Here is a 72,089-nt window from a genome sequence, read left to right as displayed (position 1 = left end):
AGTCTGTAATGGCTAGTCCCCCCCCCCTCCCCCTACACGTAGAAGCTACGTTGCTAGGTCGTCTGCTGTTGATCAACTGGGGAGAAATTAGAGCGGCGCTCGTTGAGCTCCACAGCGTCAGCTAGAGGGCGCTGTGGTCGGCGTAGTTCGTCCGCTCTCGTAGTGCCAACCCACGAGCGTGGCATCGCAACTATCGATACAATACTCCTCCCCCTGAAACGGCGCACCGTCGTGGCGGTGCAGACAGCCGAAATGCCGAGGCGCGGTGCCCACCCGCGTCACCGAATTGCTCGCGAGGGCGGGAGGAAAACGCCCTATTGAAAACGTGCACGGGACGCGCACCGGCACTGGGTATCCTCGGATGAGGAGGCGGACTAACAACATCCATGGGCGACGGCGGCGGCGGCGGCGGCGGCGTGACGGCAACTACAGTGTCCATCGGCTCCGGCACCGCGTTGGAACCCGGCGGCGCCGGCGGCCGGACGTGCGGCCCGGCGCAGCAGACCGGACCCGCGGTGGCGCAGGCAGGCGCTCCCGCGGCGTAGGCGTGAGAGGCGGAAGAGCCGTCGGTGGAGTCGTGGGCTGCGGCGGCGGAAGCAGCGGAGCCTCCAATTCTGCCGGAAAAGACCCAGCAGCAGAGAACCGAGGACGGCACAAACGGATCTGGTTCCAGTGTCGCTTGACAGTGCCAGAGGGACCAGAAATGACAAATGACCAGAAATGACAAATTTGCTTGCTAAATATCGTTCTTGCGGGAGCATCAATCTGCTCAACACCACGGCTTCTTTTGCGCGTGTGCTGTTTCACCAAGACAACGCACCCGCTTATCGAACTAACGTTACGCAACTGTTTCTTCGTGATAACAACTTTGAAGTGATTCGTCATGCTCCCTACTCACCTGACCTGGCTCCTAGTGACTTTTGGCTTTTTTCAACAATGAAAGACACTCTCCATGGCCGCACATTCACCAGCCGTGCTGCTATTGCCTCAGCGATTTTCCAGTGGTCAAAACAGACTCCTAAAGGAGCCTTCGCCGCTGCCATGGAATCATGGCGTCAGCGTTGTGAAAAATGTGTACGTCTGCAGGGCGATTACGTCGAGAAGTAACGCCAGTTTCATCGATTTCGAGTGAGTAGTTAATTAGAAAAAAAAATCGGAGGCCTTAGAACTTGAATGCACCTCGTAAAACTTTCCCTTTTAGCGTAAAAAATAAAAACCACTGTTTTAGAATTGCGTACGTTCTCTGCTATACATTCTTCCTCACCCGACTTTCAGATATCTATTAGGTAAGACGAAACGATTTTTTCGCATGTTATAGCCAGAAATCTCAGCTTGACAATGAACTGGTTTTCTTTTCATTATTTCTCGTAGTTATTGTGATACTTCAAAGCAACGTACAACACCGCGCTTATTCAGAAAAGTTTGCAGTCAAAAATGTTGTCGTTGGCCTGTTTGCGTTTGGTGCATTTTGTGGCATATAATGCTGCGCAAGAAATATAGCTTACATATTCAAATTCTCTTTAACGCTGGTAAGAAAGCCGTTCCTGTTTCCAGTCTCGAGTCTCGTGGCCGCGGCGAATTACGACGCGCCATGCTCGACGCTATTACTGCGCGCTGCACGATTCCGCAGCAGTACTAGGTTGGGAGCCAACCAGTATGGACATACGCTAAAGTAAGCAGGCAGTGTTTGGTTATTTCGTTTACAAATATATCAAGCAACGCAACAGGAGGTTTTGGGTTCACCCGCTCGTTAGTTCACGGCCACTGAAAGGAGCGTTATTGACTCTGCATATTTACGAGAAGATGAAAGTAAGTTCTCGAATTATTTTCGAATGACTGTACAGTCGTTAGATGAATTAACAGTGAAACTGCAGTCATTCATTAAAACTGCAGTCATTCATCTCTGATGAGGCTTTCAATTTCACCTCAAAAAATGTTGGCTGTGACTTTGAGGTAAGCAGACAGTATTTAAGTATTATGCCATGTTAATTATTTTAATCAAAAGCTAAAATATAGTGAACTGGATTATAACTGTAAATGGTATTCTCATATCAACGGCATTCTATTATCCTATTAGTGAATATGCAATTTTACTACTGTATTTTGATATAAAGCAACCGGCCGAAGTGGCCGAGCGGTTCTAGGCGCTGCAGTCTGGAACAGCGAGACCGCTGCGGTCGCAGGTTCGAATCCTGCCTCGGGTATGGATGTGTGTGATGTCCCTAGGTTAGGTAGGTTTAAGTAGTTCTAATTTCTAGGGGACTGATCACCTTAGAAGTTGAGTCCCATAGTGCTCAGAGCCATTTTTGATATAAAGCATCATGGTTCGATGAACGATATGCCAGGCACTTAATGTTATTTGCAGAGCATCCATGTAACTGTACATGAACTAACATCGCTATATTAGGAGTAGTCGAAATATTTTGCTTATATATTTGTAAAGTAATTAAACAACGTTGTGCAGAAACTTCAACGCAATACAAGAATCCGTAAAGGGCAGTCGAACAACAGACACACAACTCAAAACAAAATGTTTATACGAAAAATAGTTCCTACCACAGAAATTCCGTTCTTTTCTATGCTCGTTGAGAATGGATATCAAAAATGTCGACAGAATCCTCAATTTCTGTTGTCATACATGTACTGCTGTAGGACGAAGGGCTAGCCGTGGTGTAGTGGTGTTGCTGGGAACTGGCACGTGCATGTGCCTGGGTAGGCGAATCACGAGACAATACACTTTCTTGATTGTTGTAGTCTGCAGAACGATCAATAAATTGCCTTTGTTGAGGACATTGCGGAGCACGAAGTTGGAAAGTGTCATTCATGAGTATGAACATCTGCAATAATTTCATTACCTCGCGTCTAAACTCCAATTTAACGTCCAAAGGCAACGTGTTAACTGTAGGAACCAGTGACTCAAAAAACAATTTGTCATCACCCGGTGCTTCGGGTGAAGCTGACGGTACTGGAGTATTCATTAATTTTAATAAAGAATCTTCAATTATCCGGCGTCGTTTGGCAGCAGCTGCATTAGACAAAAGGCTTACTCTGTGCAGATGATGACGTTTCTGCAGTCAATACATCCGGAGTTTCACTATCAGCCACTCAAGCATCATCGACACTAGTTTGCGTGGGACCTGGATCTATTGTGTTCTCAAGACACGGCTCTTGACTGGAGCATATATACCTTCAAGACGAAATCGCTCCTTGCCCTGATTTTGTGCGTTTCCTTTCACATTAAGTGATGAAATCTTTAATAACCTTCCACTTTCTCATGAATTTTGAACCTGTAACAAAACAATCTTTAGTGTACCGGGGTGCTACTAAAGACACAGTATTATTATTATTATTATTAATATTGATCTTTTGCAGATACCTGGGTAGTGCTCCAATCTAATTGACCTACATTATCAATACAGAATCGGTCATACAACACTGTGTAAAATAGTAAGGAAAGATTTCAAAGCTGTGTGGGAAATCTTGCGTGAAGAGTGTATACCAAAATTTAGAGAAGAAAGGTAGCTGAAAAATGCCAAGAGATTTGAAGAGCATGCAGACTTCCCGAACTTCTTAGGTGCCTTAGATGGCAAGCACGTGAGAATAGTTAAACCAGATCTCAGTGGTTCTCAGTTCTGCAACTATAAGAAATTCCATTCTGTAGGTTTGTTCCTAGTTGCAGATGCAAACTATTCGTTCAACTATGTTGAAGTTGGGCCTCGTGATAGAGAATCGGACAGCACTATCTTCGAAAACTCTAAGCTGTATAAACTACTGGAAATAAAGCCTACCAAAAGGACAACCTCTACCAGGAACTACAGAGCCTTCTGTACCCTTTACGTTATTGGAGGATGAAGCGTTTTCTCTGTCTTATTTCGTCATGAGACCGTACACCGGGACTTTCCTCTCCTACAAGAAACACATATTTAACTACCGTTTAAGTCGTGCTCGGAGATATGTGTAGCGCGCATTTGGTGTTCTGACAATAAACGGTGAATATTTCACAGACCTAAACTAATGTTAAGCTGAACTCACTGATTCCATCACAAACTGTTGCTGTGTCCTTGACAACTACTGTCGTTCCAGAGATGACTTTAACTTTGAAGACACTTTAAGTATACAGGGCCTATGTGATCTGGGCAATGAAGTTCCAACAACCCAAGGAGGAAGTTCACTTAATTCTAGAAGAAATGTTTTCGTTGATTACTTCACGAACGATGCTGTAAAAGTACCATGCCGGCCGGAGTGGCGGTGCGCTTCTAGGCGCTACAGTCTGGAGCCGAGCGACCGCTACGGTCGCAGGTTCGAATCCTGTCTCGGGCATGGCTGTGTGAGATGTCCTTAGGTTAGTTAGGTTTAATTAGTTCTAAGTTCTAGGCGACTGAAGACCTCAGAAGTTAAGTCGCATAGTGCTCAGAGCCATTTTAAAAGTACCATGGCAAGACAAATGTATTGAAATCTGGTCAGTATCAATCGTAGTGAACAGTGAAGCGATGTATTGTCGAATGTGAAAGATGATTTCATTTATGTCGTTATTGAAATGTGTGTAATTATTTAGTTTGTGGCTGCAATACAATAAAGCTGAAGTAACAAAATTTATTTCAACTTTTCATTGTTAACTGGAGGTTTGCTCACTGAGATGATTGGCTCTCGCTAGGGAGCACAGAACATTTGTTGCTTAACGCTATTTCAGTTCCTGAGAGCCCACATTGCAGCAAAAGCGCCACCACCAGAACACAAACACAAAATTGTTTAAGGATGATACTTACCCGTACCTATATCATTTTTCTCCTGGTCCGGTTTCGCAGCAAAACCCTCACAAAACTCTTCACACCCTTGAAACTAAGCGACTCTGTTCTTAACTCGATCGTGATACTCCTAGCAAGAAGTATCCCATATTTCTGGGTATTTTTTCACCTCTTCAATAAATAATTCATGTCGAAACCGGTTGCATCCATGGCATGCTGACTGCAGCTGGTGGTGTGGTTGCGAACACGAGCGTGCTGCCCCATTCACATGCAACGCGGCGACCGACGAGATGGCTCTGAGCACTATGGGACTTAACATCTATGGTCATCAGTCCCCTAGAACTTAGAACTACTTAAACCTAACTAACCTAAGGACAGCACACAACACCCAGCCATCACGAGGCAGAGAAAATCCCTGACCCCGCCGGGAATCGAACCCGGGAACCCGGGCGTGGGAAGCGAGAACGCTACCGCACGACCACGAGATGCGGGCCCGACGAGATGGCTGCGACGCATCAGTGGCTGACGAGCGCTATTTGCTCGCCGCCATCTCGCTGCTATTTCGCATCTCTACCGCCGTAGTGTACGCCGCTCCATTGTTTCACATGGACTGCTGAAACGCGCGAGAAACTGACGCTGCGATCGCGCGATAATAAATTGCTCATGTGCATCAAGCCTGACCAGAACAGGAGACAAGATGATAAAACATCCGTTAAGACATAAAGGAGTAAGTTCTATGGTACTACATACAGTGTGGTCCATTGATCGTGACCGGGCCAAATATCTCACGCTCAATTTGTCTGCTACTGATGTGCGAATTATCCGCGACAGCAGCTAAACTACCTACTTGGGCATCATCATTTGTTGCAGGTCGTGGTTGACGCTTCACATGTGGCTGAACACTTCCTGTTTCCTTAAGTAACATAACTATCCGGCTAACGGTCCGGACGCTTGGATGGTGTCGTCCAGGATACCGAGAAGCATACATAGCACACGCCCGTTGGGTATTATACCGTCCGCACTGGTAGAATGTCACGTGATACCACGTACTTACACGTTTGTGACTATTACAGCGCCGTCTATACAAAGCGAAAAAAGTGGTCCAACTAAAACATTCATATTTCTAAGTACTACACGAATATGTAATAAAAAATGGGGGTTCCTATTTTAAAAAACGCAGTTGATATCCGTTTGACCTGTGGCAGCGCCATCTAGCGGGCTAACCATAGCGCCATCTGGTTTCCCCCTTCAAGCTAGACGAGTTTCGTTCTTTGTAGTTTTTTCAAATGGTTCAAATGGCTCTAAGTACTGTGGGACTTAACATCTGAGGTCATCAGTCCCCTAGAACTCAGAACTACTTAAACCTAACTAACCTAAGGACATCACACACATCCATGCCCGAGGCAGGATTCGAACCTGCGACCGTGGCGGTCGCGCGGTTCCAGACTGAAGCGCCTAGAACCGCTCGGCCACTCTGACCGGCGTAGTTTTTTCGTTTGATGCTTATTTCGTGAGGTATTTGGCCCGGTCACTATCAATAGACCACCCTCTATACAGCAAATACCAACAGTTGTAGATTGCAAGCTCTACTGTAAGATGAAAAGCTTGCACAAGAGAGGAATTCATGGCAGTCCGAATGAAACCAGTCAGAATGCTGATAACTCAAAAATTCTTCTGGGATAACGTACCTCACAGAAACAATGTGCTGATTGGACAAAAGCAGGCAGTGAGAATAAGGATAAGACGAGGTGTCCACCCACGGTCGTAGTCATGTGGATACTTTTCCAAGGAGTTTGGCATTTTTGGTGCACAAATGCACTGTCACAGTACATATATTCGCTACAGTAATCAATCACACAAAATCCATCACAATTTTAGAACATTGATGCCCAAACCCACAACACTAGAGGGGAAAAATGGCTTTCATTATCCATTATTGAGGCTCTTAGTGGGTCAGAAACGAGTTCAATATGAAGAAAAGAAATCTTTAGTCATTTGCCCAATAACATAAAATGTAGGAAATCAGGTTTTAAATCTAACCTAAATTCATTTCTCATGGCTAATTCCTATTCCAGAGATCGCATTTTTATTTAAAATCTGGTAACATACAGTAAAAAAAAAAAACTAGGTTTATATGTAGTTGCATGAGTTGGACTAATAAGTAATCTGTTGATTAATTTGAACACTAATCACGTAGCACCCTCTGCATAGCTTGTAAACTGGCTAGATTTACATAATTTCAATAAAAGGATCCTTCAAATTATATATGGAATACGTAACTAACTAACTAATATTCATCTGTCATCGCATTAGCAACAACCACTCCTCCTACGACAAAACGCAGTTATTGTCCGTGTAGTAAAAACATATGATTCGTTTGCTGAAGATCTTATTCGTAGCGTCCCTCATTTAACTCCAACAAGCAATACAGCTATAATCTGAAAGCGTCCCAGTTCACAAATTCTACGCCTCCCACTTCCTGTGGTAATGGAAAACAAGTGCGAATCACGCGCGACCACCTACGCATCCACGGCTAACACCAGTGCGCTCTCCAGATTCGCGCATCCATATTCATGGTAAGCCGTTCCCCAGTAATGCCATAATCTGACGCCCCGGGGCCATGCCGTCCGTATTAGGCCTCCATGGCAGGCGTTCGCCGTTCCGATGCCTGCAGCAGCAACAGGGACTTAGCAAAACCCCAACTCGCTGCGCCGCCTTCATTAACTGCCGTTTGAACGACTTTTTAACATCTTTTCAGAAGACCATCAGGCTGTGGGAAACCAGTTGATGTGCACGTTACAGTGGCAGAGAATAAAGTTCTACAAGTTTGACGTAGCCCGTATAACGATGTTAAAACAGCGCATTAGCTTCCTAGAGGTTCAATTCGTGAAAGATGTGTGTGCTTATGACCCAGCTAATGCTGGTAGTTACGCATCCAACCGATAGGTGTCACTTTCGTACAAGCAATGAAATCTTAAGCAGTCAATACTATGTATTTCTCGTAAGGAAGTGTACCTTTCGCTAATATTATGACGACTGTTAATAATTACCAATTTATTATGTTTGATTATTAAAATGTAATGTAAAAACCATGTCACGTGATATGTGAATATTTGCATTTCTATTAACTGACTATATGCTAGCGTAGGCATTGCATCTCGATATCCTGAGTGTTAGATACATCATGAGAAATTTGTAACGTGTATTTCGTCAGTTTATGATACTCGGGAAACGAAATAGGTCGGTTACGTAAAGATAGAGTTTTCTGAAAATTTTTGTTTAATTAATCACTTTAAAAGATAATAATGTGGTGTTAATGCAAAGTAAAAACCGCAGGACAGCGAGATGTAGGATTGCAAGCTGACTAAACATGATAAATCTCAGGCAATCCGAAGTGAGAGCATTCGCAAGCATTTTCTGGACCAGTGAATTACTTTGTGGGGTCTAGAAGCGCAGTCGGGACTCAGACATCAGGATAAATGGAGGCCTTTACACCGAGCTCTGAAAAGGTGTTTTAATTTTGCGGAACTATGATCATAGAATGATTGTGGTGTGCCTTAAAGTGTTAACGGGTGATCATTAAAAACGAATGTACGAATTCTGAATTTTTTGTCTGCATTGTAATCTCTTAAATAACTCAGTTCGACTAAATACCTAGGAATTACAATTACGAGAAACTTAAATTTGAAATACCATATAGATAATATTGTGAGGAAGGCGAAACAAAAACTTCACTTTGTTGGCAGAACACTTAGAAGATGCGACAAACTCACTAAAGAGACAGTCTACTTTACACTTGTCCGTCTTCTGCTGGAATATTACTGCGCGGTATGGGATCATTACCAGGTTGGATTGACAGGGGACAACGAAAAAGTGCAAAGAAGGGTAGTTCGTTTCGTGTTATCGCGCAATGGGTGTGAGAGTATCACTGATACGATACGCGAGTTGGGGTGGCAGTCACTGAAACAAAGGCGATTTCCCTTGCGCGAGATCTATTTACGAAATTTCAATCACCAAGTTTCTCTTCCGAAAGCGTAAATATTTTGTTGACACCCACCTACGTAGGGAGAAATGATCATCATAATAAAATCAGAGAAATCAGAGCTCGAACGGAAAAATTTAGGAGTTTCTTTCTCTCACGCGCCATTCTAGAGTGGAATGGTAGAAAAATAGTATGAAAAAGGTTCGATGAACCCTCTGCCAGGCACTTAAGTGTGAATTGCAGAGTACCCGTGTAGAGGTAGATGCAGATGTAAAAATCGACATTGCGTAATATAAAAGTCAAGACCGAGAAATGACCAAAGTGACAGGTTTGTGGAATACTGAGCGAGCATTCTACTTCACAGACAATCTGTTACTAATTTTTGATCAACAGGTGAACGATATATAAAGTCTGTGTTCCAAGTGGCTGTAATTCCATGTGAATATCGTAGTGTTAACTCCAGATATGATCTGAAATGGCAGAAAATTCATATCCAAGGTATGATAATGTATAGGACCTTCCGTTCGCATACTTTCTCTAAGTCAATAGCTAGTAAAGCTCTGGAACCAGAAAACATGAGCTGCACACATTAGATACTGTCAGTTGGAGTGACTGATTCTGTTGCTGATTCTCCGGTTGAAGAACTCTAAACGTTTTCTAACAGGGTGGGAGTGGGCTGCAGATAAAGACCACCGAAAGGTGAGGGATCACTCTTTTCTCAGGAGGCCAGTAGTACGTCGGGATGCCACCAAGTCACATATTATACGTAGTGATTCAGTTGCTGCTACCAACGTAGTTTTATGCAAGCTGTCCTTCACAAAACCATACGTGAGATTTTCATATTCTCTCGCTCGCTACGTGCAGACTATCAGTCATACAGAATAAGTTAACAGGGCCTATTTGTAGGCAATTTAATGTAGTTAAATTTTTCGCTGCCTGCATTTTTAGAATTACTCAAAAACAAAAAACTAAACGTCCAAAAGTAAACGTCAAATCTATCGCCCTCCCCGGTCACACTCATCCTCCACGTGTCAGGATTCTAGTATATTGTTCATGGCACTTCCCCCTACCAGTGCACAAACATTTATAGTACGCGTTTTTCTTTTATTATCTCCACGGCCACATTTAAATGAATAATGTTAACGAAATAGCTGATTACACTGGTGGATTAGTAGCCCAATCAACAGAGACAAGGAAAAGTCGAATATCTGGAATAGTTCGAGTAGTCGGAAATTTTTATGTCGCGGTAGAGGGAAGTGTCACAATGAACGAGAGTCTGATGGTACGTTTTTATATCAGTTTTGTACGTTTTTCTCGAGTTACACGAAAATCATGGCCTCCAGCGGAAAGGTATCCCAGTACAAAATTTAACTACATTAAATTTTGAAAGGTCTCTGTTGGATTCCTTTCATGTTTAATTTCTTAAATCTGTTGCCATTTATGGAATAAATTCCTCTTCTAAATGTACTGTGGCGTTTCTGACTATCTGGGAGGAGACTGAGCAGTGGAACGTGTTACTTTTACACATAAACAAGAACGATCTGTCACACTACTACACTTTAAAGCACAGTTTATATGTAATTGTTATATGTAATTCATGTCACACAGTCTCATACGGAACCTACATCCGCTTTCTTTTATATACTGTATATCATAAGATACTGTCATCCCCCTTCCCTTTTGTGTGAGAGGATGAATGAGCATATGTATTTCTAGTTGCATGCTTGAGGGTAGCAGACAAGGCTGTCTGCTAGAGAACAGTAGGACCAACGTCGGAACAGGTAGCTACGCTTCCTAAAAGCAAAGAGGTTTCTATCCTTAGTATGGTCCTGTCCGTCCGTTGTCATGTTGGTATAGGAAGCTGCCCCTCTGGCCACTTCCGTTGGTCTTTGTGAGCCACCCTCGGGAAGCACGCTCGGCAGTAGGGCAGTGGCAGTGTGGCCGTGGCGAGCGTCTGAAGTGGTAAGATCTCCGGCTAAGCGCGTGTCTGTTAAGTCCGTAGGACAATGGATTTCTTAAGTTCAGCCTAACTGAAAATTTAATCACCTTGATTTCAGGTTTAGCTCTAAAATATCTAATGCTATCTTAAAGTGCAGCGGAGTGTAATTCTCGTGTTAAATTCAGATTATTTTCCGGTAGTTGCTTTGTTACTACTTTGTGAGTAAAGTGGAACCACGTGTTGATCAGTAGCTCTAACTAAGTTCATCAATCTTAAATCCGAATGTGTGTGAGATTATAACGTCTCGTCTTGAGAATATTTTTTTTAATATAGCAACTTTTCTTTATGCTTTTCTTTATGTTCAACCCACGTGGGGTGTACTTTGCGAGACCAGTACCACGTGCTTATATAACTGTTTGACCCATCAGGTTAATAGTAAGACGTTAGTAACCAGTTCAAGGTTTTTCTTTTGTCAATTGCTTTTCGATCTAATTTATTTTAATTATCAAAATTATTGTGGAGTTGTACGCTTTGTGTAAACCAAGTTGACCACGTGAAGCATGTGGTGTAATCATCGAAGTAGCCCTCAGCTATTCTTTTTGCGAAGTCTTCACAAAGAGTTAATATGAATTTAGTATACCAGTGTGTGGTAATTACATGACGGACAGGATTGTGGTATGAACGTAATTTCTTTGGGTAAAAACTGAATCTGTTGGTTGTGGTTAATTTCTTCTTGCTTATGTTTCAATGTTCTTCGTGTGTTATTTTATGAATATTGGCTCCATATTTTATGTGTTCCGTAAGATTACAATCTCACATTTTTTCAATCGTAAATAAGGCACCAGCTCAGTTATAACTCACTTATAATATGCTGAAATTTCAATGAACAATCTTAAAATAAATTTCCAAATATAAACTGATTTCTTTCTTTTTATTTAAATTCTCCTTTATATATATATATATATTACCGGTTTTGTATGACTATTAAAAGATTATCATTAATGTTAGTCTGCTTGGTAAACCAAGACTAAATATCTGATGAAACAACTGCCCAGTAATCCACGGTTAATCTCCCCAGACAGCTCACAGTTTTAAACCGCTTTTATTGACCATCAGTACGCTATCAGCATACCAAATTAGAGTTACAATATTACACATGGCGACCCTGTTCTGTGATTCCGCTAGACTCTGGAATCTCTGAAATGTTAGATTGCGAGCGTGTTATAATCTTAATTTTTTTTCCCTACAGCGCTCAAACAACTTCTGCGTTGTTTCCGAGCAGACTTTCGAAAGATTCACGGCGTTGTTGATCGGCGTTGCGTTGTTTGTCTTGTTTTGCTTTTTATATTTGTGTGTTTTATATGTCTGTGTGCTTTTTTTTCTCGCTTGTAAATTCCACTGTTTCGATCTAAGATAAAAATTTGTTTTGCGTGTGAAAAAGTGCGTACTAGGTTGGGTATCTTTCGTGTGACTGTCGTAATTTTTGTGGGACACATTTATTTTGATTAGTGTGTCGCATACCGGTTATAAATTGCACTAATGCAGACACGTAACCAAATTAAAAGTAAGCGGTCCAACAGCTTAAGCAACATGGACCAAGGGGATAATTTGATTTCCAATATTAACGCGTCGGGCGGTTCCGAAAATACAATGGGGAATACTTCAGACGAAATGCAAAACAGCACGAACGGGCTCACATCAGAGCCAGAAATAAATTTGCCTCCTACTAACCAAATTGATTTGGCAGAACTCATGAAAGCCTTATTGCAACAAAATAAAGAAAACGCAGAGAAATTTGAAAAATCGATCCGCGAGCTAGGGGAACAAATGACGCAGAGCTTTGAAAAATCGATCCGCGAGCTAGGGGAACAAATGACCCAGAAATCTGAAAAATCGATCCGAGAGCTAGGCGATCAAATGACGCAGAAATCTGAAAAATCGTTCCGAGAACAAAAAGAATCATCCGAAAAATCGATCCGAGAGCTAGGCGAACAAATGACGCAGAAATCTGAAAAATCGATCCGCGAGCTAGGCGAACAAATAGACGAAAAACTAATACAGCAGACAAATAAGGTTGGCGGGTCGATGCAGAGAGTGTCCGATGGTGTCGCACAAAGAATGAGCGGTCTGGCAAGTGAAGTGAAGGGTGATATTATGAAGGAGTTGGGCCATGCATTTGAACAAATCGATGACCGTCTGCAAGCCTTGGAATGTGGCAGGCGGAGTGGCGATGCCGAGTCTGGAGAGAGCGAGGAACGGCTACTTAGGAATTTCCCAGCACTGAGAGAAGAATGCCAAAGGGAACACCAGCATTGTCCCACGTCCGTTAGCAACACAATAGCGGACAACAGTCTAGCGACTCATGCGCTGGAACAGCAAGTAGAACGATTGAAGCAGACTGGGGCGGAGGACAGGAGACAAATACATGTTAAGATGAAACTCAGGGGAATATCCGATCTGTGGGTATTATGGGTCTGGCAAACCCAGGTCCCCAGCTGTTAGTAGCCTTGTTTCCGATTTTCTGCTTTCAGTGCTACTATCTACCTATTACTATTCTATATCTGTCAGTATAAATGAGGATCTCTTACTATAGTATGCGTGCTGTATGAATATTTTAAGATAGGAGAACTCTGAGAAAGGAATGAGTAAGTTTGGAATCTTGAAAACAGGATGCGATAATACGATTGTTGAACCATTGGCTTCCAATATGCGATGATATGTTAATATTGATGATATACGTCTTTTTTGTTCTTTATAGCTGAGTATGTAAAGTGCTGTCTGTGGATTTCGTAAGTATATTGATTCCCTTCAAGGTGAAAGAAGAATTGTGGTTTGTGTAATTTACGTGGCTCTGAAATATTATTGTGGTAGTCAAATACGAGCAGCTTTTCAGCAAATGGAGAATGGAACGGAAATATGGATCCTTTTTGTGGTCTTGATTGATGTTGAGCCAAAGCCTAAAAAAAATTATTCTGCGTTAATACTTGTCCTAGAAAAGCGACGTTTATGTGTTTTGCTGATGCTGTGAGCATTACAGCTTACTGTTTTCGCTGGTGCGGGATGCACTGCAGCCTATATGATTTGTACTGAGGAAATTTCCCTCTTGAAGGTAGAGGATGATTAAATAATTTTGATTATGGGAACGAAGGAAAGCTTGGTTTAAGGTAATAAGGATAAAGCAAAACATTTGTCATTTAAACTACAGGAGGATTCGGATCTTTTGTGTCTGTTGTAAGTTCAATATGTTAAGATGATACTGTTTTACAGAATAGAGGTGACCACAATTTTGCCATTCATGAGAAATGAATACAGAATAACCACCACAGGCGAAATAACTGATTTGGAAGCGAAAGGTAACGTAAAGAAGGAACGAAATCGCAGCAAAATGGGTAAGAAAATGTAATATAACCTGTATAATGCAAATATTTTTAACCTTCTCAGAGTCATCTGCGTGATTAATTGTTGTGATAACGTAATTTTAGGTGAAATTTTCTTACTGTTTTATGTGTGAATATATGAGTATGATAAATGTATAATTGCGAGTCTCTTTTCAGGTGTGCGAACTGGTATAAATGTTTTGGCGTGTAAATAACCATTGTTCTTTTTAATGTGTATGTTTAAGGAAAGTTCTCCATATTTATCATGTGACAAGACGTATGCCGCGAGCGTCAAGAAGAATGTTGTAGTGGTATATACACAGTGTTGAAATAGCATTGAAGTAGCTTATTGGGTTAACTAGTAGTGGATAGAAGTAGAATATTGAGTAATGCATGTTTATGGGTAGTTAGTTTGTAGAATAGACAACAGGTGTGCATGTATGTGTGTGTAAATAACATGTGAACCCTATGCTGTCCTGACCTATACTTGCACAAGGCATAATCCTATTCATTTTAGTGAATTAATAAATAGCATTTGATTTATTAAAACGTAAGTGAACCACATTAGTGATGTGGATTTAAATATTATATTGTCAGTTCATTTAAATTTTTATTTTTATACTGTCAAGTCATTTCACTTTTATTTTTTTTACATTTTCAAGTCATTTAAATTTTAGTTTATATTGTCGATTCATCTAATTTTTTATTTAAAAAAATATTAAGTCTCACTTTGTTCTTAAAAATTGTGAAAGACAATACTAAGTGGTATTATGTATGACATTGTGTAATCACATAAGGATGATGAAAAATTTCTGTGAATGCAGTTGAGAACGTGAAAGCGAACCGGCAAAACTCTTAAAGAGACAGCGGGAGCAGCCGGACTAGTTGTAAACTGGCGGGTTTCCCAGCAGGACACGCTGTCAGCCAGGCCACTTTGGGAGCGCGGCCGACAACAAAAGAAGGTAAGCGGCAAACACTTTCCCTTGTACCTGGAGCTAATGGGCGGCCGCCCCGGGCGACCCTTCCTCGAGGCGATGACCTGAGATGGGCGAGCGGTCCACCGCGCGGAAATCCATCTGCTGGCAACGCACCACACGCACGCGACCGTGACGAGACGGCCGCGGTGAAACAACGCAAGGGGCGTGGAGCCTTTTGACAGGTACTGCCCAGAGAAACTTGCAGACGTCAACGACGCCTATCGACATTTCCTGATGGAAATGCCTAAGACAGGAAGCTTCATCTGATCGCTGTAGTATTCAAAGTAACAGATCAGTAGACATCTGTGGCCAATGTACGAAGTTTTAGTAAAAAAGTCTGGAAAATCGCCTAAGACAGGAAGCTTCATCTGATCGCTGTAGTATTCAAAGTAACAGATCAGTAGACATCTGTGGCCAATGTACGAAGTTTTAGTAAAAAAGTCTGGAAAATCGCTTAACAAAAAAGATTAAGCTCTAGCGAAAAAGACTCAATAAATCACTTAGCAAAAAACACGAAGCCCTAGAAAAAAAGACTGAAAAATCACTTAGCAGAAAATACTGAAAAATCGCTTACCAGAAAATACTGAAAACTCACTCGGCAAAAAAGAATTAAAAATCAGTTATTCTATCTAAGCCGTTGGAAAACCAGATAAGTTATGAAAAAAAATCATTTATTAGCTGAAAAATCACTTTCTTTTTTATGTCTGGCAAATTAGATAATTTCACTGGCTGATTTCAGCGTGCCATTGAGACGTAGAACACTGCTTGGTACCCACTCAGTTTCTTTAAAGTTTATTCAGTGAAACATGTGTGGCAGGCTGTCTACTTCTACCCCTTGAAAGTCGTTTTTCGCCTTCAGTGTCCGTTGTGCTTCTTAATGTGCAGACCATAGCCCATATGCTCTTTAATTTTACTGTGATGATACGTGCACTTTCTATCAGAAACGAAACGGACGAACATTTGTGTTAACATTGAGATTTTATAGCTGTTTAGCTGTCTGTGTATTCGATACAGAAAGAAATCGGACTATGTCCGCTTAGCTAGTTCAGTGCAATATCACTGTCATGTTCAGTTATTCTTTACATTTGGCCGAAGCACATTTTACACATTTGTGTGAGCGAATTATGCTTAGTTTATGTACCTACGCCAGCCTGACTTGTCAAACGTTTTCAGTACCAATGTGGTAAAATTACCTCACTGTCGTGAGTACTGAAACGTTTAATGTTTTCAGTTACACCATTGCTCGTATAGAGCATCGAGATAAATGTGCCACATTAAGACAAAGAAATTATCCGATCTCGAATTGAGATTCAGCTGCATGTGAACAACCATTGGTGTTGCATTCTAAAACTTCAAATGACGAAATGTTGGATTTTCCACATCAGTTTAGTAAAATATTGTGCTGGTTTTTGGATACCACGTCACATAAATAAGACAAAAGTTAAAATACGCAAACGAACAAGCAGATCTTCAGTATTCATAAACAGGTGGTGTCACAGCCATAGCCTACACAAAGTCGTGCTTATGACGATTTTCGACCTCGAAGGATAAATACCACCATACAGAGGTCTCGTCTGACCGAGATTTATTTAAAATACGCCTTCAGCTTGTAACTATTCTTATGTTTTTGTCTGAAGTGAATTAATCATGTCCAGACTTCTCCAGTTCGCCTTGTTTAGTGGTCGAGTTGACGCAGTACTATACATTGATCAAGCTCTCATTCATATGGCTAATGCAACATATTCTCAACAAGGAACTCTGTTTTGACTCGAATTTTACTGTGGGGATATTGAAAGACCAAGATGATAAATGCAGCTATCTACTTGAAGGTTTTGGATAGTCAGTTCAATTTTCCTAACAGTAGCAGGTTGCAGAAAAGACGAGCGTTCCTTGCGCACTGGTAGGCAAGCTAATTATCATCAAAATTCAAGGCCATGTAAGGCACAGTGATTGTCAGAGTGTTAATTGTGTAAATAATATATTAGGTCAGAAGCTTAATACCAGTAGAAGACCTCAGTAAAGTGCCATCTTGTGAGATTTCAAGCAATTTTATCAGAAAGTCACATGCATTATATTTTATGTTCACATGCTGTGTTATTAAACTAGCAATTATTATGGAAGCGACAGTAAATCATGGTTCGATGTTCTCTGGTCGCTAAGGGTGGCACAAAAGAAGAGCCATTAAGTGTCATCCTTGCCCAGGAATATCAACCTGGCGTGTCAAACGAGGATACCGCACGAATTTGACAACACAAACATGGAACCAAATCGAGATGACGTGACACGGGAGAAACTTCATGACAGGGCAGAGACGGCGGGATCGCACGCAACAGATGGACAAAAAAATCCCTACTGACAGCTGCGGCGACGAACCCCCCCTCTTTCCCCTATATTGTGCCTCGGAACAGTGGAAGTACTGAGTGTGTCAGTGAACAGTGATTATACGGTTCTTAGTCCAGTGCATACACGTGTGTTTCTGTCAGAGAAACTCTGACTCGTGTGTTTTGCAGGAGTTCGATTTATTGGTGTTTATTAGACTGACTCTTGTATTTTGCAGGTGTTCTATTTATCTTTTTTAGACTTTGAATCTTGTGTTTTGCAGGTGTTTTATTTATAGGTGTTTTTTTTTGTTTTAGATGTTGACTATTGTACTGTTTTATTTATCAATGTTTGTTTTTGTGTGATGTATTAGATTTGTGATATTTTGTTTCGTAAATTCATTGCTGTGGCATTGCTTCGTTTATCAGTCAGATAGCTTTTTATTCTCATTGAACTGTGATCGATTAGCCTTTGCATGGGGCATATTTACTGTGAGGAACCCCTTAAGGGTAACAATCATATAATTATTGTAGTTTCAGTATAATGACAGTGCTTATTGTTTGCTAGCTAATTGAAATATAGTAGAGTGATTAAATGAGTGCCACATAGTTATTTTAATTCTACAAATTATTAGTTTTATACGATATAGAATTTTTTTGCGATAACCACTTTGTAAAACATGTTTTTTCTCTTATCATTTTGTTGCTTTTGCAGATTGTGCATTGTTATGTTCTGCTTTTTAATACCGATGTTATTTGATGTTCTTTTTTTAATTGCTGTGGCACCTTTGCTATTTTCATAAATTTTGCTTGTTAATAAACAGTCATAAATTTTCCTGTGATCAGTTGGCTCTTGCAATGAGCAAATACTGGTGAACTCCATAAGGGTAACAACCAGAAATTGTTTGCATATTAATGACACAGGAACCATTGTTTTTACTTGCTGACCGAATTAGGTCTACACTACCTTTTAAATAGGTGTCACAGATTGTGTTCTTTTTTTCTGTTTGAAATTGGTAGATTCTAAAGATGTGTTGAAATTATTGTGTTTTAGCAAGTAGCTGGTGTCCTTTTGCCTTTTCTTTTACACTTTTGGTTTAAGTAGGGTGTGAGAAGCCTGCTTGGGAATGTCCTAGCATGGCCAGAAAATTCCCTGCACAGTCTTTTCCCGGAGCGTTGGGGTTATGAAAGGTCTCTGTTGGATTCCTTTCATGTTTAATTTCTTAAATCTGTTGCCATTTATGGAATAAATTCCTCTTCTAAATGTACTGTGGCGTTTCTGACTATCTGGGAGGAGACTGAGCAGTGGAACGTGTTACTTTTACACATAAACAAGAACGATCTGTCACACTACTACACTTTAAAGCACAGTTTATATGTAATTGTTATATGTAATTCATGTCACACAGTCTCATACGGAACCTACATCCGCTTTCTTTTATATACTGTATATCATAAGATACTGTCATCCCCCTTCCCTTTTGTGTGAGAGGATGAATGAGCATATGTATTTCTAGTTGCATGCTTGAGGGTAGCAGACAAGGCTGTCTGCTAGAGAACAGTAGGACCAACGTCGGAACAGGTAGCTACGCTTCCTAAAAGCAAAGAGGTTTCTATCCTTAGTATGGTCCTGTCCGTCCGTTGTCATGTTGGTATAGGAAGCTGCCCCTCTGGCCACTTCCGTTGGTCTTTGTGAGCCACCCTCGGGAAGCACGCTTGGCAGTAGGGCTGTGGCAGTGTGGCCGTGGCGAGCGTCTGAAGTGGTAAGATCTCCGGCTAAGCGCGTGTCTGTTAAGTCCGTAGGACAATGGATTTCTTAAGTTCAGCCTAACTGAAAATTTAATCACCTTGATTTCAGGTTTAGCTCTAAAATATCTAATGCTATCTTAAAGTGCAGCGGAGTGTAATTCTCGTGTTAAATTCAGATTATTTTCCGGTAGTTGCTTTGTTACTACTTTGTGAGTAAAGTGGAACCACGTGTTGATCAGTAACTCTAACTAAGTTCATCAATCTTAAATCCGAATGTGCGTGAGATTATAACGTCTCGTCTTGAGAATATTTTTTTTTAATATAGCAACTTTTCTTTATGCTTTTCTTTATGTTCAACCCACGTGGGGTGTACTTTGCGAGACCAGTACCACGTGCTTATATAACTGTTTGACCCATCAGGTTAATAGTAAGACGTTAGTAACCAGTTCAAGGTTTTTCTTTTGTCAATTGCTTTTCGATCTAATTTATTTTAATTATCAAAATTATTGTGGAGTTGTACGCTTTGTGTAAACCAAGTTGACCACGTGAAGCATGTGGTGTAATCATCGAAGTAGCCCTCAGCTATTCTTTTTGCGAAGTCTTCACAAAGAGTTAATATGAATTTAGTATACCAGTGTGTGGTAATTACATGACGGACAGGATTGTGGTATGAACGTAATTTCTTTGGGTAAAAACTGAATCTGTTGGTTGTGGTTAATTTCTTCTTGCTTATGTTTCAATGTTCTTCGTGTGTTATTTTATGAATATTGGCTCCATATTTTATGTGTTCCGTAAGATTACAATCTCACATTTTTTCAATCGTAAATAAGGCACCAGCTCAGTTATAACTCACTTATAATATGCTGAAATTTCAATGAACAATCTTAAAATAAATTTCCAAATATAAACTGATTTCTTTCTTTTTATTTAAATTCTCCTTTATATATATATATTACCGGTTTTGTATGACTATTAAAAGATTATCATTAATGTTAGTCTGCTTGGTAAACCAAGACTAAATATCTGATGAAACAGTTGCCCAGTAATCCACGGTTAACGTCCCCAGAAAGATCACGGCTTTTAACCCCACTTTCATTGTCAATTAGCACCGATTTCAGTATACCAAAATTAAAGTAACAATATTACACATCAGCATACCAAATTAAAGTAACAATCTTACAATTTCCTACAAACAGTCCTACTAATTTTTTCTGTATGGCTAATAATTTGTGCGTAGCGAAACAGAGATTATGGAAATTTCATGCGTGACCAGGTATAAGATAATGGGTTGCATAAATGCATCAGGTAGAGACAGCTAAAACACCTTGTATTCATGAACTTGAAGGTAATACCACCTGATGAACAGCATACTGGTTCACCCTCTATTGGTTCACCTCCGGAACGTAATACTGTAGCGTTACTGTGTGGCAGGATTTCGACAAGCCTCTGCTAGATATCAGGAGGCATGTGGCAACGGATAGCTACATGGAAGTTCACCTAATTCCCTTAAGTAATGAACCGGTGAGTTGCTGGTGCGGAACCGGTGCTCATTATCGTACCAGATATGTTCCACCGGTTCACATCACGCAAATTTTGTAACCAAGATTTCAGCGCGATTCACTGACATTTTTCTCGTGTCACTGTACCACGACCCTGGCATTCGAACACCGGGCGAGTATTCATCTGAAAGATGAAATCTGCGTCGGGCAAGACATTAAGCGTGAAGGGATACAGACGGTCCGCAATAATGCGTACGTAGCTCTTCTATTACTAGCACAGGTCGATGAAAGCCCAGGTGAAAGTCCTCCGTAGCATAACATGGCCAGCGTCACCCTGTGTCCATGGAGCGGTAACAGTTTTCCCTCATAAAACGTGCATAAAGTGCGAATATCCCCTACCATTCACATTTCTCTTTTCTCTATGCGTGACGCCATTGCCTTTCCCTTATCTTCATTAACAATATCTTATCACTTTCCTCTTTCTATCCCACTTCGATTACCTTCTCCTACGTGCAATGCTGTTTGCGCTCGTAGTTTGAACCTACCATACGGTAATTCTTATTTCTTGTTATACGTACAATAAAAGAAAGTATGCTGTGTAGTATTGTAATTTCTGAATGCAGTATTCTATATGAGGAGTAGATTGCAACATTCTTATATTAATATACGCAATGTAAAATACGTAGAACGCCTGGTTAGATATAATAGATGTCCGTAATCTTGCGCGGTTAAATAATTCAATAAATTACTAAATAAAAATTCAATATATTTTCCTCTAGACTATTCAAGGCAAGTGTTTCTCTGGCACGTTTTATTATTTGCTGAGAGTGGTTGGTTAAGTTACCTCCTCTGTTCTAGCTCCTGCTGGGAAAGATGGAAATTACCTTTTCTGCAGGAGCTATAAACTCTAGAGTACATCAGCCCGTTTAATAGAAAGGCTTCGTAGATTACTCCCAGCTCAAGTGGGAAATTTGTGGGCTGCTCATCAAGTTTCACCATAATCCGCCCTTCCTCTCCCCGTCGCCTTTCTTCTGTTCACATGGGACGAGAGAACAGCAAAATTGACTTGTAGATCTTAGGGTCGTAATCTTTCTCTCTGCCACACTCTTTTCAGGCAACAAAGAGAAATGCTTATCTTATAGATGTACCGCAAGATACTTTACAGCAAGTTACATATGCCGGGGTTAAAGCAGAAGTGGTGTAAGTCACGTTTTTAAAATTATTGACTTAAGTGCTGCAATACAGTTTTGAAATATAGATCTGTTAAATGGAAGAATGGTGTAACTCACAGTTTTGTTCTTACCCCCATAGATGGCGTTAGCAGTTTCACTTCTGAATGAAACGGCCGCTTTGTTTACAGGCATTGCGGTGCAAGTCTGACTTACGCCATTATTCCTCAAAGTGCTTCTAAGGCGTGCTTTCGTACTGTGTAGTTTACGTGTTTTGGTGAAGATGGAGCCTCAATTTGATGAAGACACAAGTAGTGAGCTCAGTATATTGCAAAATGCAGGATCTAGTGATGATTATGATCCTTCAGAGAATGAAATGTTTGGTTCTTCAGGTAAGTTTAACTCACGTAGTCTATCATTTGGCCAATTACGTTAGTAACACATTATCATGTCTTTGAACTTTAACAATGACTGGCCTATAAACGTAATTCCACTGAAAATAATAGGAAACGTAGTGCGCGAGCTAAACGATGTAGCATAATTTCTGCAAACCAATTCGTAAACATAATAACAGTCTTGATACACAACCTCATAATGTCGTAGCATAACATTTGGAAAATAATTATGCGTGTTTGTTTGGTTGCAGAGGAAGAAGTGGAAATAACACAACATGAATTACAAAATCGAAGTAGAAAGAGGCGAAACAGGGGGAATAGGAAGCAGGAAAGAAAGAAAAAAAGAAATTTGGGTCAGGCATATGAAACTAAGGAAGGGAGAAAGGTTCCTGAAAAGACGTTCTCAAACGTAAATTGTAACTGCAGATTAAAATGTAGAGATCAGATATCAGAAGTGGCACGCAGAAGTTCATTCGAAACATTTTGGAATTTAGGTTATTTTTCCAGTCAGAATGCTTTTCTATGTGGGTTAATTAAGCAAATAAGTCCTCAACACAGGCGTCCTAGAGATGGGTCAAGATTGCCAAAGTCAACCAGCAATCAATTTTATATTCAAGTTGATGGAACTAGTGTTAAAGTATGCAAAAAATATTTCCATCAAACATTCCAAATATCAGATGGGCGGATGACCAGAGCTGTACAGAAGTTGAAAATGGGAGAGCAACCAGGATCGGACAAAGTGGGATACCCGTGAACAAAATCTCTGATGAAAGAATGGATATTGTCCGGAAGCATATTTCATCATTACCCTCATACCAGTCTCATTATACAAGAGCTCAAAATCCAAACAGAAAATATTTATTCCCTGACCTTAATGTACGTCTTATGTATAACTTATACAGAGAATACTGCAAAGAGAAAAAAATCTTACCTGTTAAAGAGCCCATTTATCGCAGATGTTTCAGTCATGACTTCAACTTGCACTTTCATGCTCCACGTAGAGATACCTGTGTGAAGTGTGACAAGTACAAAATACAGATGCCCACTTTAGAAGATGCAATAGAAAGAAAGAACGTGGAAGTACAACACGAACTTCATCTTCGAAAGGCGGAGGCTGCTAGAACATCCAAGAAATTAGATAAAGGAAAGTCACAGAAAGGTAAATTGTATTATGCCTTCTCTTTTGACTTGCAGAAAGCTCTACCATTCCCCAAACTGACCACTTTGTGGCCTATTATAAAAGAAACATGTACTTATACAATCTTGGCTGTCATGAGCTGTCAACTGATATTGGGATGAGACAGTGACCTCACGTGGGTTACAAGAAATAAGTTCTTGTGTTACAAAACATATTACTACAAGAGCTTCAGCTTCAAAACATGTTGTCATGTATAGTGACACTTGTACGGGGCAAAATAGGAATTTGAAATTTGCATTGTGCCTCATGAAATTGCTTCACACCACTGTTAACATCGACATTATGGACCATACATTTATGGTTAGTGGCCACTCCTATCTCCCTAATGATTCAGATTTAGGATCTATAGAATCCAATGCAAGAGGTAAAACAGTTTATGTTCCTGCTGATTGGTGCTCCACAATCGCAGACTCAAGAAGAAAGAAAGCTTTTATTGTTACGCAAATGTCACGTGAAAACTTCGGGTCTACGAAGGATCCTAAAGAAGCTATTACAAGGAGAAAACAAAATGTCGCTAAAAACCAGTGTCGTGGCTTAATATGCAGTGGATTCGTTTACTGAAGAATGAACCTTTTATGCTCTATTACAAGGAGACTCTTAATGAGGATTTTCCATTCTCCGCTCTATGTCTAAAGCCAGCCGAACCAGGAAGGCCAGTTTCACTTGGACGTATTGCTATGGAAAACCTATACCATGGACCTAGACCTTTAACCAAGGAAAAGAAAAGGGACATGCTAGATTTTCTACCATACGCTCCACCCATCAACCATGCTTACTTCCAGGGACTTACAACAGCTGAAGCTACAGTAGATGATGAAGGCCCGCTGGATGTTGTTGATACTGAACGTGACTGAACATTGTCATAGCTAAGAAAGGATATTTCGGTGTACTGCCCTTAGTTATTTCTGAAATATATCATTTGTCACTAAAAATACCTTTCGGTTTTATTTAAATTTACTGCAAATACAAGACTGGTTAAAGGCAAAATGGTGTAAGTCATTTGGGCCCTTCAAAAGACACATCATTTTTATTAAACCGTTTTCAATTATGAACACATTGAAACAATGACACCTTCCTGTGGTGTAAAACACAAAAAAGTGGTATTGATTTCTTGTGGAATTTATTATAATGCTTCTCACAAATCCTTCTGTTTCTCAAAATGCATGAAACATGACTTACACTACTTTGGCTTTAACCCCCTCATATTAATACTGCAAAATATCTTAAAACAATTAGCAGGTGGCTCTTATAAATTTACAGTACCATAGAAGTGTGAGGCAGAAGTTTTGTGAGATACAATATAGTGAGTCTGGTGCAGAGACCATTAGAAATGGTTTTTTGATGTAGTTCTCCAAGCCAAGAGTGTAAATGTGTCACTCGGATGGGTGACTAGCCTTTAGACACTCTGATTTTACTCACGCGTTGATATTTACAAACACAAGAATGAAATGGAGGAAGGAAGTAAAACAAAGAACTCGTGCATAAAACACTTTCTCCAACAGAACCACAGAGAAACGTGGGCCAGTGTTTAAGACTGTGGACTTGTATTCTATGTTATCAGTATTGTAATTAATCAGCAACTAGAGGTCGGATTTTGGAAAGTAAAACCCAACTGAATACATCTCTTTCAGTACTACGATTCGAATAAGGGAAGATTATTTCTATATCTGTGTAATAAATATAGCTATGAAAAGAGACTGTACTCATTGAGTGATGTCTTTCTCATAATTCTTTTGGGCGGAAACATAATTACATTATTTCCTGGGAGATTAAAACTGTGTGCCGGACCGAGACTCGAACTCGGGACCTTTGCCATTCGCGGGCAATCTGCCAGGAAGTTTCATATCAGCGCACACTCCACTGCAGAGTGAAAATATCATTCTCGAAACATCCACCAGGCTGTGGCTAAGCCATGTCTCCGCAATATCCATTCTTTCAGGAGTGCTAGTTCTGCAAGGTTCACAGGAGAGCTTCTGTAAAGGTTGGAAGGTAGGAGACGTACTGGCAGAAGTAGAGCTGTGAGGGCGGGGCGTGAGTCGTGCTCGGGTAGCTCAGTTGGTACAGCACTTGCCCGCGAGTGGCAAAGGTCCCGATTTCGAGTCTCGGTCCAGCACACAGTTTTAATCTGCCAGGAAGTTTCATATCAGCGCGCACTCTCCTGCAGAGTGAAAATATCATTCTGATAATTACAGTATCTTAAACAGTGTAGGACATAACTGAGGTGAGCAGCTTAACAGAATCACCGTTATACTCGTAGAAAGGGCGATCAAAGAGTTTCCGTTTGAGGGCATTGCTGCAACTTATATTTGGGGGCATTGCTGCAACGTATATGGAGGTAGCGCGACAGCGATGCGTGTATAGAGCACCAACTTGTAGGTGAGGGATTCGTGGAGTAGTCGTCCCTCTCCGACGTGCGTCCGGTAATAGCGGAAATAAGAACTATGGCGACGTTATTATCGAATGCTTCCAAACAGGATCAACGTGCTGTTATTCTTTTCTGTGCTGCCGAAGGATAAACACTGGTAGGAAATCAGCGGATAATGATGAATGTGTGTGGGGCCGCACGTCTGTGAGAAACCACTGTTGTAAATGGTTTGCCATGTTCCGTGCTATTCGTGATTCGACAAATATTGCAAATGTCGTAACGCCAACTCAAGAGCGAGACACCCAACTACCTGCCCTATAGTCCTGATCTCTCCCCATGCGATTTACACCCCTTCGGTCCCTCACAAAAGGCATTGAAGAATCGACGATTTTTATCGGACGAGGACGTGCAGCAAGTAGACAGTTACTGACTTCTTCACGCAGCAGGACATGGTGTTTTACGAAACATGTATTTTTAGCCTGGTTCCTCGATTGTCTCAATGCTCACGGCGATATTGCCTGATTGCCATACCGACTCTGGACTGTACGCCCTTCGAACGGAAATCTTTTGATCACCCCTTATACACTGCTCTGCAAAACCTATGGGCGAGACAGACAAATAACTGAATGTGCGGGGCCATGTTTCCAGATATCTTTTATCGCTCACAGAAAGCTGGACGCGCGTGGAGTGAGTTCAGCGTGACTACAGCGTCAAATGTGGCTGGCCCCGCTACATGAGCCAATTGAAGGATCGGGAAAGGATGGCTTGGTGTGTGTCAATCAACGAGCAGTTAGGTTCACTGTGGTGGTGTTCTTTAATAGGACATGATGAGCAGAGAATAACAGGATGATTTCACAAGGGGAAGAATCATTGGAAAACTGCAAGAAGGACGAAGTTTGACGAGTGCACCCCAAGAAAATGCTTCAAATGGCTCTGAGCACTATGGGACTTAACATCTGTGGTCATCAGTCCCCTAGAACTTAGAACTACTTAAACCTAACTAACCTAAGGACTTCACAAACATCCATGCCCGAGGCAGGATTCGAACCTGCGACCGTAGCAGTCGCGCGGTTCCGGAGTGAGCGCCTAGAACCGCTAGACCACCGCGGCCGGCTGTACCCCAAGAATTTGGTATTGCTCACAGAATTGTTTCACGTGCATGGGAAGCTGTCTGATCCGCAGGAGTACTGCCCGCAGGAGAACAGATGGTCGACCAGGTAAGCTACAGAGCCATGGAGAGACGCACGTCAAACAACGGGTACTAATACCATCACATTTAACTTGACTGCAACGCACGCAGCATCACGCTCCACGGTGGTACGGCGACTGCATGGGGGTTGTCTCTTCGCCCGACGGTCAGTAGATTTTGTTTCGATGACAACTGTATATCAGCGACAACTTTTGAGATGGTGAGACAAACGAGCAATGGGGTCGCGTACTCTTCTCGGACGAGATCAGATCCAGTCTGACTAGTGAGTCTGGACGTACCCTCGTATCGCCTGAGATTGGAACACGAAATGCACCCAGGAACATTGTCGAACATGATAGTTTTGTGGCTCCCTCTGTTATGGTGTGGGGAGGCGTAATGTTGCATCGGCTTACTGACCTCCAGATCTTTGAACGCGATACAGCCACCGGTCAGTGTTTTGTGAAGCTGTACTCCTTCACCGTGTGCGTCTTATCAAGGGTGCACTCGGCCGTGACTTCATTTGAATGGATGACAATGCGTATGATATTCAACGAATGGACTATCCTACCCCTTCGCTCGATTTAAGTAGCATCGAGGACGTGTGGGATGCAATTGGTAGCCCATTTGCACCATGGTCTAGGGATAGCGTCTTTGATTAGTAATGAAGACGTCATCGGTCCCGTGTTCGAAACATGCCAACGCTCACATTTTGATTAATATCGGCATTGGCGGCCGAGGACTTCAGGCTTAAGAAGCCACCCTCATTCCGCCAACGGCCTTGTCGAAGAGGGCGAAGTAGCGGGCAGAGGTTCAGAGCACTCTCTTGTCGTTGATGTGGGAAACTTCCCCCAAAGGCGGAAGAATCAGCAATGATCAACGGCATGAGGATGCTGAAGGCAATGGAAACCACTGCATTAAAGACACATAACATGTATCCTCGGACCATGTGGGTTGTAACTAAAAAAGTCTGACAAAAAATTCCAGAATTGTCGCCCATTCGGATCTCCAGGAGGGCACTGCCAACGAGGAGGCGACCATGAGACAAGACTCAATAACCAAGGAAATGACAATGTTCTAGGAGTCGGGGCGTGGAATGACGGAAACCTGAACCTGGTAGCGAAGCTAGAAAATCTGAAAAGGGAGATGCAAAGGCTCAGTCTAAATACAGTAGGGATCAGTGAAGTAGTATGGAAAGAGGACAAGGATGTCTGGTCAGGAGAGTACGGGCTGTTGTCAGCAGCAGCAGAAAATAACGGTAGTTGGATTCGTTATGAATAGGAAAGTAGTGCAGAGAGTGGGCCACTGTGAATAGTTCATTGATAGGGTGGTTTTTATCAGAATCGACAGTAAACCAACACCGACAGGTATGAAAGCCGTTATCACAAGCTGACGATTAGCAGATAGAGAAAGTATATGAGGATATGGAAAGCGTAATAACATTTCGTAAAGGGAGATGAAAACCTAATCGTTATGGAGGACTGAAAGCAATTAAAGGGGAAGGCGTAGAAGAAAAGGTTACGGGGGAATATGGTTTTGGGACAAGGAATGAGAGAGGAGAAGGACTAATTTGAGTTCTGTAATGAATTACAGCCAGTAATAACGAATAATCTGATCAATAATCACAAAAGGAGAATATATGCTTGGAAAAGGCGGGGTGATACAGGAAGATTTCAGTTGTATTACATGATGGTCAGACAGAGATTCCGAAATCAGATTCTGTATTGTAAGGCCTCCGCAGGAGCAGATATAGACTCATATCACAATGTAGTAACTATGAAGAATAGGCTGAAGCTTAAGAGACTAGTAACGAAGAATCAATACGTAAAGAAGTGGGATGCCGAAGTACTAAGCAATACCTAAATACGCTTGAAGTTCTCTAACGCTATGGATACAGCAATAAATAATAGCAGAGTAAGCAGTACAGTTGAAGACGAATGGAGATTAAGGTGATTGTGAAGAAACCATGGGTAACAGAAGATGTATTTCAGTTGATTGACGTAAGATTGTGATACAAAGATGCTGAGGAAAATTCAGGAATACAGAAATACGAGTCGCTTTTTTATGCTGTACTGACCTTAAACAGCATTATTTATACTCCAAGCGGCTGAAACGAGTTACATCTCGACATGAGTAGCCTTTGAATACTGTCACAAAACCGAGTGAGCAATTCATCGATAGTTGTTAATTATGCATTTAGCAACCATGTATGCAATGTTTAGAAAGAGAAACTTCGGCATGAAAGTATCGCTTCGGACATATTTTATTAATGTACACTAGTAGAACTGCAGGATAAAATTTTCCTTCTCCTTGCAGGAGCTGGCAGAAATGAGCATTCATACAACGAAGGCTTTCACTACCGGATATTTCAGCTGCCGAGCATTCATCCGGGTTGTATGGCCGTGGTACATGGAATTCTTCTATTCCTAACATTTCGTCCAAAGCTACTTTGGACATCTTCGCAGGTGTTCCTGGTTGTGCTGAGTCTTGTCAACTGACGAGTCGGACGTCGAAGAACGGCCTAAATACCGTGGAAAGTGGGCGTGGTCTGGATTTCACGTGATAGTAGAGATAAACCTTGCCAAGGATAAAATATAACTATCGATCATAGTACGTAAAAGTTAAAAACTTCTGATCGCTTCTGTAGCGCCACTATCCATATATCACTGAGTTTCATAGCCTCTTCTTTTCTGTTAAAATTATTCCCACGTTTATATATATATATATATATATATATATCTATGGCTTCTCTGTATAGTCATGGATAATAGTTCGTCATAGTGCACAAAACTTCAGTTTCCGAAAATTTCACAACGTGATCACCCGACTGCAGAGCATGTTTCGCCACGGCTAACTTGTCTGTTTTCCCTAGTCGGCAAAGACTTTTATGTTCCTTCAACCGTGTATTCACACTTCTCTTTGTAGTTCCAGTGTAGACCCTACCACATGTACACGGAATCTTGTATACACCACTTCCAGACAGAGGGGGACGTTTATCCTTAACGGAACAAAGTGCTTGGCCTATTTTCTTAGTTGATCAGAAAATCGGTCGAATGTTATTTTTCCTTAAAATCTGGCCGATTTGATTGGTTACTTTTTTGATGAAGGGTAGAGAAACCGTGTTCTTCCATCGCTGTGTCCTATCGTTGTCCTTAGGTCTCCTGTTATTCTGTCTCAAAACTATATTTATTTCCTTACTAGAGTACCCATTCTTCTCAAAAGCCTGCTTTAGATTTTTTAACTCGGCTTCCAGGTATTCCGAAGCACAAATCCTTTTACCTCTCTCCACTAGACCTTTAATTACACCTCTTTTCTGTTGTGGATGATGATTAGAATCCTTATACAAGTATCTGTCGGTATGTGTAACCTTACGAAAGACTTTGTGTTTCAAGCTACCATCAGTCTGTCTCATAACGAACACATCCAATAAGGATACTGCATTATCTTTCTCCATTCCACAGTAAATTGGATTTTAGGATTTGTAGTATTTAAATAACAAAAGAAATCCTGTAAAGCTTTTTTGCCATGTGACCAAACTACAAATGTATCATCCACGTGTCGATACCATCGACATGGTTTCTTACTCGCTTTTTCAATGGCTAACCCATTGAGTCCTACGATCGCTAATTTTTACATGGAAAAATTCGAACAATTAGCTCCGGAAAGGATCCTTCTCAGACTGTGCTGATGGTACTTTTCCAGACACTGTATGTGCCTTCTGTAAGCACTGCATGTTTCGCACCCATAAGTACGTGAGAGATGGCATGTCAGTAACCTGTTGTACATAGAGTTTGGTCTTAATGCTGATGCTGTCGTTATCAAAGACACTTTCCGAAAGACGTCCAAGGGCTGTACTGGCACATTCGAGGCTATATTGTATTTCAGCATCAATATGTGCATTTGCTGAAAGATCGCTGCCGAGGAATGGGACATGATCTGTGTCCTGCAGGACTTTCCCTTGGACTGTGATTCCTGGTGGTCTGGCGACGGCATTGGGTGCAGGTGCATCTTTCGGATGTTAAGGGTTAGACCAACGCTCGTGTATGAATCATAAAATGCGAATAGATTACAGATCTTCTTCTGAGTTGGCAAGAACGACATTATTATCTGCATCTTGAAGTTCAGTGATGACTGCAGTGGGTTATTTAGTCTTGACTCGTAGTCTGTTGAGATTGAACAGACCACCACCAATCCTGAACTCTCTCTCTACGCCGTATGTCACCTTCCCGCTTCCCGTCGATTGGACGAAATACAATTCCAACAGATATCGAAAACAAAGTGGGAGCTATCACACAACCTACCTCCGCACATGCTGTGATTTCAAATTCTCCCCAGGCATATTGTTGACATGAATCATGGCATTCACGTTATCGTGCAGTAGTCTAAAAACGTTAATTTACTTGACAGGACAGCCTATTTTTGCTAGAATCTTCCACTAGGCATCTCTCCTATTATGTTATGTTATTGTGCAGGAAACTTGTTGCGCTGGCGCTAAAATCTGGTGGTGATTCGGCGTGCTTTCCAAATCGTCCTCGTATAACAGAGGGAATTAGGGTAAGCGGCTCTCGTTAATGCCATTTCAAATACTTATAGGCAGAGCTCAGACAGTTGCCAGATATTCATAATAATCATATACGCCTGGGACATGCTCAGTGGAACTGGATACCATAGGCTACCAAACAGATTCACCGCTAGTTCACCTAGTCGGTAATATAGCCAGAGCTCTTACATTCCTGACTTGTTACAGACAGTGTGTCCGCCGCATCTTCGGGGTCTTCGTAACTTTATATTTCAACACGATAACGGAAACCGCATGTTTCCCATGCCGTGCTAACCAACCTCTATGCAGATGATCTTCTACTGTAACCCTATCCGACACATTCTCCAGGTTTTTCGCCCATAGAAAACCTCCAGTTATTGGTTTGCGAGACACTGATACGCCACCACTTGCTTCTCAAAGGTACTTGAAAACTTTGATGAGAAGTTGATGCATCGTGTAATAATATCCCACATCGCTCATACAAGCTGTTTTTAATTTGACGGACTGTCGCGTTAGGGCTGTTGTTGCAACATCAGAGCAATAATATCACGCACTGCAACTCCCCAAATCACCTACAAATTTAATCGCGAATTCCTATTAATGTGTGATACCCATCGGCCCCTCACCGCAGTCGAGCTCTGGAGCAACGACATTCATTGGCTTTCTGGGCACCTGGGAACTGGGCAAACAGAGAGAGAGAGAGAGAGAAAGAGAGAGCACCCGGCGATTGTGTTGGCACAGCTGGTAGTGGCATGAGAAGGGTGCACGAGAAATACTTGCCCAGCAACGAACTTAGGAGGTCTCACCATACTTCGCGAGCAGTTGGCTCTTTCTAGCTCCCACGGGAGATCAGTATGTCAGTTAAAAGGTGCCCAATAATTGCCGTACCTTTGTCGTGTGCTGTAGAGAAACACCAGCAGTGTCACGTGCTGTGACGTATGGGTCGCGGCCTGTCTTGCTCGAGAGTCTTGGGCTTGAGGTGCTGACGCAGTGCTGTTCCTTAGCTGTACTCTGAGTTTTCATCCTGCTGCTTAACCGTGCCTTAGCATTCTCTCCACTCCACCTTGGAGTATATTTTCCACACCAAAGTGAAAATTTGTTTTATTAGTGCTGGTGATATTCAGCTTATTGTGCCTCGGGTTTGTTCTACTCGTAGTGGGGACAATACGCTGATTTTGTTGGAACTGTTGGTCCAGTCTGTGCTCTGCATAATATTAATGTGTGAACTGTTTCTCCGAGGTGTTTTCCAGTTGTGAAAAAGAGAAGTGACTGAAAGTGTCCTGATTCAAGAGCTTTTCATGGTTAACAGCTTTTTCCTGTTTTGAGAAGTTATTCGAGACTCGTATATCTGTCTTAATGTATAAAATGATAGTGGCTCTCTGTTTTAGAAGCCCGTTCGTTATTGTGTACTCCAGACATTATTTAGTGCAGGGTGCGGGCTCAGTGGCAGTTCGGACCAACGGCAGCGTACAGTGTCTGGGTAGATTTTATTGGCTTCATTCAGATTCGAGTTGTCTTGATGTGTGGCGTTATTGCATTGTAATTCCTGTTTAATTATATCTGGTATCCGTTCAAGACTCAATTGTAAGCCTCTGATAATGGTTCACCCCTTGCAATATTTTTGTAAATGAATGCTGTGAGTTCATTAGCTTTCGTGCAAAAAAAAAAAAAATGGCTCTGAGCACTATGGGACTCAACATCTTAGGTCATAAGTCCCCTAGAACTTAGAACTACTTAAACCTAACTAACCTAAGGCCATCACACATACCCATGCCCGAGGCAGGATTCGAACCTGCGACCGTAGCAGTCCCGCGGTTCCGGACTGCAGCGCCAGAACCGCTAGACCACCGCGGCCGGCAGCTTTTTGCAGCTAGACTCTGTTTCAATGTAAATGTGTGAAGTTTTCTTAACAACTTATGCCTCTGAATTCTGGTTTGATGCTCTTTCAGAAATTATATTTACTGAACCCTGAGAGGTCTTATAACATAAATTGTTTAAAGCTTAAGTGAGCTAGGGCGCACGCTAAAGTAACATAACAATTATAGCTCAAGTCGTCTGCTGCTTTAGGGATTAGAAGCCTGCTGTTTGTTTAACTGTTTTGGACAGAAGCCCATTAATCTCTTTTAAATAACTTTGTTCAGTTTAAAATGGGCTAGGTCCCACGTACAAGTAGCTTAAATCAATTTCAGTTCCTCAAAGGCAGAAGACTATTAATGTTTCATAAAATCGAGTTTGTTGGCGGAGGCCCGGTTGTTTTGTAAGTCGCGTTTGGGTTAGAGCCTCGTTTATGTCTAGTTACAGCAACGTGTAGAAGCTCGCTGCATGTGTATCAGTGTTTGATAGGAAGTCCGCTGAGTTTATAAAAATAATTTCTGTTTCGTAATTGGGTAGAGATTGATTGTGTTATGAATGGAAGTATCTGCTCAAGTGCCAATGCACACAAAACTTGTAGTTATTTTCTGCCCAAATAAATTTTGTAAATAGAGGTTCATTGGTTTACCACTTTAGAATATCTGTATCTAAGCAAACTTGCTACACTATTAAACCTTTACTAGAACCGTATCACTATATACTCGCTCAATAATTAAACTTTCTTAAAAAAATTTTGTCTTTTTTTGGGGGATCCACCGCCCCCATATGCTTAATAAACGTAAACATGGTCCATTAAGAATGATTTGAAAATGACGTGCAATACAGATGTTACATATCTGCTTGACAAATGACGCTTAGACGAGATTAGCTAATTGCACAATTAAGTAAAGTTTGCATTACAGCCTAAGACGGACCATGTTCACGTTTATTAATTAAAATTTCGTTATTCGCTGTCGTCGGTGTGTTGATGGACAACAGTCTAATCTAGAGAGGTTGTTTTCTTGTCGTAGTTATGGCCAGTGGCGGCTGCTGTGTAAGAGCACAAGAGCACGTGAGCACCCTAACTTTTGACACATTGCAGATTTATTGGTAATTTTACTTTGAGTGCTGTTAAAGGTGATGTAGATGCGGTAATTTCAAATACACGGCACTAAATCTACCGCGCTGCGTACATATTGCTCCACTAGACTCTCTGAAGCATGGCATAAGGGTAGTGAGCACACGTGTTGTGCACGTTTTAAGGGGCTTCTGCGCATAATTGCCTTACAGGCCAAATACATACGGATTTGATAAAAAAAAAGTGTTCAAGCTTCACAGTGTGCACTGATAGCTCTTACCATTCAAATGGTTCAAATGGCTCTGAGGACTATGGGACTTAACTTCTGAGGTCATCAGTCCCATAGAGCTTAGAACTACTTAAACCTAAGGACATCACACACATCCATGCCCGAAGCAGGATTCGAACCTGCGACCGTAACGGTCGCGCGGTTCCAGACTGTAGCGCCTAGAACCGCTTGGCCACCCCGGCCGGCTCTTACCATTCATCTACTGATGTATGTCAGTGCCACACTGCAGCAGAGTTGCATCTACGTTCGCCGTAAATCACCATGGGGGTAGCACACTCCACAGATATGCGCATTCACGCACAATATACGAAAATTAGATAGGACATCAGTATATACTATAGTTATACTGAAATAAAAACCATGTTTTGTGGGATTCTGAATGAGATATGGTACATAATGTTTTGGATTTTTATCATAGAGTAAAGTCGCTGTGAACCATGAAGCACATCATAGTTGATTGTGAGACTAGCATTTATTCGTGCTTCTGACATCTGTTGATTTATCTGTACTGTAGATATATTTGAATCTTCACGAAAAACTGTTCATTCACCAAAAGCTGCCTCCCTGATTTCTCTGATATTCACTTAAATAGTGAATAGGGGGGAGGGGAGCAGAAAAAAAATTTTCTAGCCCCTCACGGCTCTGTGAACCTGATTTTTATTCTAGTCAAATGGCCTTGTAGGTAGGTAGTACTAACTGAATTTAATCATTTCCGCAAACGGCAGTTTGTGTTTGGAGTTGGCTGTCTACTGTTTAGGAATCGGCTTTCGTGTGGAGTGTCAACATGAACTTTGTTGAACCTGGTTAAGCGCTAACCGAAAAGAAAATTACCAGGAAAAGTTAGCCACAAAGGTACTAGGGCCACCCAGACCAAATCCGTTGCCTGAGAAAGTGACGAAATCAAATAAGCGTGACTACAAGGAACATTTACAAAGAAGTGTGTGTTCAAATGTGTGTGAAATCTTATGGGGCTTAACTGCTGCGGTCATCAGTCCCTAATGCTACACACTACTCAACCTAAATTATCCTAAGGACAAACACACACACCCATGCCCGAGGGAGGACACGAATTTCCCCCGTGATCAGCCGCACAGTCCATGACTGCACCGCCCGAGACCGCTCGGCTAATCCCGCGCGGCGAAGAAATGTGTAATAAGCGTAAGTCGTTATGTTGGTGCGACGTAAGAATGCCTGATTTTCTTCACCCTGGAAGTTCATTCGTTAACTAATAAATGAATTAGGAACCTTGCATATTTGTCCGGAAAAAAGAAAGAAATACTCTCACTTACACAAAAATGCGAAACGGAGAGTAGCGAAAGCTTAAATAGAATTTCGTTCTTGCCACAAACTGTACTTAATTATGTGTAAAACAACAAATTTCCTCAAAAACAATTCTTCCTTTTTTTTCAGGCAAGCTATGCATATTATTACTATTACTATTATTACTATTATTTTCGATTATTCCCATTTAAGAGAGCGTTTGAACTTGAATTCCTTTATGATGATTGTTTATGATTTTTCTGAGCCCAAATTTTCTTCATGTGTTCACTGTGTTGTTTCTTTCGCTCCGCTGTCCATTTGCATCCTGGTCTCTTCTGTGTTGTGGTGTCAAATTTATGTTTTTTGATGAGTTTCCTGCATTCAGTTCTATTTTCTGCATCGTTTACTGTTATGTGTCTGAGGTCCTCTTCTACTTCTTTTATCCATTTTGTTTTTCCCCTGCCTGAGTTGATGACTTTAAGAATTCGCTTTGAAATTCTGTTTTCATTCATCCTGTGGATATGTCCGTAGAACTGCATTCTTCTTTTCCTTATTGTATCCGCAATCTTGTCTGTGTATTTATATAATTCTGATGTTGGTCTCTTCTTCCAGATTCCTTGCCCTTGTATCGGGCCCAAAATTTTCCTCAGAATTTTCCTTTCTTGTTTCTCTATTTCTTTGATTTTAGTTTGCCCACCTATTTGTGTTGTTTCAGATGCATACAGTGCCTCCGGAAGTACGACAGTGTTGTAGTGCCTCAATTTTGCGTTAATGGATATGGACTATTTGTTATAATAGTTCCACGTGAGTTTATATGCTTTCTGTAGTTTTTTTATTCTTTCCTCATTTTCTTTTAGGTTGATCCCTGACGGCTGGATGATTTCTCCCAGGTACTTAAAATGTGGTACTTGTACGATTTTCCCATGGGTTGTCACAATAGGCAATTTGTCTTGTGGCATTCTTTCTATGTACTGGGTTTTCTCATATGAGATTTGCAGGCAAGTTCTTTATGCAATTTCGTGTAACTTCTCTATGGCGTTAGTGGCTTATTATTATTATTATTATTATTATTATTATTATTAATGAGAGCTGCTAAAGCTGTATGAATATTTGATGAGCGTAACTGTTATACCCCAGATGCTATTAATTTCGCATTCTCGTATTTATCTGAATTTAAAAGTTTGTGAACGCATATCTACGAACTGCCACTGGTTACGGCGATGAGAAAGATGGAGGGTAGCACGAAAACAGTGAGAAGGCTGGTGACTTACGCGTAAGGAAGGGAATGGGTCTAATAGATAAGGACGGCGGCAGATACACGAGATTGCACACAGCTCGATTGCAAAGAAGCCTGGCCTCCTTCTTCGAAACACAGACGTTCCGTGAGGAAGGGTGGACTGAGATGGGGTGGGGTTGGCTGCCTGGGTCGTCACGTCCGCAGGCACGTAATGAGGCCGTCAGTTCGCGTCCGATGGGGCGAGTCTTCTGCCGGGCCGACTCGTGACGTCCCAGGGACGCCCGAGGCAGCCGACGAGGTACCTGAGGCCTGGTGGAAACGCGAGACACGACAGCGGCGCGGAGGCAGCTCCCGGCCAGGGTTTCCACGTCCAGAAACAGAAAATCCGGTTCAGGCGGGTAATTTGCCCTAAAAGCAGGAATATTTATTTTGAATAGAAGTGGAATCAGATGGCTATATTTAACCGTTTATTAATAATTAAATACAGTTTGTTGCGATAGCGATGGCAAATTTTTAAATATATATATATATATATATATATATATATATATATATATATAGGGTGTCCCAGCTATCTTGCCCACTCAAAATATCTCAGGAGCAATAACAGCTATTGGAAAACGACTTTCACCGGTATCAATGTAGGGCTGGGGCCCATGAATGTACATATTTGGAAACATTCTAAAACGAAAGCATATGTGTTTTTTAACACCAACTTATGTTTTTTTTTTTTAAATTGACCTCCTATATTTTTTCTTCAGCAATCCATAGCATGACAAAGCAGATACACAATGGCGTTGATTGCATCTGAATATTCCCATTACATCCCGAGATATTGAGAAGCGAAGTTGACGCTTGAAACACCCGACATGCGCTGCTGGCGCACGTCCTGAGGCTCAGCCGTGAACTCCGTGCTGCCCGTAATCGCAGCAGGATGGCAGCAGACCGTATTATTCGTTTCGGACCTCTTGATAAGTATGGAGGTGTGATTACACATGTCAATCACATCGCGATTACGGGCAGCATGGGGTTCACGCCTGAGCCTCAGGACGTGCGCTAGCAGCGCATGTCGGGTGTTTCAAGCGTCAACTTCGCGTCTTAATATCTCGGGATGTAATGGGAATATTCAGATGCAATCGACGCCATTGTGTATCTGCTTTGTCATGCTATGGATTGCTGAAGAAAAAATATAGGAGGTCCATTTAAAAAAAACATAAGTTTGTGTTAGAAAACACATATGCTTTCGTCTTAGAATGTTTCCAAATATGTACATTCATGAGCCCCAGCCCTACATTGATACCGGTGAAAGTCGTTTTCCAATAGCTGTTTATTTTGGGTGGACAGGATAGCTGGGACACCCTGTATATATATATATATATATATATATATATATATATATATATATATATATATATATATATATGTGTGTGTGTGTGTGTGTGTGTGTACATTTTAAGTTGACAAACCAGAATAACTCGAAACATAAGCTTGACACGAAAAAATGTATAGACTCCAAAGCTGATTATTTTTGAGGGGCACATCTGCTGGTGCTAAAATTAACCCTCCACCGTAGGCCCTGGGGGTGGGGCGGAAGGCAACTTTAAAATTTCAAATGGTAACCTCCATTTTTTATTGCAGAATCAGATTCAATATAAAAAAACTACGTACATTTTGTCTTAAACATTTTTTTTTTATTCTTGGTGGTTGGCGCTGTAATTCAAGAAAATCCATGTTCTCATTAGGTTCGTGAGTCAGTTAGTTTCTAGATAGAGTTCACTCGTTGGTAGGTAAGATGTTTGGTTAGTTATTTAGCTAGTCAGATGATTTGTTTGATAATTAAAAGTAGTGTGGCCTCATGAGCACGAAACACACAAAACCTATCCGAATCTGCGGAAAAAATTAATATTGGGGTCAACATTTGTAAAACTCCAATTTCTCTCTCTCAAACCCCACTCTATGTGGAGGGAAGGAGAGTTTTACTTTCAGCGAATCAAAATTTACGAAGTAAATAACTATTCTTCATCTATCCGTAACCATTTCCTACGCGAAAATGAGTACATGGATTTTCTTGAATCACAGCGCCAAGTATCAAAACAAATGTTTAAGACAAAATGTACGTAGTTTAGTATGTAGAATCTGATTCTGCAATAAAAAAATGGGGTTTCCCATTTGAAACTTTAAAGTTGTCTCCCGCCCCACCCCCAGGAGGATGGGGTGGCGGGCTAATTTCAACACCAGCAGATGTCCCCCTCGAAAATAATCAGCTTTGGATTCTACACATTTTTTCGTGTCAAGCTTATTTTTCGAGTTACTCTGGTTTGCCAACTCAAAATTCACACCCTGTATATTGTATCAACTTTTATTAAAGACACTGATGTCGAGACAAAAATATCGTTATTTCGATATATTGGACGATGTTTTCAAAATTTACAGTGATTTAAAAATAAATTATTATCACCAAATGATTAAAAAATATTTAAACATTGACAAATACTTCATTATATCCAACATATACCAATAAAATAAAAACAATGTACTATAAAATCACTTAATTATAAAAAGCTAATTAATGAAACCAATAATCATCACCGAGAGGCTCTAAGAGAACACTTTGTTTAACATGTTTCCCTGACAGTCTGCTTCTGTTTTCTGGCACAACCAAGTTTTCTAAGAATGCCATTCTTTCCGACGAAACAGAAGAGGCTTGGTGTATTAAGCACTTTTGGGCAATTTCTGACAAAACAGGTGTTCTATGTCGGATAAACATTTCAGACTACACAGACCGTTTTCCATAAAATACGAGTGCAGTAATGAGTATAAATTATCTGCCGATTGTATGTTACTTTTACAGCGTGTCTATCTTTTCTCGACCCAGGCAGTCAGGGGGTAAGGGAAGCGCGTATTCTCCCTAATTTGGAGCAGGGAGTGATAATTTTTACGATTTTCACTCAGTGTTGTCACCAAATGCGCGCATTTTGCGCGATCTACCTACCATTTGCAGTGGTAGAAATGACATACGGAAGTAAGAAGTCTTCATGAATATGCAGTTTAGATACATTTATGTTCAAATCTGCTGCCAGTTTGTAATACTGAATATAAAATTAAATTATGCTCACGGTAAGACATTTACTGTCAGATTGCAAAGATTGGTAACAGAAGGAAAGGTCAAGAAATCTGTTAATAAGAAGTATAGTGTCGCCACAAACTACTCTCCTGGGTCAACCTCTTCATCTCGCAGTAGCTCTTACAACTTACGTCCTCAACTGTTTGCCGGATGTATTTCAATCTCTGCTTCCCTCTACGTTTTTTCCTGCTACAGCTCCCTCTAGTACCATGGGTCTCTTAACAATTGTCCTACCATCCTGTGCCTTCTTCTTGTCAGTGCTTTCCATACATATCATTCCTCGCCGATTCTCCTGAGAACCTCCTCAGTTCTTAACTTACCAGTCTACCATATTTTCAATATTCTTCTGTAGCGCCATATCTCAAATGCTTCGATTCTCTGCTGATCCGGTTTTCCCACAGTCTCTGTTTCGCTACCATGCAAATTCTATGCTCCAAATGTACAGTCTCAGAAAATTCTTCCTCAAATTAAGTCCTACGTTTGATACTAGCAGACTTTTGGCCAGTGATAGTCTGCTTTTTATGTTCTCTTTGCTGTGATCTTTATGCTTTGTTTTGCTGCCGAGGTACCAGAATTCTTTACTTTCACCTACTTCGTGATCACCAACCCTGATCTTAAGTTTCTCGGCGTTGAAAAGTCTGTTACTTCTCATTACTTTCGCCTTTATTTTATTTAGTCTCAAACCATATTCTATACTCATTAGACTGTTCACTTCATTCAACAGATCCAGTAATTCTCCTTCGCTTTCAGTCAGGGTAGTAATGTTATCAGCGAATATTATCATTGATATCCTGTGACCTTCACATTTAATCCCACTCTTGAACCTTGCTGTTATTTCCGTCATCGCTTCTTTGACGTATAGCTTGAACATCAGAGGCGAAAGTCTACATCTCTGGCTTACACCCATTTTAATCCCTGCACTTAATGTTTCCTCTTGGTTCTTGTATATATTGTATGTTACCCATCGTTCCTTACTGGTTACCACTATTTTTCTCAGGATTTCGAAGGTCTTTCACCATTTGACATTTTCGAACCATTTTTTTCTAGGTCGACAAATTCTAGGAACGTGTCTTGATTTTTCTTTGATCTTGCTTCCATTATCAACCGGAACATCAGAATTGCTTCTCTGTTGTCTTTTCTTCCCTGAAGACCAACCCATCGTCCTCTGGCACATCCTTTCGATTCTTCTGTGCATTATTCTTGTCAGGAACTTGGATGCTTGACCTTAAGTTGATGGTGCGATAATTCTCGCACTTGTCGGCTCTTGTAATCTTTGGAATTGTTTGGATGATGTTTTTGCTAAAGTCAGATGATTTATCGCCAACCTCATATAGCTTACTGCTTACTGACCAGCGTCAATAGTCGTTTTGTTGCCACCTCCCAATCGATTTTATAGATTCAGATGGAATGCTATCTATCCTTTCTGCCTTATTCGATCCTCAATCCTTAAGAGATTTTTTTAATTTTTGATTCTAATACTAGATCCTCTGTCTCTGGTAATTCGAATCCTGTTTCTTCTTCAAAAATGGTTCAAATGGCTCTGAGCACTATGGGACTTAACATCTGAGGTCATCAGTACCCCAGAACTCAGAACTACTTAAACCTAACTAACCTAAGGACATCACACACATCCATACCCGAGGCAGAATTCGAACCTGCGACCGTAGCAGTCGCGCGGTTCCGGGCTGAATCGCCTAGAACCGCTCGGCCACCGCGACCGGCTGTTTCTTCTTTCATCAAGTTATTAGTCAAGTCTTTGCCCTCATAGAGGTCCTCAATGTGCTCTTTCCAACTATCCTCTCAGTCCTCTGCATTTAACAGTGAAATTCCCATTCCACTCTTAGTTTTACCACTCTTGTTTTTAATTTCAACGAAGGCTTTTGGACATTTCTGTATGCTGTCTTAGTCATTCCAACAATGATTTCTTTTTCGATTCCTTCACCTTTTTCATATAACCATTTTCCTGAGCTTCCCTGCACTTCCTATTTATTTCATTCCTAAGTGACTTGTTTATCTATAGTCCTGTATCTCCCTGAACATTTTTGTACTTTCTTCTTTCGTCGAACAAGTGAAATATTTCTTCCGTTTCCTGTGGTTTCTTCACAGCTACTTCTTTTTAGAGATGTCCATTCCACTTCAAATGAACTGCCTACTGAGCTATTCCTTATCTCACTGTCTGTAGCCTCAAAGAACTTCAATCGTACCTCTTCATTCCTTAGTAGTTCCTTATCCCACTTCTTTGAGAATTGATTCTTCCTGACTTCATCTTACTCATCATCAGTATTCAATTGTGTTGTGAATGTATATCTGCTCCTGTATACGCCATACAATTCAGTATCTGATTTTGAAAGCTCTGTTCACCGTGATGTAATCTTGCTGAAATCTTCCCGTATCTCCCGGTATTTTCCAAATATACCTCTTCCTCTTGTGATTCTTAAACAGATTATTCGCTATTACTAGCTGATATTTATTGCAGAACTCAATTACTCATTCTCCTATCTCATCCCAAGTACGAAGCCCATGTACTGCTGTAACCCTTTCTTCTACTCCTTCCCCTATAAACACGTTCGAATCCCCCACTACTACAAGATTTTCATATCCCATCCTCAATATCCTCATATACTCTCTCTCTCTCTCTTCATCTTATTCTTGCGACGTCGGCATGTATACCTGAACATTCGTTGTTGGTGCTGGTTTGGTTTCTATTCTCATGAGAACCAAAACTATTATTGAACGGTTAACACTAACTCACTTTCTGCCCTACATTCGTATTCATAACGAATCCCACTCCCGTCATAACATTCTCTGCTGCTGTTGATATTACCCTATATCAATCAGACCAATCGTTGACTTCCTTCCACTTCACTGACCTCCATTATATCTAGACCGAGTCTAAGTAATTTTCTAGTTTCCCTTCCATCTTCAAACTATTTACAATCTCGCGCCCCGACACGTGGATGTCTAGATGTGGCGAATTCCCCAACAGCACAAAACGGGACCTTGCAACTGCCCAGTTGACGTGTATCCAAGATTGCTTCTCGCTAACTTAAAAATGATATAAAGTGCCCTGAATATGTCAGGTGTGAACGTAAGGCCCTGAACCATGGTCATTTCGTTGCTTATTCGATAGTTTTCTCATGGTGACCCACCCCTTGGTTGTCTCCTCCCGGAGATCCGAATGGATGACTCTTGCGGCATCTTTTGTCAGTGGAGAGATCACTATGACACTTTTTCAGATATAGGCCGCATCTCCTGTGGATCCACGCCATGTGCCTTTAATTCTGTGGTTTTCCATTACCTTTTGCATCCATATTGCGTTGATCATCGTTGATTCTTCCGCCAGTTCCTCACTCCAACGGCAAGATAGTGCACTGAACCTCTGTCCGCTCCTCCGTCCTCTTTGTCAAGGCTGTTGGGAGAATTAGGCTGACTACTTATGTCCGAAGGTTTCGTCCGTCGTTGCTGTTGACTTTTATTCAAAATTAAAGAGGTGGTGGGGTTCTGACCAGGGACTGAGGATGTTTTGATCAGTAATCAAAGGCTATTTATGTTCTTCAGCACCCCTTTAAGGGAGCAAGTTGTGGATTGACGGGGGACAGGGTGGGCAGGGGTCGCAACCTGAGTCGTGGCCAGAATGTGTCCTCTCTCCCGTTCCCGGGTTGGTTTTTTATATTTATTTGCATTTATTTTTATTTATTTATGTTTTCGGCGATTTATAGGCGAAAAAAACGACATAAAGGAACTAAAGGTGCTATTTCACACATCCAAACGCAGAACTACTTCCAACACCGTCTAGATGTAGCGAATTCACTAACAACACAAAACGGGACCCTGCAACTGACCAGTGGGCGTGCATCCAAGTTGGCTACTCGCTAACGTAAGAATGATATACAGTGCCCTGAATATATCAGGCTTGAGCAAAAGGTCGTGAATCATGATCTATCTTCTCACTTCATTTCTCCCACTCCAAACACCCCAGCTAGCTGGAGGGCCCGTGAATAAAGAACCCAAGTAATTGTCCAAAATGATCTATATTTTACGTGTCGCCGCAAAATCATATGTTGCTCTTGCAGTACGTACTAAGTCCAAGACATCCTTACAATACAAATAATATGTCGCCATCCCCTTTATCCTCAACACATGTGCCCCCGTAGGAGGTGAGGTGAGTTGAACCGCTGTCCATATTCTCTGCCGCTCTGCTTTTGTTGCACTACATTGTAAGGTTGTTGCTGGAGGAATCATCCATAAATGTCTTTCGTTATTGGCAGCCTGGTCTCCGAAAAACCATCCTGAAAGCAACTGTAATTAAAGGTAAAGTTCCGACCTTGACTGATGGACTGGGGCGATTCATCGATCACAGTTCCCATAGAGATGACGTGCTCGGTCCTCGAAAGGCGTTGAATTGTACTGAGAAATATCTCAAACGCCCTGTTCCTAACGTTTTAGAGTCCAATACCTCTTCTCTCGGTGGCAAGATCAAGATATCGAAGAGGATTTCAAAGAGGAGATCAGCACTTACTAAATGTTACAAAGCTGGCGTAACCTTGAGGCGGTCGTGGTGGGCAACTGCTTTGTGTGCGCCAAATGACCTATTTTTGGGGCCAAATAGACGTTGTCATTCTGTGAGCGCTGTAACATGTCTATTGCACGCAGTGCATGTTGTCGTACTAACCCACGAATTTGCCGCACTAGCCGTCAACAGTTAGCAGCCGCTGTACGTCCTATGTTTCCAGGGAACAACACACCCAAACACTTGGGAGTGGTAACCTTTGTAACCTGTGGCAACCCTCTTCTGACATTTATACGTCGGATCTTTCTTACGTTAGTGACACCACGCGCCACCTCTCCGTCCTTTGAAGCCATCCAAGCGCCGCCGGATTTCGTCTCCCGACGTGGCCAAAAGAACGATGTCATCGGTTGGTATTTGCACGGCATCGGAAATGTGTGGTCCGACACCTACACGTCGCCGCCTGAGGGCGTGTAGTGCAGGCTCAAGAGCGGTTGCAAGTAACATCACAGAAAGGAGGCAACCTAGCCACACTGAGCCCTTTATCGTGATAGGTTCTGAGCTAACACCGTTCACCAGGGCTCTCGAGTGCGATACGTGAATCAACCCCAGGATCGTGTCCACAAACATCAGGGGGAATCCCGTCGTTCCATTGCCGCGCGTAGAAACACATGATCCACTCGGTCGATATTATGATCGAAATCCAGTGCCACCGGGATTTCTCGTAACCTGCACGGCGGGCACGGAGGAGCAAAGGTGCGGTCCGATTCAAGAGGGAGTCTCTCCGGCTCAAATATTTTTTAACGCACCACGCTTCAGGGCTGCGTCCAGATCGTTTATGGTAACATCAGCCATAAGGTCGTCCACTTCAATGGAATGTTCGGCCGCTGGCATTTTACGAAGGACGTCTGCGAGTCATGCTCTGTCTAGTTGATCCTCAGCACAGAATCTGCAATACCGGTCAATCGAAAGCACCTGCAGTACCCTTCCTGAACGCTGTCCACGATCCATCGGCCATTTCGACGTCTCACATAAGTTGCCGCCTTTTTCTCACTATAGTGTATAGTGACGGTCATCCGTTGTGTAATCCATCGAGCTTCCTCGCGCATACTTAACTCCTCTCATCTTCATCGCCATAAAACTTAGCAGTTGCCCTTTGAAACTCTTAACTGCCCATTGATGGTTGGGGGACTCTGGTTGTGTCGCCAGTTCACGTAGGGCTGTAAAATAAAATTCTGAAGTCGCCCGTGGCCAGCGTTACTTACCTCGTGCGAACGATCTGCGCAAAGCTGGGTTGACACGGTAGGGTCACCATTTAAGTGTTGAATCGTACGTGCGTTGTCGCCACTGACATTGATGCCATGTGTCTTCAATCTCTCGGGAACAGTTTTCATCCCTTAGGTGGGTAACGTCTAGCTTCCACATTCACCTGCAGTGCCGTGTCATTTGTAAGCCCGGTGGTCTCTAGAGGCCGTAGGCCGCACCTTAGCGTCAATCAATCGTCGCCGTGCGTAGCACACGGGACGTACACACTGTCTTGATGGCTGACCGAATGGCTCATAAGGTACGTACATGCGGGGCGGTCGCCGTGCTTCATTTCCCAGTTATCAAGCAGTGCAGGTCTCGGACCAGGGTTTCTAACGCTGGGCACGGGTCGAAGCGTGGACATTGGTCTTCGAGCCGCAGACGCCGTTAATGTCGCCACCGACTGACGTCCTCGGAAGAGGGGCGTCACTTCCTCTGTGTAAGATGTTATGAATTCATCTCTCTTCGTCCAGGCAAATGGTGCGCAAAAATCCACCAAGCGGAGACCCCCAACGCAAAGGGCATATCTTCCGCTGCCGGCCGGAATGGCCGAGGGGTTCTAGGCGCTACAGTTTGGAACCGCGAGACCGCTCCGGTCACAGGTTCGAATCCTGCCTCGGGCATAGATGTATGTGATGTCCTTAGGTTAGTTAGGTTTAAGTAGAACAAGTTCTAGGGGACTGATGACCTCAGAAGTTAAGTCCCATAGTGCTCAGAGCCATTTCAACCATATCTTCCGCCATTATTTCTTCTCGTAACAGTATGGCTGTGCCACCTTTAACGTCAGCGTCCGTTAAACGACAGATGTCATACCTTAAAACTCTACAGGGCATCGCTTCGTACCTCCTGTAGAAAAACTTTGTCGACGTCCGCTGCCCGTAGCATACCTCGCCGCATTTGGATCTTCACTGGGATGCTAATACCACTAGTGGCAACTGTATCAAAAGGCTCTGAGCACTATGGGACTCAACTGCTGAGGTCATCAGTCCCCTAGAACTTAGAACTACTTAAACCTAACTAAGGACAGCACACACATGCATGCCCGAGGCAGGATTCGAACCTGCGACTGTAGAGGTCGCGTGGCTCCAGACTGTAGCTGTAGAATCGCTCGGCCACTAGGGCCGGCGGTAACTGTGGCATTACGGAAAAGGGGCATAGTATCGGCTGTGCACTATTAGATCGTTTCCCACCAACGAGTTTGCTGGCAACGGTGAATTTTTCCTGGTTTGGGACCACACGACACCGCTTCACTGGCCTCTGTGGACAAGCTCCTGCATCTTGGCAGTTTGGTCCATTTCTTGTGCCCAGTCTCCCAATGAACTGGTGGAGACGCTCGCTGTTGAGGGGCGTTCCATCCTGTTGAATAGTTGTCTCCATCGCCTCTCCTTGAGGTTTTGGCTCCTCTACGGTCTGTAGCAACGATGCTGGATGTGAAAAATCGTCCTTGTCCGTCGGTGGAGACGTAATCATTCCCACTATCTAGTCTGTCACCTCGGTTGTGTTGCTCGTCTTCTGTTGACAGCCGCCTATTCTTTCACTTCTTCGGCGACCGCTGTTTTCATAGTTGGCTAGTCCGTTTCCATATGTAAAGATGGTTTCGACGGGAGCGGGAGAGGACCCTGACTCCTCGGCTTTTGTGGGGCGTCGGGCTAATGGTGCGACATGTTCGTCTGCGCCTGCGATGGCATGAGATCGGGGGCGAGGCCCTGTCATGCGTGTAGCCCACGTCTTTACGGAGCGCTTCCACGTACCTAATAGGCAGGATGTCACCTGTTGTGGTGGGTGCTGAGTGTCCCGAGGTAACTGTACTAGACGTCGCTGTAGACAAACAGCTCGGACGTGACATTCCTGCGGGCAGCCAGAGCAGATCCTCTGTTGACCATTATAAATTACGGTGTCCCGACAACCTGCTATCAACAGGTAGGATGGTACGTGCTTCCGGCGGCCAATCCTTGTTTGGCGCACTTCACTGAGAATGGGATACGACTCGAAGCTGATCCATTTCCTCGCAGCACAATTAAGGACCATTCCAAAGGGGCAAAATTCTTCGGTAATCATGTCCGCAGGAACTTCGAACGGAATTTCTAATACACGTACCGTTCTAGCTCCAAGACTGACATGATCAACTGAAACCATACCCACGTTCCCGTCGTTGTTGCAAAAACTATAACCGTCGGTGTATCGACGAATGAGTCCGTCGCACTCTACTTCGTCTATAAGTTTTAAGTATACTACGTTGGACTCTATGGACAGGTGAATCCCTGTCAGCTCCAGTAGATCTAGCTTTATCACATCTCTCATGAAACGTTCGATATAATGTGTTTTCGGTCTTCTATAAAGTGTGACGAACATTAAGCTTATTGTCGCCTTCCGGTAGGAAAGAGCCCTCTCGCTCTGTAGCAAGCAACACAACGCTATGCGAGGCCTCACGAAAGCAAAGAAAGCACGCGCTAACGGAGAGCGAACGGAATGCTAGACACGTCTGAGCCGCTGCAACACCGAAGGCGGTCCGCCCCTAGATCATAGCTCTATTGTATGGTGCCTATGCCTCAAGAAACGACAGACAACAAAAATATGGCTTGTGATATCCAGTCAAATATCGATTGTCTGTTATACAGATAATTTAAATATCGACAATGTATATCGACATTATTTGGAAGAAAAATCTGTGTTCTGATGTATTTGATGATTTTTCTTTTTGCCTCTTCCTAGTTGCGAGATTAAGCCTAAACGAGCTTAAAGCAAGAAAGAAGAAAAGAATAATTGAACTTGCTTATAATTTGACAGTTATGACAGTATGTAGGTGCTCAGTCTCGGTTTGTCTATCCTTGTCAATGAGGAGAGTGACTCACAGGCGACAGGAATATTACAATTTTCAACGCTACCCTCGGCCTTAATTTCATTATTAATTTATTGTCAACCGGTCTCGACGATATACTTCGTCATCATCAGGCCCTCTAAATACATAGCGGCTCAATCTTCCCGACTGGTATAAGAGAGCCCCACGTGGAAGTAATCTGTATCCGCATCAACTGTTGTACTAAGAAACCACACACGGGCTCATCGCTTGTGTTTGCTTGCTACGAGGGTTGATGGGGGTACCGGTTATTTTCACGTGGGGCTTTCTGACTGACTTCTTGAACGGGTTCCGCATCAGTTTTTATAGTAAGCAACCACGCACTGTCTTACCGTGTGTGACTGCTTACTACAAGAACTGATGTGGAAACCGGTTATTTTCACATATAACTTTCTGATTAATTTCTTTCGGGAAATTCAGCCACTCTTTATTATATCAATATATATTTCTGGTGCCAAAAAATTGATATTTATTTATTTATTTCTTCTAATAACGCTTTTGGAGAAAAAGATAAATCAACTTTGGTTTTGCTGATTTGTGTTTAATTTCCTTTGCTCCCAGACGTACTTCATCCTTCCAGAGTGTCGCTCCTTTTCCTCCTGTGTGCAATTTTTTACTTTAGCATACCTTTTTCTTTCCTGAAATCCTGCTTTTTGTGTTGCTTCTGTAATACGTATTCTGATTACAGTGCTCTGCCTATCTTTGTTAATTTTAGTGAACCATGTAGGTTTGTATTTGTAGCTGTTTAGTAGATTGAAGATCTACTTTGTTAGTTTGTTACCATCCATTCGGTATATGCGTCCATAAACCTGTAGTCTTCTTTTCCTCATTACGTCAGATAGCTTTTCCATTTTCAAATATACCTCTGTTCCAGCTTAATTTGCGTTCAACTTTAGTATTACTTCCAGGTCACATTATTTTCCTTAAAATTCGTCTTTCAACTCTTTTCAGTTTTCCAAGATCCTCAAATATTGTTAGTTTCAGTATTCCAGCTGCATACGGAATTGCAGGCCACACCACTGTTCGGTACACCAGTTTACATATTTTCTGCCGCGCGGAATGCCCTTTCCATTTTACGTACTCTGTTTTCTATGGCTTTCCTTTCTTTTCTATTGCTTATTCTCCTAGGTCTTTAAAACAATTTATCTTAGCTGTTGTGTTGGTATGAAGTTTAGCAAAAAATGGTTCAAATGGCTCTGAGCACTATGGGACTTAACATCTATGGTCATCAGTCCCCTAGAACTTAGAACTACTTAAACCTAACTAATCTAAGGACAGCACACAACACCCACCCATCACGAGGCAGAGAAAATCCCTGACCCTATGAAGTTTAGCACTCAGGGGTTTGGGGGAGGCATAATTCTCATAAAGGGTGTGTTTAATTAGGCCTTTTTTGTCCTATTTTGCCTGCTTCATTACGTAGTTCTGTCACTTTGCACTATTCAGTGAGCCAGTAATAATTGACATCTCATATGCAAAAGCTAGACAGTATATCGTAATTTTATTTGGGTTTCTTCTAAGTTGAACACCCTTAGTGTTGTCAGTTCCCCCATAACATTTAATTTCGATGTTGTGTTTTTTAAGTTTCTTTAATTATTTCTGTTGTTTTATTGTCAGGCTCGAATTCCTCTATAATGCTGGTTAGCGTGTCAATATCAATTGAGTTGTATGCCTCTTTTTAAATCTACAAAAGTTACCATATATTTCGAGTTTCTGATTTTCCTAATTTCTGTTATGTTCCCTAGATTTAGTATTTGCTCTACACATTACCTTCAGTTCCCAAGTACTGCTTGATACTCCCCTAGTTGTGGGTCAAGTATGCCTCAGCTCTCTTTACAAGTGCTGTGGATAAAATCTTATATATCACTGCCACTGCCTCTTTAATTGTTAGGATCAGTTTTCTTTCCGTTGTTATGTAGTGGATGTATTAATGTCGATGTCGATTCTCATGGTAAGCTGTTTCGTTGTCTATGTTTCATTAATAGTTTCTGTTAGATGTATAATAACGTTGTAACTCGAGTGTTTCCACAATTCGCAACTATATTGTCTTCGCTTGACGCTTTGCTATTTTTAAGTTGTTTTAGGATTTATCTGATTGCCTCTGTTGTTAGTGGCTTTGAGTGTGCTTGTATTTGGATTACGTTATCGAAATGAAATTATTATTTTGGTGTATCGCAGTTGTGTGGTTCTCTGAAGTATTCCGAAGGTATTTTGCAGTTCTCACTGTTATCATATGCAGTCTTCTGTGTTTTGGGCCCAATACAATAAACCGCGTGGTATGTAAATTTTAAAAATGATTTTGAATGTTTCATGAAAATTTCTTGTGTTGTTCTTATTAAAATATGACCCTTTGATATGTTGTACTCCGTTTTGAGACCTTCTGATGCACGTTGTCTTGCTTCTGTAAACTTGAAAAAAGATTTAATATCTTTTTGAAGCTGTTTCCAAATTTTACGTATTTTTTTTCCCAACTGCATTTTGTAATCATTTTGTCTGGATAACTTCAGTATGTCAAACACTTTGGGTTCGTATTGCTTCTTTCCTCTAAATAATGATAGATCGTGGTTTGAATCTAAACTGGCGCTCTTGGCTAATCTTACATTCCATACCTCCAGTGCAGAGTGTGTGGTTATAGCAACGTGATCGAATAGTTTTTCGTTAGAAATCGGGTTTATTAACACCTATATAGCTGGCCGCTGTGGCCGAGCGGTTCTAAGCGCTTCAGTCCGGAACCATGCTGCTGCTAGGATCGTAGGTTCGAATCCTGCCTCGGGCATGGATGTGTGTGACTTCCTTAGGTTATTTAGATCTACGTAGTTCCAAGTCTAGGGGCTGATGACCTCACATGTTAGGTCCCATAGTACTTAGAGTCATTTGAACCATTTTTTGAATACCCATGTAATTTGTTTTCTAGGAAGTTTTTTGAAGACTGTATATTTTAGTACCATGTTATAATGTCTGCACAGGCGTAAGAAACTTTTTCGGTTGGCGTTGGTTCATTTACATGCAGAGAATTTTGGTACTATGGATACTTGCTGATGTTCTTTGCCGATTTGTGCATTAAAGTCTCCAAGTAATAATTCTCTGTTATTTGTTGGAGTGTGATATCAGATGTTTGACACATTTAGACAAAAATTTTATGTTTCATCATTCTGTGTTCTGTTTTCCTCATTTTTTTGGTGTACGTGTATTTAAAATAGTGTAAACCTTGATGATATAAACGTTAATGAGTAAAGTATTTCATTAATTGATTTCAATTCCATTATTGAGTTTAATATATTTTTGTTTACAATGAAATCTGCTCCAAATTGGGGTGCATTCATCGTAACTTTTTCCCGGTTTCCTCTTAAATATCCTGTAGCCTTCTGAAGTGAAAGGATGTTCATTAATAAACCTTACTTCTTGCAGTGTTATTATATGTTTTTAAGCTTCCCCGTTTTTAAGTGGATATTCGCATTAAAACTCGATAGGCAATTTATATTTCTGTGTTGATTTCCTGTGTTCGTTGTTTATGGTAGGTTTCAGACTGGTTCGTCTCATTCTATGCACAGTACCGTAGGCTCTCAGATACCGAACACCTGTTGTGTGATTTCTTTGGGAGACTGGGTGCTCACTAGGGTAAAATTTGTCACGAAGTGCATTATTATTGTTGACGGCTTGTTGAGCTAGAGGAATAAGTCTTGTAAAGATGCTACTCAGTATTGTTTTGAGGAATATGTTTCGAGCCGTATCTCTGTTGAACCACTTCGCCGCTTGCTGTACTGCAGAAGCGGGTTGGAGTTTTGTTGTGTTGCTTCTTCCACCAAATCCGCCGTTGCAAGGTCCATTCTATCTGCCGTCACATCCGTTGAAGTCTTCACTGTAATTCTAGCGTGGAGCCCTCACAGTATGCTATCACACGGGCTAGCTGAACCCAGATTTGGTTTCCTTTCCTTTTTTTTTTTTTACGAGGTTGTTACTCCTACTACTCTTTCCTCATCAGGCCATGATGACGTCCCCCGCTTGGGACTGACATATTACACTACTGGCCACTAAAATTGCTACACCAAGAAGAAATGCAGATGATCAACGGGTATTCATTGGACAAATATATTATACAAGAACTGACATGTGATTACAATTTCACGCAATTTGGGTACAAAGATCCTGAGAAATCAGAACCCAGAACAACCACCTCTGGCCGTAATATCGGCCTTGATACGTCTCGGCATTGAGTCAAACAGGGCTTGGATGTCGCATACAGGTACAGCTGCCCATGCAGCTTCAACACGATACCACAGTTCATCAGTGACTGGCGTATTGTGACGAGCCAAGTGCTCGGCCACCATTGACAAGACGTTATCAGTTGGTGAGAGATCTGGAGAATGTGCTGACCAGGACAGAAGTCGAACATTTCTGTATCCAGAAAGACCCGTACAGGACCTGCAACATGCGGTCGTGCATTATCCTGATGAATTGTAGGGTTTTGCAGGGATCGAATGAAGTGTAGAGCCACGGGTCGTGACACATCTGAAATGTAACGTCCACTGTTCAAAGTGCCGTCAACGCGAACATGAGGTGACCGAGGCGTGTAACCAATGGCACCCCATACCATCACGCCGGGTGATACGTCAATAAGGCGATGACGAATACCTGCTTCCAGCGTGCGTTCACCGCGATGTTACCAAACACGGATGCGACCATTATGATGCTGTAAACAGAACTTTGATTCATCCGAAAAAATGACGTTTTGCCATTCGTGCACCCAGGTTCGTCGTTGAGTACACCAGCGCAGGTGCTCCTGTCTGTGATTCAGGGTCAAGGGTAACCGCAGCCATGGTCTCCGAGCGGATAGTCCATGCTGGTGCAAACGTTATCGAACTTTTCGTGCAGATGGTTGTTGTCTTGCAAACGTCCCCATCTGTTGACTCAGGGATCGAGACGTGGTTGCACGGTCCGTTACCGCAATCCGGATCAGATGCCTGTCATCTCGACTGCTAGTGATACGAGGCCGTTGTCATCAAGCACGGCGTTCCGTATTACCCTCCTGAACTCACCGATTCCATATTCTGCTAACAGTCATTGGATCTCGACCAACGCGAGCACCAATGTCGCGATACGATAAACCGCAATCGCGATAGGCTACAATCCGACCTTTATCAAATTCGGAAACGTGATGGTACGTATTTCTCCTCCTTACACGAGGCATCACAACAACATTTCACCTGGCAACACCGTTCAACTGCTGTTTGTGTATGAGAAATCGGTTGGAAACTTCCCTCATGTCAGCACGTTGTAGGTGTCACCACCGGCGCCAAACTTTTGTGAATGCTCTGAAAAGCTAATCATTTGCATATCATAGCATCTTCCTCCTGTCGGCTAAATTTCTCGCCTGTAGCACGTCATCTTCGTGGTTTAGCAATTTTAATGGCCAGTAGTGTATTATTTTATTACCACATTAAAAGAGGTTGTATATTTTATGGTAATTAAACATTTCATTATTGTGATGTTAAAGTATTTTATGCATTTTATTTTAATTATTAGTAAAAGTGTACTGACTTGTAGCACATTAAAAGCAGGGGTGACATAAAGTTATGTGTGGGTCCCCCCAGAAGTGACCAGAAATAATCGCTGTACATTCTGCTATGATTATTTCGTACAATATCTGTATGGGCACAGCCATGCATATCTTACGAACTGTACATTAACAGAACAGAGTCAACACCCTGTGCTGATAGTGTACGTGTCTCGTCTGAGAGTCGTTGAATTTGTTTCGTATCACATGTTAGTTCAGATCAAAATATTCAGAAAATTCCCCCAACAACCACTGAAATTTTGTTGGTGAAGATCAAGTTAACCCTGTGTATAAAGAAAATTTGGTAATGGATATTCAATAACTGGTAACATTATTTACACTTATCATACTTTTATCGTGTTTAACACTGTCAAATTGTCTTATGTAACACAAAGAGCATTTTGTTTCAGATACGAAATAAATGGTTAACTATGAAAGGTGCCTGCTGTTGGCTGTTTCATTTTCTCGCCCTTTTGTTTATCTTTTCCCGAGGTCTATAATATTTATTGTGCAACTATACGTGAGATACAGAGGTAGTCAGCTTCGTTATGTGTGGGTTCTGGTACGTTCGCAAACTCATTGCATGACGAGTGAGTCGGAAACTTTGGCTTTGATGTTCCGTTGGCTCCCAGCCAATCACAGGGCTTGGCGGTAATGTATTGCATGTGCTTATAGTTCTAAAAGGAAGTCAGCCATTCCTTTCTTAGTAATCTTCTAGCAGAGGCGAGTGGTGTTGCTCGGGGTTATGAGACGTGCTTTTTATTGTAGTCACATTAATAGGAACCTATTGCTGTAATGGCGAGCTATGATGCTGAATAATAGTACGATGCATCAGATTACCAGTAAGACAATTATAAGTTAATTCATTGCGCCGAAGTCAGTGGTCTTCTGCGACTTAAATGATGGACTGCAATTTTGTATTCTTCGCTTGCTTTTTTCAACGAATGCGTACTCACATGCAGTGATATAGGTTTCGATAGATTACGAATAATCATGTACCGAGCAGCGAATTACTGCATAATTTTTCACGTTTATTTCATTCCATTTTGTGTTCAGTTTAACCGTACTAAGTCATCTGTGGAAGAGAAGATACGCTCTGTTCATCAGGTCGGGTTGTGCCTCCGATTTGTAAGTTTGCTTCGTAAACTGAAACCCAATCAAGCTTGTCAATATGAAACTGTAATGTTGTGTTCCAGTTGTTGAACAACATTATATTCATTTCATTCAAAGATTTCGTGGTGAGTAATTTCATGTCTTCATTCCTAGTTAAATACATGCAACAAAGCCACCCGGAGTGGCCGAGCGGTTCTATGCGCTTCAGTCTGGAGCCGCGCTACCGCTACGGTTGCAGGTTCGAATCCTGCCTCGGGTATGGATGTGTATGATGTCCGTAGGTTAGTTAGGTTTAAGTAGTTCTAAGTTCTAGGGGACTGATGACCTCAGAAGTTAAGTCACATAGTGCTCAGAGCCATTTGAATCATTTGAACATGCAACACAGGTGGCAGCCATCTTGTCGAACTGACATAAGTTAAACACTAGAGAAAGAAAATGGAGGATGTTGTTAGGTATTCTCAGCTATAAGGTAAGGTTACTGTGTTCGCTGCTTGCACACCTTGCGAGTGGCAGCGCTGTATTACTGAATCATATTCATTCTGCGCATTACAAATGTGAAATTGCTATTGAGTGACTTCGTTCAGAGGATTCTCTATTGCATTTACTGTGAGCAGATGAATACGTAAGGGCCCACATGTTGCTCACATGTAGCCAAATTTGTTTCGAGTACGCTGCAGGAGTTCCGCTGGGGAGTCCTCGTCCATACAGCCTCGATCTCTGCGCATGAGATTTCCGTATTTTTGAAGACCTGAAAAACAACGTTCGTTGCGACGATTTGCTTCGGACGTTGAGGTGCACGCTTGGATACAATCATCATTTCTCAGGCAATAAGAGGTGATTCTTGACTTACCAAGACCCTTTATCATGGAGAAGATGCGACGCTATATACTGGGACTGCTCAAAATTCGGTTACCTGGAAGAATCTGCAATTCCTGCCGAGTCATAATATTCCTCCTGTTACAACTAGACAATTAAACCTGCAAGTCACATTAACTCCACCCGGTAAACTTCAAATTTATATGTGATAATTCACCACTGCTACCAGGTGAGCCCGCGACGTATCTGTACGACGTAGAATCTATTGCAGTGTGCGTCGTAGTAAAGAATTACATGCAAAGGGAGAACGTGAGAGGTCTACTTGAAAGACAAAAAGCGAATGAGGAGCTGCAGTACTCGTATTTGCGGAGAGGCACTGTTAAAATCCCCGCGCAGCCATCTGGCTTAAGGCTTACAGTTATTTCCTTACATTACATATATTTCCTTTATAGCTGGCTCTTTGCGTGTAGAATAAAAATATGAACAACGTCACTGCGATTCAGAAAACAACAAAAGCGGAACAGAATATTATTAATTCACAAATAATCCGAACCACCTGGGGCGAGTAACAGATGTTGAGAGGCAGACAGCAATATTTTTAGCGTTTTTGAATTTTATGGTGGTAATTTTCCAACAAAATAATAACCTCTAGTGCTGATTTTGCTGTTTTCATCAAACCATCAGGGTAGTATGTTAATGGTACTGTAACAGTTAGTTAAAGCGTAGTTTATTTTGTATAATAGAGGAAGTTTAGAGTGTTCCATCTCGTCAGCGACAAGATCGTTAGGTACTCTCAACCAGAGACGACAGGGAAAGGACATTGCAAAAGCATTAGGTGATTTAGGTTACCACGGGAAAGCTAAATATCTATGGTCAGACGGGGATCTGAACCACTGTCTTTCCGAGTGCGGTTCTCGGTTCTTACATGTGGACCTTCGTTCATTACTTTTCTTCTTCGCAGGCAGAGGTTCTTTCCGCTTGTGGGTCGGCCGTCCGCGAGTGTGGATCATCTACACTACTGGCCATTAAAATTGCTACACCAAGAAGAAATGCAGATGATAAACGGGTATTCATTGGACAAATACATTATATTAGAACTGACATGTGATTACATTTTCACGTAATTTGGGTTCATACTTCCAGAGAAATCAGTAACCAGAACAACCACCTCTGGCCGTAATAACGGCCTTGATACGCCTGGGTATTGAGACAAACAGAGCTTGGATGGCGTTTACAGGTACAACTGCCCATGCAGCTTCAGCACGATACAACACTTCATGACGAGTACTGACTGACTTATTGTAACGAGCCAGTTGCTCGGCCACCAGTGGCCAGATGTTTTTAATTGGTGAGAGATCTGGAGAATGTGCTGGCCAGGGCAGCAGTCGAACATTTTCTGTATCCAGAAAGGCCCGTACAGGACCTGCAACATGTGGTCGTGCATTATCCTGCTGAATTGTAGGGTTTTCCAGGGATCGAATGAAGGGTAGAGCCACTGGTCGTAACATATCTGAAATGTAACGTCCACTGTGCAAAGTGCCGTCAGTGCGAACAAGAGGTGACCGAGACGTGTAACCAATGGTACCCCATACCATCACTCCGGGTGATACGCCAGTATGGCGATGACGAATACACGCTTCCAATGTGTTTTCACCGCGATGTCGCCACACGGATGCGACCATCATGATGCTGTAACAGAACATGGATTCGTCCGAAAAAATGACGTTTTGCCATTCGTGCACCCAGGTTCGTCGTTGAGTACACCAGCGCAGGAGCTCCCGTCTGTGATGCAACGTCAAGGGTAACCGCAGCCATGGTCTCCGAGCTGATAGTCCATGCTGCTGCAAACGTCGTCGAACTGTTCGTGCAGATGGTTGTTGTCTTGCAAACGTCCCCCTCTGTTGATTCAGGGATCGACACATGGCTGCACGATCCGTTTCAGCCATGCGGATAAGATGCCTGTAAACTCGGCTGCTAGTGATACGAGGCCTTTGGGATCCAGCACGGCGTTCCGTATTACCCTCTTAAACCCACCGATTCCATATTCTGCTAACAGTCATTGGATCTCGACCAAGCGAGCAGCAATGTCGCGATACGATAAATCACAATCGCGATAGGCTACAGTCCGACCTTTATAAAAGTCGGAACCTTGATGGTAGGCATTTCTCCTCCTTACACGAGGCATAACAACAATGTTTCACCAGGCAACGCCGGTCAACTGCTGTTTGTGTATGAGAAATCGGTTGGAAACTTTCCTCATGTAAGCACGTTGCAGGTGTCGCCCCCGGCACCAACCTTGTGTGAATGCTCTGAAAAGCTAATAATTTGCATATCACAGCATCTTATTCCTGTCGGTTAAATTTCGCGTCTGTAGCACGTTATCTTCGTGGTGTGCCAATTTTAATGGCCATTAGTGTAGTTCCGGAACCACGGGTCACCACTTTGCAAGGAATGATCCGTGTGTTAGCTGGCAGCTGGTCATAGACAGAAAATTACTGCCTCTATAATTCGAAAACGCATGTAAATAATTACTAAGCCTAAATAATAGGCAGAAACTCTGTGTTTTGTAGGGAACGTTCGCTTAGAATTGTAGATACTGAGAATTAGTTCAGATCTGTACAAAGTTTGATCATTACTACGAAAAAAAGTAATTTCTCTAGGTCTTCGTACGTCAACCCCAGATCGTAATGAATATTTCCTAATTTCAATCAGGTCTTCGGAAACGGAATACTGAAATAACCGTTATGCGTACACTTTACAGCAATGCGCGAAATACTAACTGATGATCAATCAAAGCTCTCCTTAACGATAGCAATGTGGAATCATCTCATCAGGAAGATGACGAATTCTGGATTTTGACTGGAGATGGTCCTGCTGAGATAGTCCTGCTGAGTTTGATGAAACTGAGTGGGAAACAATAAGGATGTTAAGATGTCGTGGCAGTACCTAGGAGCAGTCGACGTCCTTGTAGGTACAGTGAATTCCTCTGACAGTGAAGACGTAGATGCTGCAGAAAATGTTAATAAAAAGGAAATAAAAGCTGTGTTGCAATCATTTTCAGAAGTTAGGTTTTACAATGTTACCCAATTACCAAAAGTTTTTGAGGCAAGGCATGCCCCAAAAACAGGAAACGTAGCTGCAAATGAAAGATGAGAAATATGTGCGTCAAATCTCAATTGTATTTATGTACTGTGAAAAACAATTGTTTTTAAGCTTATTCTAAAATCTACATAAATATTTATTTACTGAAAATAATAAAGTATTACTTGTCACAAATTATTGTATGATAATCACTTACTTACATTTATGAAGTTCTAAAGCTTGAACCGAAAATATTGTGGAAATGGAAAGTGCTATGGACGTGCGGTTTTCGCAGATGGGATTGGTAGTCACGGGCTAGTGTTGCTAGTCACTGAACGAAATAATAACCTTTAGGAAGTCTATTTTTTGTCCAAACATGCACTTTCTTAAATGGAACAATGGCTATTGACATTAACAAATTGAAAGTAGGGGTAATTAGAATGTCATTGGTATTTATCGCTGGATTCTAGTGCGAGTCGTTTACGAGATATCGTATTTTCAGAAAATTTCACACTGTCACTTGTTTGTTCAGTTAAACCTGCATAGGTGCTAGGTATGATCTTGCTATGTTTACTTACAGTGTACTTGGGTGTTCCTTGAGTGCATTTCGATTTACTAGTCAGTTGGTGTGGGACAGTCCAAGCAGTAGCTCGTCAGTGGACGATGGGAATTACCAATGAAGAAAAAGCCAATATTCGCATTGTGTATGGAGAGTGTAGGAAGAATGAAGTTCGTTCTTGCACGGTTAATATGGCAAGATACTCCAGAAAACATCAACCATCTCGCCATATATACATCAACCTCTTCAACCAGTTAAGTGAAAGTTGTAATGTAACACCTAGACAAGGTAACAGAAAGAAACAACTGACGGCAGAAATAAGGGAGATTCACGTTTTTGCTGCTGTTGCAGTTGATCGGCACGTTAGCTCCCGCCTAATAACATGAGGAAGTGACTTGGGTCAGGCAAGTGTCCTGCGTATTCTCCTCGACATAGGTTCCATCCCTATCACATCTCTATCCATCATGAGCTGCGTGGAAACGATTGTATAAATCGTGATAACACCTCTACATGGACATTACGACAGGGAAGCCACATTTACCAATCACGGGCAGGCAAACCGACGAAACATACGCTATTGATCTGTTGACAATTCTTGTTCCTTCATCAGGTGGAAAATCAGCGTCCGTGGAGTGTAAATGTATCGTGTGGGATAGTGACTTATCAGTTAACAGGCGCGTTTTTTGTAGACGGAACACTGAACATGCACATGTATCGCAGCCTCCTGGCAGACCATCTTCCATGGATGCTACAAGAGGTCCCTCTGCCGACTAGGAGGAACCTGTGATACCAACATGATGGCTGACCAGCCCACAGTGCAAGAAATACTACAGCAGCTCTTCAAGAATTGTTTCCAAATCGTTTGATTGTACGCAGAGGCCCAGTACCTTGGACGGACCGTTTACTGGGTTTGACACCTATACATTTATTTTTTTTTTCTGTGGGGAAAACAGAAGGACGCTGTCTACACGGACGTGCCAACGACACCCAATGATATTCGACGACGCGTTATTGCAGCTTGCTGGGACATCTCCGCTTAAATTCTAACACGTGCACGAAAAAATACGTTTATTGACGAATGGGGAAAGAAAATACATGGCAAAGATTGATACGTTTTCACCATTAAAGCGTTAGTGAATCATAAGAAAAATATTTCGTTTGCATTTGTGTCACGCTTGACGTTTGTTTATCAGTTTGCTAGGAAATATGAAAATTGCTGCAGACTTTTACTATCTCAGGAGTCAAGAGGTTATAGAGATGACGTTTCTTGATAGAGGCCTGTTTCATCTACATGTCTAGTGCATCCGGCAGAATACAGAGTGTGCGGAGAATACTTCCCATTTCTGGGCGTTGAAGATATGTCTTTCTGTATGAACGCTCAACGGAAAAAAAGGGTAAGTCCATTTAATTACGAAATGAGTTTATGAATTATTCTGATGGCTAGTCGTCGCTACTACAAGGCAGCGAAAGTGACTATCAAATAATGTGGGAAGGCACCGAGATACGATGTATTTCACTTTTAGTGGTAACGATAAGAACGACCTAAGTCTGTATTTTCACGAAAAAAATGGGGCAAGTCCAGTACTTGCTTTCACTATTCATATTACACCTGGAAGGTCACTTGCGTTGCGACTGCAAACGTGATGGACTGAGTTTCTCACTCTGTTTTGTTTCCTTACAGTATAAATATTTAGTTTGAAGTGTGACAGTAGAGCGGTCCTCTTCGGATTTTCAAAATGTGTGAATCACCACTAGACGCTGAAAAATCGTCTGTTAATCAATCAGCTAAAAAGAGAACAAGTTATGAATGAATGAGTAATTTTTGTAGGGACTTTAGGACAATGTCTCAAGAGTTACGCAGTGACTTCAAATGCTCACTGTTTTATTATTTCAAGCAAATCAAACCCCACGAAAAAGAACAGCTTATCAAGAGTTTTAGTTTGTTATGTAACTTAAATAATCATTCTTTCTCTTTTACCAACTTAATTTATGTGGTATTAATTGTTCGTAGAGGGCCTAGGCATCACAACTCCAACTCCAGAGATGGTATCTTCCTGCCCTGTGTAAGAATCAAATGAAATGATACCATGACTAAAATTCAAGTTTGCCGAAAGACCTTCATTGCTTTCATGAAATAACAAAACGCAGACTGGAGAGTATACAATCGATTATGAAGAGCACTGTAGTATCTCCCAAAGACAAACGAGGTATGCATGCTAACAGGACTTGGAAACTACTCAAAGAATACGAGGCAGCCGTTATAAACCACTTAGCTACATTTAAAGTAAGGAAAAGCCACTATGGCAAGGGAAATGTAGACAGAATATAACTCCCAGAAGAGCTAAAAATAAAAAATGCCATGAGTTATATAAACAAAAATACCCTAAACTTCCTACACATAAGGGGCTTACCAAAAAATATTTTACAGCAAATTCAGTTAATCATAGGGGTACCTGCGTACCGACACCTGCTCAACATGTACCACGTTCAAGTATAACTAAAAGGTTTGAATGCAAAGCTTTCACAAAGTGTCTGTGAAATCGAAAAGTTGAGAAATTAAAAATCAAATTATAGTACTTAGCACGGAAGACCAGGTTCCTATGCTAAGGGCTGTTATTTTATTCAAGGAAGTGAAAAGCATGGCAAGAAAGTAAGATGGTGGGGGAAACGAAGGCTTATGCATGAACTATAAAAAAGCTCCCCTTGCCAAGTATCAGCGCTAATGATGCTTGTTACAAGCGTCAATTACAGTTTTACAGTTTGAACATTTATCAAATGTCCAAGAGTGATGCAACAAAGTCTTTCATACCTCCACTAGGTCGTTTATACCACTAATAGAATTGATAGTGCCATAATAGCACTTCTAATAACAGGAATTTCTTAAATGGAAAGTGATAAAAAATTATCAAAACTAGGCATGATTGTCTCACTGGGAATTCCGCGATCGTGCATTAAATAAAATATGGCGTTTCAGTCTTCGATCGTTATTCTTTATTTTCAATTGCCGGTTTCGGGCTAGCTGCCCATCTTCAGATCTGTTGGACAAAGTTAAAATTGTAATTAATAAGAGAGATACAGTTAGTGATAGAAATATCTTACTTACAAAAAGAAATTTTGGAACGTATTAAATGCCAGCATACCATATATTGTAGTTACAGAGTAACTTGTCCGTACAGAACACTCGGTTTGCTGTCATAACTAAAGTAAATTTCAATCTGTTAAAACCTTATATTGTGGTTTTTAAGAGTAACGTGATTGGTAACAGTAAAAAGTGCCCTTTACCTATAACAGTTGTGCATCTGTTATTATTTCACCGTATATATTAATGGCGAATATTCTTTTAAATAAAACCATTTTTAAGGTAATAACATATGAATAATCTTTTTTGAGTGGACCATGAAACGAAAATTTACACTAATGTAAAATTTCTTTATAAAGGAACATAAAATATAATTAAAATGTAGATATTCTTTCGAAAATGTGCGTTTCCTCTTCTTTGTTTTGATTGGTGGTGGAGTGGATTTCCCTACGTCAGAACGTATACAACGCCACGCCGAGTCCTCTTCCGCCGCGCCCAATTCACCTCGCAGCCAGTACGCTGAGGGCCGTTCCGCTGCAGCTGGTTCTTACTGGGGCGCGCTGTTGCATTCAAGAGTAAACCTAAAACATGTCATGGATAAGACAGGAGACCAAATCAGGGTACATCGAGAAAGACAAACTCAATAAGCTTGCGTACGACTTAGTTAGGTAACCTATTGTCGCCACTGCAGTTTAGACAAATTGGATATAAGATTGAAGCAAGAATCCAGATACATAGGGACGAAATCATAAATAGACACAAAAAGAAAATTACTAATCTGTGTAGAGAAATAGCAAAGGCAGAGAGGGAAACAGATAAGATACAGGATGTACATAAGTATTATGACAGAACCGTTAACCCAACAGATATTGTCTTTTCTAATGAAGAGCAGAAGCTTTTGGATAAGGGGCTTAAGCATAATCCGCGAACGAGCTTGCAAGATCGAGACATCAAGAGAATGATCGCTGAAGTTAAGATAGCATGTAGGGACGCTAAGTTAATTAAATTCCAGGAGACATGTATCGCCATCAAAGCCAAAGAGGCAATTGAATGCCAGAAAACTTTACATAACGGTAAATATAGTGAGATGATGTTAGTGAAAGAAATTAACTTAAAACTGGATTCTAACAACGCAATCGTGATTAAGGCACATAAGGGCAGTACCTCAGTTTTCATTTACGAAAGGACTATATAGATAAGACAATGCGGTTTTTTCAGGAAAATGGAATTAAAGAGGTCAAAAAAGATTTAACAAAGAAGTTTCAGACAGATTTAAAGGCAAGGATAGAAGCAATACAATTTTTATTCACTCCAAATGAAAAAGCTAGATTAGTAAAGATGAATCCAAGAACACCAGAAGCAAGAGCGCAAATAAAACTGCACAAGGAGAACAAACCAATGCGTGTTATTTGTAATGAGAAGGAAGCCGTTAATGAGCTCTTCAATAGGGCTTTATACCGTAAGTTAAAATCTGCGTATAAATACGAGCAAGTTTACAACGTAAAACATTGAGCGTGTTTAGCGAACGAAGTGAAGGACATTGCAATCCCAGAGGATGCAGTCCTAGCCTCATTGGACGTCGTGAACCTCTACACTAATATACCAACACCGGAAACTTTGCAAATTATAAGGAAAAACCTGTTAAATAATAGGTCAATGAGCATGGGTGAAACCGTCGAACTCGTGGATATGCTAGAGTTCACATTCAGTTTTAATAGTTTTATTTTTAACGATAAAGTTTTTATTCAAGATGAAGGTTTAGCTATGGGAAACAGTCTATCAGGCATTTTAGCTGAAATTTTTATGAATGACTTTGAGAACAAAGTTTTTAGCTCTTTTCCCGAAATTAAGGAGAAGTTAATTTATTACAGACGGTATGTTGACGACACTATTTTATTATTCAAGGGGAAAAAAGAAGACGTAGAGGAAATGACAAAAGTTTTAAACGAGCAGCATCCAAAAATTCAATTCACCCTAGAAATGGAAAACAATGGCGCGATTAACTATTTAGATTTGACCGTCAGAAAGGATGGAGGCAAGCACGTATTCGGCGTCTATAGAAAAGACACTTGCTCCGACAACATCATAGTAGCGACGTCGCACCACCCGGCACAGCATAAAAGACCGTACTTTCATGCAATGTGCAACAGAGCCATCAGATTGCCACTAAAGGAAGATGAGTTGCAGAAATAACTACGTATTATTAAGCAAGTAGCAGCAGCTAATGGATACAGGACACAAGATGTTACACGTATGTTTAACAAAATCAAAAACAAATCCGCGGGTATCAGTATCGATTCTAGGAAAATTAAAGTTAAGGAGAAGTTTGTCACCCTGACATACAAAGGGCATGTGTCAGAAAGAATTGCTAAATACTTTCCAAAAAACATCGCAGTGGCATTTCTGAATGAAGGGCAATTGGTACATAGACTACGACATAAACCAGCAACAACAAAACAAATGAAATACAATAATTCCGGAGTATATAAGATTAAATGCGCTGAATTTGACAGTTATTATATAGGACAAACAGGGCGGAAATTTGAAATTCGATACAGGGAACATTTCAGTCATAGCAAGCGAACAGCATTTGGAACACATGTAAAAGAGAGTAGACATGAAATGAGTAACATAAATGAACAAATGGAGGTGCTACATAAAGCTCCAAAAAGTCTCTATATCAACGTGCTCGAAGAGATTGAAATATACGCTCATCAAAGAAAAATCCCAGGCCTACTACTTAATGAGCAAAGTGATTTTATGCACAGGAATTATTATGAGATTTTTAAAGACCTGTTTTGGGCCGTTATGTAAAGTTTTCTGGCATTCAATTGCCTCTTTGGCTTTGATGGCGATACATGTCTCTTGGAATTTAATTAACTTAGCGTCCCTACATGCTACCTTAACTTCAGCGATCATTCTCTTGATGTTTCGATCTTGCAAGCTCGTTCGCGGATTATGCTTAAGCCCCTTATCCAAAAGCTTCTGCTCTTCATTAGAAAAGACAATATCTGTTAGGTTAACGGTTCTGTCATAATACTTATGTACATCCTGTATCTTATCTGTTTCCCTCTCTGCCTTTGCTATTTCTCTACACAGATTAGTAATTTTCTTTTTGTGTCTATTTATGATTTCGTCCCTATGTACCTGGATTCTTGCTTCAATCTCATATTCAATTTGTCTAAACTGCAGTGGCGACAATAGGTTACCTAACTAAGTCGTACGCAAGCTTATTGAGTTTGTCTTTCTCGATGTACCCTGATTTGGTCTCCTGTCTTATCCATGACATGTTTTAGGTTTACTCTTGAATGCAACAGCGCGCCCCAGTAAGAACCAGCTGCAGCGGAACGGCCCTCAGCGTACTGGCTGCGAGGTGAATTGGGCGCGGCGGAAGAGGACTCGGCGTGGCGTTGTATACGTTCTGACGTAGGGAAATCCACTCCACCACCAATCAAAACAAAGAAGAGGAAACGCACATTTTCGAAAGAATATCTACATTTTAATTATATTTTATGTTCCTTTATAAAGAAATTTTACATTAGTGTAAATTTTCGTTTCATGGTCCACTCAAAAAAGATTATTCATATGTTATTACCTTAAAAGTGGTTTTATTTAAAAGAATATTCGCCATTAATATATACGGTGAAATAATAACAGATGCACAACTGTTATAGGTAGAGGGCACTTTTTACTGTTACCAATCACGTTACTCTTAAAAACCACAATATAAGGTTTTAACAGATTGAAATTTACTTTAGCTATGACAGCGAACCGAGTGTTCTGTACGGACAAGTTACTCTGTAACTACAATATATGGTATGTTGGCATTTAATACGTTCCAAAATTTCTTTTTGTAAGTAAGATATTTCTATCACTAACTGTATCTCTCTTATTAATTACAATTTTAACTTTGTCTCACAGATCTGAAGATGGGCAGCTAGCCCGAAAGCGGTAATTGAAAATAAAGAATAGCGATCGAAGACTGAAACGCTATATTTTATTCGATAAAAAATTAGTTTGATAAAACAGAGAACTGCTGCAAAATTACCAGAAGACTGGATTAACACTCGTGAAACCACAAGAATGAATCCATGCTTTATAAAGTCATTCCTATTCTACAATAAATTTAATGAGATTGGACGACCTTTTTGGAAGCATGTTACAGGAATACGACCGCTCAGAGAAACTCTGGTTCTGACGGAAGATAAGTTTGTCAAGAGCAGAATTACTTACTATGGAACCTGTACATTAGTAGGTTAACATTCTGGTTGTCTACAAATAGACTTAAAGCAAAAGTACCGTCTCTGGTGACCTAAAGAATTTTTGTGGCCTCATCGAGCATATAATAGTAGGAAGGCAATGCCGTTCCTAGTGCAAATTTGATATGGAATTAATTAATTAATCAATTAATACCTCCTATACCCAGATGACGTCATGGAATTATTCCAGCAAACATGTGGGTCCAGGAACCCTCCCCCTCCCTTCTCCCCTGCCCCTCCCACCCCCCACTCACTCAACTGCCCTATTTGCGGAAATTTCGAATTTGGCGAGAAATACAGAAATTGTGGGAATTTCAAAAATGGCAGAAATTTCTTTGTCCCAAGGCTTTACTGACGTCCCCCCTCACCCCGTTCCACCAGGGAACTGGTGGGAAATTGAAATGGTGGGCGCTCTTTCCAGATCTAACCCCAGTCCTGCTGGGCGGAAAGCCCTAGTGCACTGGGAACAGTCAGTTAGGTTAGTGTATTTATTTTGGGTGGGAAACTCAGGTAAATATCAACCTTCATTATGTAATTAATCATAAGGATCAGGCCTAATTACACATCTATATGCATAGCGCTACGCAAGGAGCTCGTATTTGGGAGGACGACAGTCCAATCCCGCCTCCGGCCATCCTGATTTAGGTTAGGCCATCCTGATTTAGGTTAGAAATTTCGGGATGGCTCCTTTGAAAGGGCACGGTCGGCTTCCTTCCCCGGCCTTCATTAATCCGATGAGACCAATGACCTCGCTGGAAGGAGGTGATAATGGACGAGTGTATGGGGGAGTATGTTTCAGCAAATAATTCCAATACAGCAGGATGGTCTGAAGGTGCAATTCACAACTCATAGGGACTATTGCCTGTGCTGGAGCTATTCATGTTTCTGAAATGGCCGGTCAATCCACATCGCAGGTGATGACTTTGCACTCCCGCAGCTGTCTCTTTTTACTGACCGCGTATGTGTCCCGTCATAGTTCGCTGCAGCAGCTTCCCACTGCATTGCTCGAAAATACAATGGTGATCCAAATTCAAATAAATGGTGCCCTGTATATTTCTAGAGAACTTTGTTCCGTTCCACAGACCCTGACAGATCACCTTGGTACAGCTGATGTGTATTTTGTACACTGATACATAGTAAGAAGAGATATGGCAGCAAACAAAATGCTACACTATTCTAATTACACAACGAAATTGTCGCAAAAAGCCAACACTCGTAAACAACGCTTCATACTGCAACACATATACTGAGAATTGAGAAGAATCATTATAATAACACAGCTACCGCAAAAATCAGTATCAAAATATTGCACCGGAAGAAAAAGGAGCAGCAGCTGAAACTGTGTTATCCTCGATACGAGTTCACAAACCAACCAGCTCAGATCCACTCTTACCTCCCCTCCTACAACCCCTCATTCATCTCTCTCCTCTCTGTAGGCAGGGATACAGGTCTGTTGCCTGCCAATGTGGCCGAGCGGTTCTAGGCGCTTCAGTCTGGAACCGTGCGACCGCCACGGTCGCAGGTTCGAATCCTGCCTCGGGCATGGATGTGTGTGATGTCCTTAGGTTAGTTAGGTTTAATTAGTTCTAAGTTGTAGGGGACTGATGACCTCAGATGTTAAGTCCCAAAGAGTTCAGAGCCATTTGATACAGGCCTGTTCTATCCTGTCACTGATGGATCACAAAGAGATCCATCTGGTGGCAGTGATATACTGTTTCCGATCTGCAGAAAACAATCACAGAGGGACAAAAGACTCAAGAAGAAGCGCTTCCTACAAGCTGTTAAATGTACTTCTTTTACAGTCTGGTCCCCCTTGGAAAAACAACGAAATTCTGGAGAACTCTTCAGAATGCTTCTTCTAACGTCCACAACTGGCCGCCACCACCATCCGACACCTGCTAACAACACAGTCTTTGGCTTGTCATAGCCAGAGGGATCGTCTCTGACCAAGCATGTGGCTAAGGGCGTTCAGTGCTACTGATGCCAACAAGAGCTACACTTACGAAATACGCCACAACTCCAGTGGGCAACGGAACAAAGCGAGATAAATGACAAGTATCCAGACCGCGTTCTGTTTGTCTAAATCTGCAGCTGTGGATCCCTTTGGGACGCACCTCACACCGCCAGCAGCAGCCCCCCCCCCCCTCCCACAAGTGGAAGTGCATGCCATTGTGAAGTGAGAAACATTTCAGTGTAACAGTTGCTTTTAACTTCACAGCACCTCCTATTAGGGAGCATCTATTATAAAAATGAAGAAAGAAAGGAAACTATGACAATAATAAATGCAGTTTCCATGAAAATAGGCGCAGTCCATTTCCTTTTAGTGCTATAAGTGAAATAAGTATAGCTTTTTACGTTTGACAACAGGATACAGTTCGCATCCCTCTCTTCCCACTTCCAGTTATTCTGTGACATCCAGTGATATGAAAAAAAAAAACGTACACCACTACCTCCAATTACAAATGAACAAACTGCAGATGTCACAGCTCTATAGCGATACGTCTGACACGTGTATTGATTTATATCAAATCTCCTACACTTGTCTATCCTGTGTTAAACTGAAAAAACTTCCACTATTTTGCTGGATAAACTACCAATCACAGCAGAATGACCTCGTTATTTTGAAACTTTCAACGAATAAGGAAAAAACGTGAATTTAAACTGTGAAAACAAAATGCACATGGTCTAAAGAAACATCTACATTAAGCGATTCATTCAGTGTGATAGAGAAAATTACATGGTTTGATCGAGTCCATGGCTTTCAGATCATTGTCCAAAAACAAAATGTAGTGCACATTTCAGATAAGTTAAATAACATTACAGAATGCAGTCTTTCAAGCCACCTTTTCACATATCGGAGGAAACCCAATCATTTTACGTTTTCAAACAAAAAGCTGCAATTCAAGAGGATGCTTTTGGTTTGTATACTATACACTATGGCAGGTCCTGGTTTACCAATGAAGTGGTGTATCGTGCTGGCGCTTATGAAATACAAAAGACAAATCACGAGAGCATGACCTCATAACGTCACCTAGTAGAGAACCTTATAAGATGCAACCCATACACTGTCTGAAATACAGAGTGACAATTATTGAACCAAACGAAAAGGAACGTGAATGAGACACAAACTACGGAGTGCACACTCTTTATCAACATGTAAAGGTCACGAAATGTATTCGGATATAAGTTATTATGACATGTTCCATGTGCCTGCCATCACTGGCGATGATGTGGGGCAGACGAACAGCGAAATTGTGCATGACCCGCAGAAGTGTCTGAATATCGATACTGTCTATGACCTCGTGAATGGCTGTTTTCAGCATAGCTCTGGTTTTAGGGTTATTGCTGCACATCTTGTATATAATATAGCCCCACAAAAAGGAGTCGCATGTGATCAGCTCCGGAGAATACGGCGGCCAATCGAAGTCCATGCCAGTGGCCTGTGGGTACCCCAGAGCCAGAATGCGGTTCCCAAAGTGCTCCTCCAGGACATCAGACACTCTCCTGCTTCGAAAGGGTCGAGCTCCGTCTTGCTTCAACCAAATCTTGTCGAAATCAGGGTCACTTTGGATAATGGGAAACGTACCGTTCGATAGTCACTGTGCCAGCAAGAAATATCGCACCGATTATTCCGTGCCGTGACTGGACATTGCACACCACAGTCACCCATTGACGGTGAAGAGACTTCTCGATCTCGAAATGCGTACTCTCAGTCGACCAAATGCGCCAATTTTCATTATTGATGAACCCATCCAAATGAAAGTGGGCTTCGTCGCTAAACCAAACCTTACAGGTGCATACTAATTCCCATCATGCCCCGCGGCAACCGTGCAGTTTGAACGTCCTAGTGCAAACAGTTCAGAAGTTATGACAATTTTATTTAAAATAGTTCAACGACTGTCACCATGTATCTTCTTTGATCTGACATCTGACATTTTTGCTCCATAACATGCCTCTACCGACCTGGGTGTAAAGTTTCTGTCACATGTACTTGAAGAAGAAGACCACACCCAGCAGCAGTAGATTCCTGTGTCATGGTGTGGTTATCACAGAACAGTCTGTTTCATGCAATCTACTCACATGACAGGAAGAACCATCATTTCAAATATCCACAACCAGCTGTAATTCAAGTGGTGGCCACTTTATAATTAGAGCTTAAGAAATGTGAAATAATACAGGACAATGGTAATACATACTTTTAAACATAACAATAGTAACGATAATAATGACAGAGGTCATGATTCCCCAAGTATAGATGAAGTCGACTCCTATTATTTTTATGAGCAAAATCGGTGTAGTTTGAGAGTAATCTGTCTGTTTAAATTATTAATTGTCATACACGAGGGCATTTCATTCCTTTCAGTCATAAGAAATACCGATATAGATCATCAAATATGGTCATTTATTATGTTCAAGAGCATTCCTCTTCGTTAGAGCAGATAAAAAAAGAAAATTATGAACTATTTACATCCGAACGTTAACCTGCCGTACCTCTCTTTGTAATAGAATGTCCTAACGCCACCCTATAACATTTCACCGAGTCTTTCTTCCGATATATCACAAAACAAATACCGTCAGTGTGCTGACATCAACCATAGTTGCTCCATAACTCGCTTCCAATGGCCTAGATGCGTGTAAAGTCTTGTCTCCTGTGCAGGAATCACTACCATATACAGCACGC

Source organism: Schistocerca cancellata, chromosome 2 (genome assembly GCF_023864275.1).
Source record: "Schistocerca cancellata isolate TAMUIC-IGC-003103 chromosome 2, iqSchCanc2.1, whole genome shotgun sequence".
Lineage (NCBI taxonomy): Eukaryota > Metazoa > Arthropoda > Insecta > Orthoptera > Acrididae > Schistocerca > Schistocerca cancellata.
The sequence above is the reverse complement of the archived record's forward strand: the minus strand, read 5'-3'. Positions refer to the sequence as shown.